Source organism: Aegilops tauschii, chromosome 3 (genome assembly GCF_002575655.3).
Source record: "Aegilops tauschii subsp. strangulata cultivar AL8/78 chromosome 3, Aet v6.0, whole genome shotgun sequence".
Lineage (NCBI taxonomy): Eukaryota > Viridiplantae > Streptophyta > Magnoliopsida > Poales > Poaceae > Aegilops > Aegilops tauschii.
Window position 1 is genome coordinate 373677345 of NC_053037.3, and position 70476 is coordinate 373747820.

General features: G+C 48.5%; 5 protein-coding genes across 9 annotated transcripts; 3 read left to right on the forward strand and 2 right to left on the reverse strand.

Annotated features, from left to right (window-relative positions):
• The first annotated feature begins 21673 nt into the window (after positions 1-21673).
• LOC109770624 (uncharacterized) lies at positions 21674-26098 on the forward strand. Its single transcript, XM_020329348.4, has 12 exons — positions 21674-21900; positions 21995-22093; positions 22210-22294; positions 22431-22500; positions 22952-23012; positions 23142-23195; positions 23363-23516; positions 23607-23703; positions 24114-24223; positions 24617-24723; positions 25448-25558; positions 25639-26098. Exons 1-12 carry the CDS (start codon positions 21814-21816, stop codon positions 25753-25755), a joined length of 1152 nt encoding a protein of 383 aa, XP_020184937.1. The 5' UTR covers positions 21674-21813; the 3' UTR covers positions 25756-26098.
• Positions 26099-27006: 908 nt separating this feature from the next.
• Positions 27007-27581, forward strand: LOC109770636 (non-specific lipid-transfer protein 2). Its single transcript, XM_020329365.4, has one exon. The coding sequence runs from the start codon at positions 27029-27031 to the stop codon at positions 27314-27316; it is 288 nt and encodes a 95-aa protein (XP_020184954.1). The 5' UTR covers positions 27007-27028; the 3' UTR covers positions 27317-27581.
• A 100-nt stretch (positions 27582-27681) lies between these two features.
• Positions 27682-31310, reverse strand: LOC109770625 (uncharacterized). Its single transcript, XM_020329349.4, has 3 exons — positions 30203-31310; positions 30044-30079; positions 27682-28847 (listed from the first exon to the last, which is right to left on the reverse strand). The coding sequence occupies exons 1-3, from the start codon at positions 31308-31310 to the stop codon at positions 27793-27795; spliced, it is 2199 nt and encodes a 732-aa protein (XP_020184938.1). The 3' UTR covers positions 27682-27792.
• LOC109770626 (LEAF RUST 10 DISEASE-RESISTANCE LOCUS RECEPTOR-LIKE PROTEIN KINASE-like 2.8) lies at positions 31245-54282 on the reverse strand. 5 transcript variants are annotated; one of them, XM_020329351.4, is made up of 3 exons: positions 53263-54282; positions 39946-39978; positions 31245-32470 (listed from the first exon to the last, which is right to left on the reverse strand). In XM_020329351.4, exons 1-3 carry the CDS (start codon positions 54203-54205, stop codon positions 31419-31421), a joined length of 2028 nt encoding a protein of 675 aa, XP_020184940.2. In that variant the 5' UTR covers positions 54206-54282; the 3' UTR covers positions 31245-31418. The 5 variants fall into 5 exon arrangements, with proteins under 5 accessions (XP_020184940.2, XP_040260070.1, XP_045090809.1 ...); XM_040404136.3 differs by lacking the exon at positions 53263-54282 and adding an exon at positions 51341-52296; XM_045234874.2 differs by lacking the exon at positions 53263-54282 and adding an exon at positions 46713-47974.
• Positions 54283-55015: 733 nt separating this feature from the next.
• LOC109770633 (uncharacterized) lies at positions 55016-55612 on the forward strand. Its single transcript, XM_020329363.1, has one exon. It carries the CDS (start codon positions 55016-55018, stop codon positions 55610-55612), a length of 597 nt encoding a protein of 198 aa, XP_020184952.1.
• Positions 55613-70476: the final 14864 nt, after the last annotated feature.

Sequence of the window (70476 nt, forward strand, 5' to 3'; positions counted from 1 at the left end):
GAGACTATTACTTTGCTTGCTCCTTGCTACCTCTTGAGCACTGCGTTGGTTTTCCCTTGAAGAGGAAAGGGTGATGCAGTAATGTAGCGTAAGTATTTCCCTCAGTTTTTGAGAACCAATGTATCAATCCAGTAGGAGACCACGCTCGAGTCCCACACACCTACACAAACAAATAAGAACCTCGCAACCAACGCGATAAAGGGGTTGTCAATCCCTTCACGGTCACTTACGAGAGTGAGGTCTGATAGATATGATAAGATAATATTTTGGTATTTTTATGATAAAGAGAAATAAAGATGCAAAGTAAAATAAACGGCAATAAAATAGCTAAGTGTTGGAAGATTAATATGATGGAAAATAGACCCGGGGGCCATAAGTTTCACTAGTGGCTTCTCTCAATATAGCATAAGTATTACGGTGGGTGAACAAATTACTGTCGAGCAATTGATAGAATTGAGCATAGTTATGAGAATATCTAGGTATGATCATGTATATAGGCATCACGTCCGTGACAAGTAGACCGAAACGATTCTGCATCTACTACTATTACTCCACACATCGACCGCTATCCAGCATGCATCTAGAGTATTAAGTTCATAAGAACAGAGTAACGCTTTAAGCAAGATGACATGATGTAGAGGGATAAACTCATGCAATATGATATAAACCCCATCTTTTATCCTCGATGGCAACAATACAATACGTTCCTTGCTGCCCCTACTGTCACTGGGAAAGGACACCACAAGATTGAACCCAAAGCTAAGCACTTCTCCCATTGCAAGAAAGATCAATCTAGTAGGCCAAACCAAATTGATAATTAGAAGAGACTTGCAAAGATAACCAATCATACATAAAAGAATTCAGAGGAGAGTCAAATATTGTTCATAGATAAACTTGATCATAAACCCACAATTCATCGGTCTTGACAAACACACCGCAAAAGAAGAGTTACATCAAATAGATCTCCAAGAGAATCGAGGAGAACTTTGTATTGAGATCCAAAGAGAGAGAAGAAGCCATCTAGCTAATAACTATGGACCCGAAGGTCTGAGGTAAACTACTCACACATCATCGGAGAGGCTATGGTGTTGATGTAGAAGCCCTCTGTGATCAATGCCCCCTCCGGCAGGACGCCGGAAAAGGCCCCAAGATGGGATCTCACGGGTACAGAAGGTTGCGGCGGTGGAATTAGGTTTTCGTGGATGCCTCTGATGGTTTGGGGGTACGTAGGTATATATAGGAGGAAGAAGTAGGTCGGTGGAGCCACGAGGGTGGAGGGCGCGCCTGGGGGGGGGGGGTAGGCGCGCCCCTACCTCGTGGCCTCCTTGTCTGTTGCTTGACGTCCACTCCAAGTCCTCTGGACCACGTTTGTTCCAAAAATCACGTTCCCGAAGGTTTCATTCCGTTTGGACTCCGTTTGATATTCTTTTTCTGCGAAACACTGAAATAGGCAAAAAAAACAGCAATTTGGGCTGGTCCTCCGGTCAATAGGTTAGTCCCAAAAATAATAGAAAAGTGTATAATAAAGCCCATTAATCATCCAAAAACGAATATAATATAGCATGGAACAATAAAAAATCATAGATACGTTGGAGACGTATCAAGCATCCCCAAGCTTAATTCATGCTCGTCCTCGAGTAGGTAAATGATAAAAATAGAATTTTTGATGTGGAATGCTACTTAGCATAATTTTCAATGTAACTCTCTTAACTGTGTTACGAATATTCAGATCCGAAAGATATAAGATAAAAGTTTAATATTGACATAAAAGTAATAACACTTCAAGCATACTAACTAAGCAATTATGTCTTCTCAAAATAACATGGCCAAAGAAAGTTCATCCCTACAAAATCATATAGTTTGATCATGCTCCATTTTCATCACACAAGAATGCTCTCATCATGCACAACCCCGATGACAAGCCAAGCAATTGTTTCGTACTTTAGTAATCTCAAACTTTTTCAACTTTCACGCAATACATGAGCGTGAGCCATGGATATAGCCCTATGGGTGGAATAGAATATAATGATGCGGGTTATCTGGAGAAGATAAAAAGGAGAAAGTCTCACATCAACACGGCTAATCAACGGGCTATGGAGATGCCCATCAATTGATGTTAATGTGAGGAGTAGGGATTGCCATGCAACAGATGCACTAGAGCTATTAATGTATGAAAGCTCAACAAAAGAAACTAAGTGGGTGTGCATCTAGCTTGCTTCCTCACGAAGACCTAGGGCATTTGAGGAAGCCCATTGTTGGAATATACAAGCCAAGTTCTATAATGAAAAATTCCCACTAGTATATGAAAGTGACAAAACAAGAGACTATTTATCATAAGGATCATGGTGCTACTTTGAAGCACAAGTATGGAAAAAGATAGTAGCATTGCCCCTTTATATTTTCTTTTTTGGGCCTTTTTTGGCCTTTCTCTTTTTTTGGGGACAATGCTCTATGAATGATGATCATCACACTTCTATTTATTTATAACTCAATGATTACAAGTCGATACTAGAACAAAGTATGACTCTATATGAATGCCTCCGGCAGTGTACCGGGATGGGCAATGAATCAAGAGTGACATGTATGAAAAATTATGAATGGTGGCTTTGCCACAAATACGATGTCAACTACATGATCATGCAAGGCAATATGACAATGATGAACGTGTCATGATAAATGGAACAGTGGAAAGTTGCATGGCAATATATCTCGGAATGGCTATAGAAATGCCATAATAGGTAGGTATGGTGGCTGTTTTGAGGAAGATATAAGGAGGTTTATGTGTGATAGAGCGTATCGTATCACGGGGTTTGGATGCACCGGCGAAGTTTGCACCAACTCTCAAGGTAAGAAAGGGCAATGCACGGTACCGAAGAGGCTAGCAATGATGGAAGGGTAAGCGTGCATATAATCCATGGACTCAATATTAGTCATAAATAACTCACATACTTATTGCAAAAATCTACAAGTCATCAAAAACCAAGCACTACGCGCATGCTCCTAGGGGGATATATTGGTAGGAAAAGACCATCGCTTGTCCCCGACCGCCACTCATAAGGAGGACAATCAAAGAACACCCCATGTTTCAAATTTGTTACATAACATTTACCATACGTGCATGCTACGGGACTTGCAAACTTCAACGCAAGTATTTCTCAAATTCACAACTACTCAACTAGCACAACTTTAATATCACTACCTCCATATCTCAAAACAATCATCAAGGCATCAAACTTCTATTAGTATTCAACACACTCATAAGAAAGTTTTTACTAATCTTGAATACCTAGCATATTAAGACCAATTTCACAATTAAAGCAAATTTCCATGCTGTTTTGTAGGACTCTCAAAATAATATAAGTGAAGCATGAGAGAACAATAGTTTCTATAAAACAACTCCACCACCGTGCTCTAAAAGATATAAGTGAAGCACTAGAGCAAAACTATATAGCTCAAAAGATATAAGTGAAGCACATAGAGTATTCTAATAATTTCCGAATCAAGTGTGTCCCTCTCAAAAGGTGTGTACAGCAAGGATGATTGTGTTAAACTAAAAATCAAAGACTCAAATCATACAAGACGCTCCAAGCAAAACACATATCATGTGGTGAATAAAAATATAGCTCCAAGTAAAGTTACCGATGGGCGAAGCCGAAAGAGGGGATGCCTTCCGGGGCATCCACAAGCTTTGGATTTTTGGTGTCCTTATATTATCTTGGGGTGCCATGGGTGCCACTCCTTGTTCCATAATCCATCAAATCTTTACCCAAAACTTGAAAACTTCAAAACACAAAACTCAACAGAAAATCTCATGAGCTCCGTTAGCGAAAGAAAACAAAACACCACTTCAAGGTACTGTAATGAACTCATTCTTTATTTATATTGGTGTTAAACCTACTGTATTCCAACTTATATATGGTTTATAAACTATTTTACTAGCCATAGATTCATCAAAATAAGCAAACAACACACGAAAAACAGAATCTGCCAAAAACAGAACAGTCTGTAGTAATCTGTAACTAACGCAAACTTCTGGAACTCTAAAAATTCTGCCAAAATAGGAAGACCTAAATAATTTATTTATTGATATGCTGCAATTGGAATCAATATTTCATCACGTTCTGGTGATTTTTAACAATTGTTTTCGTGAACAGAAAGTTTCTGGAATTTTCAGCAAGATCAAATAACTATCATCCAAGAAGATCCTATAGGTTTAACTTGGCACAAACACTAATTAAAACATAAAAACAAATCTAACCAGAGGCTAGATCAAAGATTTATTCCTAAACAGAAGCAAAAAGCAAAACACAAAAAATTGGGTTGCCTCCCAACAAGCGCTATCGTTTAACGCCCCTAGCTAGGCATTGATAATTTCGATGATGCTCACATGAAAGACAAGAATTGAAGCACAAAGAGAGAATCATAAAGCATATGAAAAACACATCTAAGTATAACATACTTCCTATGCATAGGCATCTTATAGGCAAACAAATTATCATAGCAAGCAAAAACTAGCATATGCAAGGAAGAGGAAAGAAACAATAGCAATCTCAACATAACGAGAGGTAATTTAGCGACATGAAAATTTCTACAACCATATTTTCCTCTCTCATAATAATTACATGTGGGATCATAAGAAAATTTAACAAAATAGCTATCACATAAATTATTTTCAACATGATCCACATGCATGCGAAGTTGACACTCTTCCAAAATAGTGAGATCAACATTAACTAAAGTCATGACCTCTCCAAACCCACTTTTATCAAAAATTTCATAAGATTGAACATTTTCCAAATATGTGGGATCTAAAGTTGACACTCTTCCAAACCCACTTTAAATATTATTGCAAATATTATTATCAATCTCATATTCATCATGGGGAGTAAGTAAATTTTCAAGATCGTAAGAAGAATCACCCCAATCATGATCATTGCAACAAGTAGAGGACGTAGCAAAACTAGCATCCCCAAGCTTAGGGTTTTGCATATTATTAGCATAATTTACATCAATAGAATTTATAATAAAATCATTGCAATCATGCTATCTATTCAAAGATCTATCGTGAATCGCTTCATAAAGTATTTCATCACAATTTTCAGATTCACGAATTTCAAGCAAAACTTCATAAAGATAATCTAGTGCACTCAACTCACTAGCAATAGGTTCATCATAATTGGATCTCTTAAAGAGATTAGCAAGTGGATGAGGATCCATAAACTCTTAGCAAGCGAAGATGCAAGCAAAAAGAAGGCACATGGTAACACAAGATTGAACGGAGGAAGGGCGAATAAAACGGCAAGGGTGAAGTGGGGGAGAGGAAAACGAGAGGCAAATGGCAAATAATGTAATGCGAGGGATAAGAGTTTGTGATGGGTACTTGGTATGTCTTGACTTGTGCGTAGACTCCCCGGCAACGGCGCCAGAAATGGCTCGTTTTCGGGAAATCAAATCTTGACTTGACTTGGCGTGAATCTCCCCGGCAACGGTACCAGAAATCCTTCTTGCTACCTCTTGAGCACTGCGTTGGTTTTCCCTTGAAGAGGAAAGGGTGATGCAGTAAAGTAGCGTAAGTATTTCCCTCAGTTTTTGAGAACCAAGGTATCAATCCAGTAGGAGACCACGCTCGAGTCCCACGCACCTACACAAACAAATAAGAACCTCGCAACCAACGCAATAAAGGGGTTGTCAATCCCTTCACGGTCACTTACGAGAGTGAGATCTGATAGATATGATAAGATAATATTTTTGGTATTTTTATAATAAAGAGAAATAAAGATGAAAAGTAAAATAAACGGCAATAAAATAGCTAAGTGTTGGAAGATTAATATGATGGAAAATAGACCCGGGGGCCATAAGTTTCACTAGTGGCTTCTCTCAAGATAGCATAAGTATTACGGTGGGTGAACAAATTACTGTCGAGCAATTGATAGAATTGAGCATAGTTATGAGAATATCTAGGTATGATCATGTATATAGGCATCACGTCCGTGACAAGTAGACCGAAACGATTCTGCATCTACTACTATTACTCCACACATCGACCGCTATCCAGCATGCATCTAGAGTATTAAGTTCATAAGAACAGAGTAACGCTTTAAGCAAGATGACATGATGTAGAGGGATAAACTCATGCAATATGATATAAACCCCATCTTTTTATCCTCGATGGCAACAATACAATACATGTCTTGCTGCCCCTGCTGTCACTGGGAAAGGACACCGCAAGATTGAACCCAAAGCTAAGCACTTCTCCCATTGCAAGAAAGATCAATCTAGTAGGCCAAACCAAACTGATAATTCGAAGAGACTTGCAAAGATAACCAATCATACATAAAAGAATTCAGAGGAGATTCAAATATTGTTCATAGATAAACTTGATCATAAACCCACAATTCATCGGTCTCGACATACACACCGCAAAAGAAGAGTTACATCAAATAGATCTCCAAGAGAATCGAGGAGAACTTTGTATTGAGATCCAAAGAGAGAGAAGAAGCCATCTAGCTAATAACTATGGACCCGAAGGTCTGAGGTAAACTACTCACACATCATCGGAGAGGCTATGGTGTTGATGTAGAAGCCCTCCGTGATCAATGCCCCCTCCGGCAGGACGTCGGAAAAGGCCCCAAGATGGGATCTCACGGGTACAGAAGGTTACGGCGGTGGAATTAGGTTTTCGTGGATGCCTCTGATGGTTTGGGGGTACGTAGGTATATATAGGAGGAAGAAGTAGGTCGGTGGAGCCACGAGGGGCCCACGAGGGTGGAGGGCGCGCCTGGGGGGGGGGGGTAGGCGCGCCCCTACCTCGTGGCCTCCTCGTCTGGTTCTTGACGTCCAATCCAAGTCCTCTGGACCACGTTTGTTCCAAAAATCACGTTCCCAAAGGTTTCATTCCGTTTGGACTCCGTTTGATATTCTTTTTCTGCGAAACACTGAAATAGGCAAAAAATAGCAATTTGGGCTGGGCCTCCGGTCAATAGGTTAGTCCCAAAAATAATAGAAAAGTGTATAATAAAGCCCATTAATCATCCAAAAACGAATATAATATAGCATGGAACAATAAAAAATTATAGATACGTTGGAGACGTATCACTCCTTCCTTGTTTGACTTATCTGCAGGCAAGTACCTTGTTCCGCTGCAGGCCATTCACGCCTACCGGAACCCCACCTCAGCTACAGAGCCAGATCCGGAACCACAATTTGTTCCTTCACGCCAGTGTGTTTACCAGTGGGATTCGGAGGAGATGGCCAGCCAGTGGCAACCTGAGGCTGCTTCTCAGTACGACCCCAACTACAACTTTGGATATCTGCCAGGCCAGCCGTGGTAGTAGACCAACTTAGGCCAAAAGCCTAAGCTTGGGGGAGTACGTATTTCTCACCGACATTACATTCATATCCACACACTCATGCTAGTTGTCGGTGCTCATACTTTTTCATTGTAATATCCATGCTAGTTTATTTTTCTTTTTATGCTTTCTTCTTGTGTGTTTGATAAACCTTAAGAAAAACAAAAAAATTAGTTGTAGCTTTTAGCTAGTTTACTTTCCATGCTTGTAGTAGTAATAATTAAAGAAAACCCAAAAAGATTTCTCGATCTTCTTTTGCTTGTTGGGAGCTTTCCCGTGTAAATAGTTTTATTTCTTTTCTTTTCTTTGGGGGTCGAGAGGAGAAGACCATAATGAAAATGTTGAAGTGGCTCTTATATGCATTATTGTTGATCTAACCAATAGCCCATATTACCTTGTCTTCTCCTTTGAATTGAATGCCTGCAGATTCCAGCTTAGTCCAATGCACGTGCACTATTGTTATTATTCACATCGTTCGGTCGTGCAAGTGAAAGGCAATTATGACGATATATGATGGACTAATTGAGATGAGAGAAGCTGGTATGAACTCGACCTCTCTTGTTTTTGTAAATATGATTAGTTCATCGTTCCTGATTCAGCCTATTATGAATAAACATGTTTGCAATGACAATTAGAGATTATACTTGCTTATGCCATGCTTAATTTGCTAGGAGTTTATAATGGTTTTACCTTGCATGCCAACATGCTATTAAAATGGTTGTGATGTGGTATGATAGGGTGGTATCCTCCTTTGAATGATTCAAGTGACTGGACTTGGCACATGTTCACACATGTAGTTGAAACAAAATCAACATAGCCTTCACGATGTTTATGTTCATGGTGGATTATATCCTACTCATGCTTGCACTCAATGTTAATTAATTTTAATGCATGTTCATGACTGTTGTCGCTTCCCAGTCTTTTTCTAGCCTTCACTTGTACTAAGCGGGAATACTGCTTGTGCATCCACTTCCATAAACCCCAAAGTTATTCCATATGAGTCCACTATACCTTCCTATATATGCGGTATCTACCTGCCGTTCCAAGTAAATTTGTATGTGCCAAAATCTAAACCTTCAAATGAAATTCTGTTTTGCATGCTCGAATAGCTCATGTATCAACTAGGGCTGTCTGTATCTTCCATGCTAGGCAGGTTATTCTCAAGACGAGTGGACTCCGCTCCTCACTCACGAGAAAATGGCTGGTCACCGGGATGCCCAGTCCGATGCTTTATGCAAACCAAATCGAAATAATTGCAAACAAAACTCCCCCGGGACTCTTGTTAGTTGGGCACTCGTTGTTTCGAGCAAGCCATGGATTGATGCTTGTTGGTGGAGGGGGAGTATAAACTTTACCATTCTGTTTGGGAACCGCCTATAATGTGTGTAGCATGGAAGATATCGCCATCTCTCGGTTGTTATGTTGACAATGAAAGTATGCCGCTCAAAATATTATTTATCTCTATTTCAAGAACCGAGCTTCTTCACCTCTACAAATCCCTGCTTCCCTCTACGAAGGGCCTATCTATTTACTTTTATGTTGAGTCATCACCCTCTTATTAAAAAGCACCAGCTGGAGATCACCGCTGTCATTTGCATCCATTACTATTAATTTATATCGGGTATGACTATGGCTGGATCTCTTTTACCATGAATTACAATGTTTAGTCAGTCCTTGATCTTCAAAGGTGCTCTACATTTATGTTTTGCGGTCTCAGAAAGGGCTAGCGAGATACCATCTTGTTATATCATATCATGATTGTTTTGAGAAAGTGTTGTCATCCAAGATTTATTATTATTGCTCGCTAGTTGATTATGCCATTGACATGAGTAAACATGAGACCTAAGTGTTATTGTGAATATGGTGAGTTCATACTCTTTGCTAAAAACTTGAATGCTGGCTTTACATATTTACAACAACAAGAGCAAACGGAGTTTGTAAAAGTTTTTCTTTATCACTTTCAGTTTATCAACTGAATTGCTTGAGGACAAGCAAAGGTTTAAGCTTGGGGGAGTTGATACGTCTCCAACGTATCTACTTTTTCAAACACTTTTGCCCTTGTTTTGGACTCTAACTTGCATGATTTGAATGGAACTAACCCGGACTGACGCTGTTTTCAGCAGAATTGCCATGGTGTTATTTTTGTGCAGAAATAGAAGTTCTCAGAATGACCTGAAAATCAACGGAGATTATTTTTGGAATTAATAAAAAATACTGGCGAAAGAATCAAGGTGTAACGCCCCGAGACCGACGCTTCAGAAGACTTCCTATTTTCGTGATCACCGCGTGTTTCTTTTGGTGCTTGCTCTTTTATTTTTGCATTGCATCATGTCATCATGCCATCATGTCATTAATCTTTGCATCAAAACTCAACTAAATAAATTGTATGGATTTTCGATCCATTTAAATCGAGGGAAGGGTGACTTCTCTTTATAACATATCCTCCCAATATTAGGGAGCTATATTAAATATTTATTTAATTTGGAAATCACCATAACACACTTGCAAATTATCCCAATGCCTTTGTTATCTTAATTCTTGGTCTCCAACCTTGCCATATATTCTTTCATCATATTCTGGAGCTCCACCAAAAATCCGAACATTTTTGGACCTTCCCAACCCTCACTTCCTATTCAAATCATTTGAATTTAAATCAAATGAGTTTGAATTTAAATCTTTCAATCATGGCCTTTTATATTTTCTCGGAACAAGCACATTTTGGTGAGCCCGGGAAAATTATCCGCGTGCCCAACTTCTTCCCCTAACCTCTCTTTCTTTTCTTTTCTTATCGTTGTTTTGTTTTATTTTCTTTAGAGTGTGAGAGAGAAGGGAGTCCAGCAGCCAGCCGCTCCATTTGGCCCAAGGCCCATTTGCACCGAGGCCAACCAGCCCCTGCTCCTTAAACCTAGCCCTCCCGATCGGCACTCACCCTCTCCCTCTCGTCCTCCCACAGCGCCGCCACACACACACACACACGCATCGCGCCAGCGCTCCGCCTCCTGCCGCCGGCAACCAGCACGAAGTCCGTCGTCGGCCGCCCTCTATCTTCTTCCTTCGTCTTCGCCCGCGCCTCGTGCGCCTCCTCCCGTCTCGAGCTCGTGCTCGACCGAGCTGCTCCCATGGCGATGCCGCCTGGCTCCGGCCACCCTCGAGCGTCGCCCCGCGCCGCAGCCGTCGTCATCTTCAAGCTCGTCGCGCCTCCGCCTCTGCGCCACTCGCCGGAGCCCCCGCAAGCCGTCCCCGTCGCCGAGTTCCTCTCCGCCCTTCTGCACCTCGTCTCCGACCCTGCCCGTCGGAGCCACGCCTCTCGGTGCCCGCAGCTGCATCGCCGGTCTTCCTCCTCGATGCCGCGGTTATGAGGCAGATGGGAATTTGTTAACGTCCGGTTGTAGAGAACTTGTCACTTGACCCAATTAAAATACATCAACTGCGTGTGTAGCCGTGATGGTCTCTCCTCGGCAGAGTCCGGGAAGTGAACACGGTCTGAGTTATGTATGACGTAAGTAGGTGTTCAGGATCACTTCTTGGTCATTGCTAGATGACGTCCATTCCGTTGCTTCTCTTCTCGCTCTCATTTGCGCAAGTTAGCCACCATATATGCTTTTGCCGCTGCAGCTCCACCTCATTACTCCATCCTTTCCTACAAGCTTAAATAGTCTTGATCTCGCGGGCGTGAGATTGCTGAGTCCCCGTGACTCATAGATTCTACCAAAACAGTTGCAGGTGCCGACGATGCCAGTGCAGATGATGGGGTCGATCTCAAGTGGGAGTTCGACGAGGAACGTGGTCGTTACTATGTGTCTTTTCCTAATGATCAGTAGTGGAGCCCAGTTGGGACGATCGGGGATCTAGCAGTTGGGTTGTCTTCTTTCCTTTTGGTTCCGTAGTCGGACCTATGTGTGTACTCTGATTGATGTATGTTTTATTTATGTATTGTGTGAAGTGGCGATTGTAAGCCAACTCTTTATCCCATTCTTGTTCATTACATGGGATTGTGTGAAGATGACCCTTCTTGCGACAAAACCACAATGCGGTTATGCCTTTAAGTCATGCCTCGACACGTGGGAGATATAGCCGCATCGTGGGCGTTACACAAGGCCAGGGGGCCCACACCCTGTCCACGAGGGTGGGGGCGCGCCTACCCCCATGGGCGCGCCCCCGGCCTCGTGGCCCCCTGGAGCTCCACCGACCTCAACTCCAACTCTATATATTCGTGTTCGGGGAGAAAAAAATCAGAGAGAAGGATTCATCGCATTTTATGATATGGAGCCGCCGCCAAGCCCTAATCTCTCTCGGGAGGGCTGATCTGGAGTCTGTTCGGGGCTCCGGAGAGGGGAATCCATCGCTGTCGTCATCATCAACCATCCTCCATCACCAATTTCATGATGCTCACCGCCGTGCGTGAGTAATTCCATCTTAGGCTTGCTGGACGGTGATGGGTTGGACGAGATTTATCATGTAATCGAGTTAGTTTTGTTAGGGTTTGATCCCTAGTATCCACTATGTTCTGAGATTGATGTTGCTATGACTTTGCTATGCTTAATGCTTGTCACTAGGGCCCGAGTGCCATGATTTCAGATCTGAACCTATTATGTTTTCATGAATATATGTGAGTTCTTGATCCTATCTTGCAAGTCTATAGTCACCTACTATGTGTTATGATCCGGCAACCCCGAAGTGACAATAATCGGGACCACTCCCGGTGATGACCATACTTTGAGGAGTTCATGTATTCACTACGTGTTAATGCTTTGGTCCGGTACTCTATTAAAAGGAGGCCTTAATATCCCTTAGTTTCCAATAGGACCCCGCTGCCACGGGAGGGTAGGACAAAAGATGTCATGCAAGTTCTTTTCCATAATCACGTATGACTATATTCGGAATACATGCCTACATTACATTGATGAATTGGAGCTAGTTCTGTGTCACCCTATGTTATAACTGTTGCATGGACAATCGCATCTGGCATAATTCTCCATCACCGATCCAATGCCTATGAGCTTTTCACATATTGTTCTTCGCTTATTTACTTTTTCGTTGCCACTGTTACAATCATTACAAAACTATCACTGTTACTTTTGCTACCGTTACCGTTACTTCCATACTACTTTGCTACTAAATACTTTGCTGCAGATACTAAGTTATCCAGGTGTGGTTGAATTGACAACTCAACTGCTAATACTTGAGAATATTCTTTGGCTCCCCTTGTATCGAATCAATAAATTTGGGTTGAATACTCTGCCCTCGAAAACTGTTGCGATCCCCTATACTTGTGGGTTATCAAGATTACAGCGGGGGGAAGAGGTGTTACACCGCTGCATAGAGGGGGAGAAGGTTGGTGTTGACGGTAGCAAGATTGTTGATGTAGATCGCCGTCCCGATCGTTGCCCCTGGTGGCACTCCGGCGCCACCGGAAGCAAGGGGAGAGAGTCCCCCTCCTCCTCCTCCTCCTTCTTCTTCTTCTTCTTCTTCTTCTTCTTCTTCTTCTTCTTATTCTTCTTCTTCTTATTTTTCCTTGGCCTCCCCCTAGATGGGAGGAGAGTTCCCCCTCTGGTCCTTGGTCTCCATGGCGCCGGAGGGGCGGGAGCCCCTCTGAGATTGGATCCCCTTCTTTGTTCTCTTCTGTTTTGCGTTCCCCAGATCTGACCAAAAACCGTTTCTTATATTCCCGGAGATCCGTAACTCCCATTGCGCTGAGATTTTAACACAATTTTTTCCGGATATAAGCTTCCTTGCGCCCGAAGTACAGTCCCAACCGACGTACGAGGTGGGCACAACCCACCACCACGCGTGAGGCTCAGGGGTCGGATCCTGGTCGGTTGTGCCCAACACGGGACTCCGTTTGCGGTGATTCCAACTCCCAAAAATCACATATATTCCAAAATAATTCTCCGTGAAATTTTATTGCATTTGGACTTCGTTTGATATGGATTTTCTGCGATACAAAAAACATGCAAAAAACAGAAACTGGCACTGTGCATTGGATCAATAGGTTAGTCCAATAAATCATATAAAAAGTTGCCAAAAGTATGTAAAAGTTGTATAATATTGGCATGAAACCGTCAAAAAATGTAGATACGACGGAGACGTATCACGTACCACACTTCCGGACGGGTCTCCTTCGACGTGAGCTGCGATACATCACCCTCGACGTTGGAGGTACACGATGACGTGTTCATGTGCAAACACACTTTTTGGCGACTCTGCTGGGGACGAAAGATCAAGAATCATCATCAACCGTATCTAATCTCCCCAAGCCCTTAGAAGTTGATGCTAATAACATCATTAAGCCCAGTCTTGATGAACTATCGGAGGAACACCGCCAAGCCTATGAAACGCACAAGAAGCAGCGTAAAGAGGCTTTTGAGGCGCTCAAGAACAAGCACGAGTAGGAGGATTTGGAGGCGTTTCTTGCAAGTTTCAAGAATGACCGTCAAGGCAACATCACTCCGGTTGGAAACGTCAATTTCCCTCCTCTCATTGACGAATAAGATGTAATCACTGTGAGTGGAGTTTTTTCTCCAGAGCAAGTGGCTGTGATTGCAAGTCTTGTTAGTAAGGGTAATGTGATGACATACAATTCTTTCATAGCAAGTGCTAATGCTCAGAAAATATGCCTCCGTCATCTAGTGGTACTGTTGGCATATCTGAAAACCCTAGTCCAACTTTACCTATTTCATCGGCACCTCCTATGCAATAACTGTTGGGGAACACAGTATTTCAAAAAATTTACCTACGATCAGGCAAGATCCATCTAGGAGATGCATAGCAACGAGCGGGGAGAATGTGTCCACATACCCTCGTAGACCGAAAGCAGAAGCGTTTAGTAACGCGGTTGATGTAGTTGAACGTCTTCGCGATCCAACCGATCTAAGTACCGAATGTACGGCACCTCCGCGATCAGCACACGTTCAGCTCGGTGACGTCCCTCGAACTCTTGATCCAGTTGAGGCCGAGGGAGAGTTCCATCAACACGACGGCGTGGTGACGGTGTTGATGAAGTTACTGGAGCAGGGCTTTGCTTAAGCACTACGACGATATGACCGAGGTGTGTAACTGTGGAGGGGGGCACTGCACACGGCTAAGAGAAGACTTGGTGTGCCTTTGGGGTGCCCCCCCTCCCACGTATATAAAGGGGGGAGGAGGAGGCCGGCCCTAGAGGGAGCGCGCCAAGGGGGGGGGGGGCTACTTGGACTCCTAGTCCAAGTAGGATTCGCCCCACCCCCCTCCTTCCTTCCACTGGAGAGGAAAAAGGGGAAGGGAGAGAGAGGGAGAAGGAAAGGGGGCGCACCCCCTCCCTAGTCCAATTCGGACTCCCTATAGGGAGGGGGCGCGGCTGCCCCTTGTGGGCTTCCTCCCTTCTTCCCTATGGCCCATGTAGGCCCAATCTTTCCCCGGGGGGTTCCGATAACCTCCCGGTACTCCGAATAAATGCCCGAATCACTCGAAACCATTCCGATGTCTCAGTGCAACCTTCCAATATATGAATCTTTACCTCTCGAGCATTTCGAGACTCCTCGTCATGTCCGTGATCTCATCCGGGACTCCAAACAAACTTCGGTTCATCAAAACATGAAACTCATAATACAAATCGTCATCGGACGTTAAGCGTGTGGACCCTACGGGTTCGAGAACTATGTAGACATGACCGAGACACATCTCCGGTCAATAACCAATAGAGGAACCTAGATGCTCATATTGGCTCCTACATATTCTACGAAGATCTTTATCGGTCAAACCGCATAACAACATACGTTGTTCCCTTTGTCATCGGTATGTTACTTGCCCGAGATTCGATCGTCGGTATCATCATACCTAGTTCAATCTCGTCAACGGCAAGTCTCTTTACTCGTTCCGTAATGCATCATCTCGTGACTAACTCATTAGTCATATTGCTTGCAAGGCTCATAGTGATGTGCATTACCGAGAGGCCCCAGAGATACCTCTCCGATACACGGAGTCACAAATCCTAATCTCGATCTATGCCAACTCAACCAACACCATCGGAGACACCTACAGAGCATCTTTATAATCACCCAGTTACGTTGTGACGTTTGATAGCACACAAGGTGTTCCTCCGGTATTCGGGAGTTGCATAATCTCATAGTCTGAGGAACATGTATAAGTCATGAAGAAAGCAATAGTAGAAAAACTAAACGATCATTATGCTAAGCTAACAGATGGGTCTTGTCCATCACATCATTCTCTAATGATGTGACCCCGTTCATCAAATGACAACACATGTCTATGGCCAGGAAACTTAACCATCTTTGATTAACGAGCTAGTCAAGTAGAGGCATACTAGGGACACTTTGTTTGTCTATGTATCCACACATGTACTAAGTTTCCGGTTAATACAATTCTAGAATGAATAATAAACATTTATCATGATATAAGGAAATATAAATAACAACTTTATTATTTCCTCTAGGGCATATTTCCTTCAATAACAATATAGTATGCCGTTGAATTTTTACCCTGGTCAAACCAACCAGCTTGTGGGTGCACCTACTGTTTGAAATATGCCCTAGAGGTAATAATATTGTATTATTACATTTTGATTATTCATAATTAAGAGTTTATACTTCATGCTATAACTGCTATGATCCTGGAATACGTGATTCAGTAGAAAACTCATATACACGTGTGAAATGATAAACGATAAACAATAGGTTCCTTGTCTTGCCTCTAAGACTGACTCAAGTGTTGTTGGTGATCATATTTTCCAGATCTTAGGATATCATTAAGCATAATGATAGTCCTAAAACAACATTGAAGGTATGATGTTAGAAGAACGATCATATTGAATCGACCCAATACTTATCTGTTATACTTTGTGATTATATCGTCTAAAATCATCTGTTATAACACGGAGTGTTAGCATGTGTTTTAGTTCCTCAGACCATGAGAGTGTCTCTGTCACTTCCTACCAGACGGTGGACTTTGGGGTTGCTCAAATGTCATTTATAACAAGGTGATCATAACGACAACTTCCAGGCTCACCGGAAAGTTTGACAAGTGACCGATAGCTCGAGAGTGGGATTTGCTCCTTTGACGATGGAGAGATATTCTTGGGGCCCTCTTAGTGTGACAACATTCATCATTGTCTGGACAGACACACGCGACTACGTCACGGGGATGCTAGAACACGTCAACGAGAATATTTGTAAGTATTAGCAGTTGAGTTGTCAATTCAACCACACCTGGAGATTAAATATCTACAACAAAGTGATCACTAGCACAGTAGTATGATAGTTTTGATAGTAGTGGTAACAGTAACAACAGTGATGATTTTGTAGCAAGTGTAACGGTAACAGTAGCAGTAATAACTTAGCAAGAGCAATATGTGGAAAATTCGTAGGCATTGGATCGGTGCATTAGTTGGATGATATTCATCATATAAAAGTCATAACCTAGGGCGATATGGCACTAGCTCCAGTTCATAAATATAATGTAGGCATGTATTCCGTAAATAGTCATACGTGCTTATGGAAAAGAACTTGCATGACATATTTTGTCCTAGCCTCCCGTGGCAGCGGGGTCCAAAAGGAAACTAAGGGATATTAAGGCCTCCTTTTAATAGAGAACCGGAACAAAGCATTAACACATAGTGAATACATGAACTCCTCAAACTATGGTCATCACCGGAAAGTATCCCGATTTCTGTCACCCCGGGGTTTACGGATCATAACATGTAATAGGTGAATAGGACTTGCAAGATCGGATCTAGAACATGGATATAATGGTGAAAACATAAACAATTCAGATGTGAAATCATGGCACTCAGGCCCTAAGTGACAAGCATTAAGCATGACAAAGTCATAACAACATCAATCTCATAACAGTGGATACTAGGGATCAAGCCCTAAAAAACTAACTCGATTACATGATGAATCTCATCCAACTCCTCACCGACCAGCGAGCCTACGAAGGAATTACTCACTCCCAGCGGGGAGCATCATGAAATTGGTGATGAAGGAGGGTTGGTGATGACGAAGACCGAAGATTCCCCTCTCCGAAGCCCCGAATGGGCTCCAGATCTGGCCTCCCAACGAAGAACATGAGGTGGCGGCGGCTCCTTATCGTGAAACACAATGAAACTTTCTCCTCTATTTTTTTCTCCAAAAATAGGATTTTATAGCATCAGAATTAGGGTCTGCGGGGCCACGAGGTGGGCACAACCCACCAGGGCGCGCCAGAGGGGGGGGGGTGCCCTGGTGTCTTGTGCCCAGCCAGGGTCCCCCTCCGGTGGTTCTTGGCTCCATTATTTTTCTTTTATTGACAATTCTCCAAAAAGTTTTGTTCCATTCTGAGAACTTTTATTTCTACACAAAAACAACACCATGGTAGTTCGGCTGAAAACAACGTCAGTCTGGGTTAGTTTCATTCAAATCATGCAAATTAGAGCCCAAAACAAGAGCAAAAGCGTTAGCAAAAGTAGATACGACGGAGACGTATCAGTAGTCCAATCCATTTTGTAGCAAAGGACATGCCTACATGATCTCTTATAATAAGCAAAGCATTCTCGAGGACACACGGGAATTTCATCTAGTCACTTTCATCATGTTGGTTTGATTCACGTTCAGTACTTTGATAATTTGATATGTGGGTGGACCGGTGCTTGGGTGCTGTTCTTATTGGAACAAGCCTCCCACTTATGATTAACCCCCTCGCAAGCATCCGCAACTACGAAAGAAGAATTAATATAACAATCTAACCATAGCATTAAACATATGGATCCAGATCAGCCCCTTACGGAATAGCACATAAACTAGGGTTTAAGATTCTGTCACTCTAGCTACCCATCATCTAATAACTACTCCACAATGCATTCCCCTAAGCCCAAAGATGGTGAACTGTCATGTAGTCGACGTTCACATAACATCACCAAGGGAATCACAACATACATATCATCAAAATATCGAACGAATATCAAATTCACATGATTACTTGCAACATGACTTCTATGTGGCCTCACGAACAAGGAAAACTACTCACAAATAATATTCATGCTCAAGATTAGAGGGATATTAAATAGCACAATGGATTTGAACAAATAATCTTCCACCAAATAAACCATCTAGCATCAACTACAAGATGTAATCAACACTACTAGTCACCCACAGGTACCAATATGAGGTTTTGATACAAAGATTGAACACAAGAGATGAACTAGGGTTTGAGATGAGATGGTGTTGTTGAAAAGATTGGCCTCCCAAAGATGAGAGGGTTGTAGGTGATGATGATGGCTTCGATTTCCCCCTCACGGAGGGAATTTCCCTCGGCGGAATCACTCCGTCAGAGGAAAAAAGTGCTGCTGCCCAAGTTCTGCCTCGAGACGGCGGCGTTCTGTCCCGAAGTCCTCTCCTGTTTTTTTCTAAGTCAAAAGACCTTATGTACCAGAAGATGGGCACCAGAGGTGGGCCAGGGGGTCCACTACCCACTAGGGCACGCCTGGAGGGGGTGGCGCGCCCTGGTGCCTAGTGGGCACCCGGGTGTCCCCCTCTGGTATTTCTTTTCTCCAATATTTATTATATATTCCAAAATAATTCTTCGCGAAATTTCAACTCATTTGGAGATGTGTAGAATAGGTATCTCTGACATAGCTTTTTCAGGTCCAGAATTCCAGCTGTGAGTATTCTCCCTCTTTGTGTAAACCTTGCATATTATGAGAGAAAAGGCATTAGAATTACCCCACAAAGTGTTAAAATGCATAAAAACACTATAAATAACAGTAAGAAAACATGATGCAAAATGGACGTATCATAGATTCCAGAAGCTAACTAGCGTCACCGTAGCAGTGCACCGTGACGCGGATCTCCCGAGTGACCCGTTCTCTCTTGCAATTTGGCGAGCAAAAAGCCATGGGATGTTGTCGGTGCTATTTTAAAGCTCCATCTCACCTGATAGCCATTCCTTTTCCCCTCTCCGCGAATGAGACATCCATCTGCGTTGACATGCCACCCTGCCTAGCTCACAGGCTTTGTGTTTTGACAACAGTACCTTTTGTGTGGTCGACATAAGCTCGTGCCCCTTCATGAACTGCGCAGCTACCGACCTAATGGACCTGGAAGCCCTACCACCAGCAACAACACATACTAGGCCGGTTCGTCAAGCGGCTGAGACCTCAGAGTACTGGCTGCCACCTTCGGAAGGTCACATGACATTTAACGTCGACGGGGCAATGTCAAGCAACGACAAGAGAGGAGTACCAGCGGCCATATGGATGCCATTGGTGTGTACCAGGGTTCATCTATGGTACTTTCCAGCGGGACCATTGACCAAACGATGCTCAAAGCATTGGCATGACGAGAAGCTATGGCACCTGCGTATGATCTGGGATCGAGCTCAACACTTTTGCGTGGCTACCGGCTGTCATGGAGTGGTGAAGGATATCGAGTAGAGAAGCGGTGGAAGACATGATCCAATTATGTAGGAAATTAATGAGCGTAGTGTTGGTTTTCATTCTTGTAAATTTATCTTCGAGCATAGGAACTTCAATTTTGAAGCTCATAATCTCGCCAAGTTCGCATGTAATCTGGACATAGGTCATCATATTTGGTTGGGGAACCCTCCTGATCCAAACAATGTACATATGAATATTTTGTTGAATTAATAAAGTTGGACAAGAATTCTAACAAAAAACTTGATCCGGAGCCGAGCAACAATAGTCCGCAAAATAACACTAAAAAACCTAAGGTCTCCCCTCCTGAAGAACTACTTTTTTTCACGCATACGCAGAGTTTACGTATCTTCCTTTGTTGATAGATAAAGTGAAGGGAACAATGGTTTTGGTGTTACATGGGGTTACGTACACGCTAGACGGCGCGAGGTGAACACCTTGAGCAGAACAGAGAGGTGGGTTGCTCAGTCCACAAAACGCACATGCTAGCTAGCCATGAAGATGTGTTGCAGACTGGTGCCTTCAGCTAAATCCGACAGATCTCGAAGTATGGGATCCTAAGTTAGGTGTCTTGGAATGAGGGTAACCGAGACACATGGATCTTACCCGGGTTTGGGCTCTCCGAGGAGATAATTCCCTATGCCATGCTTGTGTTTTGCGTTGGAATAAGTACATGGTACGTGTATCTACCAAGAGATTTGTAATGTGTGTTCTACAAGCCAAACCCCTTGGTTTATATAGGTATAGGGTGAGGGGGGGGGGGTCCTAGAGTTACAATATCCTAGTCTACTACGTACTGGGAGGCAGAGTCCTCCATGAATCTAGCATCTTGTCGAGTATGTCAAGTCTTCTGGAACCTTTCGATTATACGCCATTCGCCGTCCAATGTGGCCCAGGTCGGGACCGACAAGGGGTTCCCCAGCCCAACCCACCAAGCCGGGAGTTGACATGGTGAGAGTCCCCTTAGCCAGGACACTGTCTAAATTGCCTCGCGTGAATCCCATCTAAACAACTAGCTTCATGTGACACCCCATACGATTACCATCGGGATCTTAAACCGAGAGTTGGGGCAAGGCGGGTGAGGGTGACAATGTGGTGATGAAAGGAGGCGATGTATTGGGCTTCAAATCCGGCTGGAAAGGTGTGAAGGGGATCTAAGTGGGTGAGTCGAGGGTTGTATCGGGCGACAGAGAGGAGACCGAGTGGAGGAACCGATCAGAGACTGGGTGGATCGACATAGGAGCCAGGAGGGAGCAAGGAAGGGAGGAAGAAGAAGAAGAAGAAAGGAAGAAGGTGATCGACATCCGTCAGTCACTGACAATCGTCATATGTCTTCACTGAAGCCTTCACCATCTCAAGATCTCAATAATTTCTTGTGATCACCAAAAAAACACCTAACACCACGGGCCCACGCCATGTCATCAAGCCACCACTGCTACCATCAACGTCACCACCATCGCTGTTGTCGTCGGTGCCGCCATTGTCGTCGCCATCGTAGTTGTTGTCGCTGCCACCGCCACAACCACCTCGCACTCGGTTCTCCAACGTGGTCTTGAGTGAGATAGAATATCTCGTTGACAAATGAGATCCATATGTCATGTCACACATTGGGAATGTTTTTTCCAGGGACCGCAAAAAAGGCCATTTGAAAATCCAAAATTTTACAAAAATGCTAAAAATATGACGTCAGATTTTAGGCATGGCAAATCAAACGTTTTTCATGACAATTTATATTGACGCGAGTCTGGCACACAAATGAACTGAGGCGGATTCGCTAAGTAAACTGAACGTTCGATTTGTCATGAAAAAATGTTCGATTTGACATGCCTAAAAATCTGACATTGGCTGGATATTCGGATTTAAAATTTATTACTGACCTGGTGAGATGTTTTAAAAAAGAAGAGCCCTGGTGAGATTTACCAAGGACTCAATCTTTGATGCCGGTTGGTACGGCTTCACGGTTGGCTGCCGTGCCACAGACCCACACTGACCGGACGAATTGCCCCGTCGTCTCTTGGTAGCAACGGCATCCCCAGAGAGAACAAGACCGACCGAATCGCGATGGAGGCCTGGGTCCGCGCCGTCGTGGAGGCCATCCACTCGTCTCGAGCCCAAGCCGTCATCTATCTCGCCGGCGGCGCCTCCCAGGTACCGCCCTCTTCCTCTGCTCCCCCGCGGCAGCTCTACTGTAAATTTGTACTACTCGCCAGATTCCAACCGTTCGACACCTCCACCGCCGCAGGCGCTCGGTTGGCTCCTGTCCGTGCCCGGCGCTTCTGGCAGCGTCCTCGAGGTCGTCGTGCCCTACTCCAGGGCCTCCATGGCGCAGCTGCTCGGCAAGGTAAACGCACCCGCATACCCTGGAACTCGGACTCCTTTGGACTTTGAGGCATCACGCTGACACGCGCTAGGCACTCATCAGACTGACTGACTGACTGACCATGCTTTGGTTTCCAGTTGCCACTGCAATTCACAAGCAAGCAGGCCGCAGAGGACATGGCACTGGCCGCGTTCAACCGTGCCCTAAAGCTTTCTGGACCAGGTCTGTGCCTCTGTGTTTGTCTCTGTAACCTCATAACGCTGGATCTGTGGATCGTTCTGCACATGACATTATAGTTTGCACACGACATAATCTGTGTTTGCTATGAATTTAAGTAATTGGGTGAGAATACTCGCAGGTCTACAAGTAATGGGTGTTGGATTTACTGGGTCACTCGCTAGCTCACGCCCAAAACATGGTGACCACAGGTATTGCCTCGCTAACTCCCCTTTACAGTAGCAATAATTTGAGGAGGATGGAAACCACCAAAGCTTTTACAGTTATCCCTTGAGTCGTTCTACTTTTCGGTAATGTTTACAGTACCTAACCCAAAGCTTATCAGTCATTAGAGTTAGTTTTTTTTTGCGAGACGTTATTAGAGTTAGTTAGCTAACTGAGTGCAAGTTTAAAACATTAAGTGCTCATGAAATTAGGGAAGTCATTATACTAGCATGTCGACATAACATGTGATACATAAGCTAACCTGTTATCGAGACGAACGAACCTCTTGCTTACAATTTTAATGTGCCTATGTCATTTAGAGCTTGCATACATGATGTATTACACAAAATTCCCAGCTTTTGGGGTGGCAGGGCATCTAAGTTTGTTAATTCTCTGTCTTTCTGCTCTATATGATATTTGAAACTCATGTTCAAATAGGTTTTATGTGTCAACACGCACACAAAATCGCCTCAGGACATCACATGTAACATTGTCGAAGGTACTACCAATACTCTTTACTCTTAACAAAGCATTTCTCCGGGAGTCAATGTCATGTTTATGCTCTGTTTCTGCGCAATTTTTGCATCCTGGCATTTACAGTACTTTGTTGAGAAAAACTTTTATGTAGGGTTTACGGAGCAGAGAGGAAGAAGACAAGGTCTCAAGCTGTTTTGTGCTTAAGGTTTGTTATATATACTAGTTCTCACTGGTAACAGTTGATTGGGCATCAGATTAGCGAATAGGAGCAACCAGTCCTGAGAGTGTGATCAACGTGTCAGGACTAACAGTACTTTTCCTTAAACGATATTCCCAGTTTGCTCTCCCTTATAAAAATCTACTGTGCTCCAGGCAATCGCAGATGCATGCAGAGTTTCTGCAACCATTCAGTCAGACGTTCAAGAACCTGAAATTCCAAAAGAAAGTGTGGAACAATTTGATGAAGACCAAGAGCTCCAGCAAGTTATTGATGGTCAAGTCTGCATGAAAGTATACCACTTTGCTGGTATACCCTGACACTCAAAATTGCTCTCTTTTTTTGTACTAGAATTGTCTCATTTTCATTCTTAATCATATTATTATTCGTCATTTGTAGACCCAATGGAAAAGAACTTCGACAGGAAACTAATTCTACCTGGTTCATTCAATCCCTTGCATGATGGCCACCTTAGGTTGTTAGAAGTTGCATCAAGGTGAGATGTAATCAAATCAAACATTTGCACATCTGGATTATGCCATTCTAAAAATTAGCAAGGCCAAAATATATTAAAATTATACAAAGTAATGTGGTGTAAAATTTTCTCTGCTAAATTGGAAGGTGAGATATAATGAAATCAACCTTTTTTACAATTGAATTTTGTTATCCTAAAATTTATCAAGGTAAAAATATGTAAAAATGGGTACGGAGTAATGTGGTGTAAATGTACTCTGTTAAACTGGAATGTTTTTTAAAGTAGTGACTTAACAAAAAACTGATAATGCAATAGCATTTCAATATAGCTGTTTGTGTACAAATATCTACATCGTTTTATTAAAACCTTTCGCTTGTTGAAGCCCACAAACAGTAATTGACCTTTTATTTGCATGAATCGGCTCATTGCAGCATGTGTGATGATGGTTTTCCGTGCTTTGAGATATCAGCAATAAATGCCGACAAACCCTCCCTGTCCATCGCAGAAATTAAGCGCCGTGTTGAGCAATTCAGAAAAGCAGGTATGCATATGACTAACTGCTGTAGTGCAAAATATTACAGTCATACTTGGATTTTCTTTCGAACTATTTATCACGTGGCCTGCCCTCTATTTTGCTATATTTGTAGTGCTCTTATTCGATTGCTATGCCAATCTAATAAATGTGCTTTAGTTTGAGGTTAGAGATATATAATTTTGTATTAACTCGTGTAGTCATCGTTGCTGATATATCGTCTAACAGTGATTCTGGGACACAGATGTGTCCAGACATGTTCCTTACTCTGTTTCACCAATCACCATATACTACCTCTGTTTCTTTGGCTTTGTGTGTTAAGATAAAACTATGTTTATCTGTAGGGGAAAACTCATCCAATTAATCAGTGATTATGCGAGTCTTTGATTCTTTCTGATGCAGGGAAGAATGTGATCATATCTAACCAACCGTACTTTTATAAGAAAGCAGAACTTTTCCCAGGCAGTGCTTTTATAATTGGTGCAGACACTGCAGCTAGGCTTGTAAATGTAAGTTTGCTTGAGTTGACCGTTAAATTACAGATCAGTTAGTTTGCTTTCTGAGATTAGCTTAACAACTGTTCCCTTTTTCGTTAGATATAATTAATAATGAAATGGTTTGTGGCATTCTTCTAAATGAAAAAGCAGTGCTCCTGCTGGTTCCTCAGAGTTTTTATAGATATAATTAATAATGAAATGCTTTGTGGCATCTTTTAGTTTCTTATCAGCTTATGCTTACTTCTGAATATGAAGTGTGATATGCCATTTAGTCATGTGAAAGAAAAATCCAGCGTCTACTGACATGGTTAAGTGGGAAAAAAAACTGCTCAACTCAGCATTTACAGTATTGAGCTCTATTAAGCCCAGTATTGAGCTCTATTAAGCCCAGATTGCATTACTGCATTGGTTTCTACGAATGGACACACCCTACCAAACATGTTAGTAAAATGATATATCCAATTCCAAAAGGAAGCCTTTTCCTACTCAAGCAAATCTTTTCAGCTAGGCACCTAGCATCAGTGCAGCATTTAGTATGATCGTAACAAGTGAAATTTCATGTGCAGCTGATTTAGATGCCATTATTGTAAGTTATAAACATAAACTGATTTGTTATTCAGGATATATTTTGCTGAGTCATATAATTCTCAAATTCAGTTATTGAATGCTATTTAGAATGGATGTTCGACAATTGAGTGGTTTATTTTTCAAACTAAATGAAGTTTACTCATGGCAGCCTAAGTATTATGGAGGTGACTACAACAGAATGCTGGAGATTCTTCTTGAATGTAAAAGCACTGGCACAACATTTCTGGTTGGTGGTCGAGAGATTGAAGGAGTATTCAAGGTATGAAATGGCCTTCATGTTTTGTTTTACATGCACTGAAATTTTTCGTCTGCTCACGTACTTCACTATTTGTTTTGAAGGTCCTTGAAGATTTAAATATTCCAACAGAGTTGAAGGACATGTTTATCTCTATACCAGAGGGGAAGTTCCGCATAGATATTTCATCTACTGAATTAAGAAAAAGTCAAAGGCTCTGATGTCATGAACACTTGGTCCTATTCTACACCAGATTCAAGATGTTTGTCTCTTGGGCGAAGCTTTGCAAATAGTCATGACAGTGTTTGATTTCATAGTTTTGCCATGCAAATAATAACTGTTATGTTTGTATTAGTAAACGAAAAAACACATTCCATTAGTACTACAGATGTCAGAAGGCAATGGTAGCCCTGTTATTTTCTTGGAAAGCAATGTAATTATTTCTGTTTGCCTTTTTGGGTATGCTGTTATTGGACACTTTTCATGTGTCATGCATGTACAGACTCATCGGTGTCACAGTGGATACTTTTTTTGAGATTATAGCATCAGAGGTATTCTCATATAGATTGCTTCGCTTATGGAGTATGCTTGTATGCATTAACAGGTATCGTACATCTGGATGCTAGCAGTCAGGTCTGAACTCAACTGGTGTTTCATCAATTTCGCTTATCTGGGACTTGGTTCGTGCAATCATATTTCCTCACACACTACTTGTTATACTATTTGAAATGGCCCTGCGGCGTGCAGTCTGTGGTCAAGATTGCTGGGGAAATGAGGCGGCATGACTTCACGCGTTTGGAATGTTCACCTGATTGATTTGTTAGATGTCTGATCTGTTTAGTTGCCGAAATTGCGTCTTTATAGGCACCTAAATGCTAGTATGAGCTCTAAAGGGTAAGCCTATGTTGACAAGGAAAGGATAGCTTGGCCTATAGGAGGACTAGCAATTGAGGGAGGGGAATAAAACGGATGCAGGGCAAGGGTTTCCTTCAACCAGATGTTTTCTTGGTCAGAGCCTAGACTAGAAGCAAGTTTAGCTGTTTGCCAGTAGTTTATGCCAGAAGCTTACACGAACTCTCCGACGGTGTTGCCTCTTAGCCTCCATATTGCAGAAACTACTTCGCCATTGCTCAACATTTGAAAATCTGTTCAACACCGGTCACTAGGCTCGACACTAGGTTGAGTGTTTACAGACCAGACACTTTTATCGGTGTGCAGCACATTATTAATAACAAACATAATCTTTGCTAGGCGGCAGCAGCAGCTTCACGCTACCCGAGCTCCGAAGCAGTGCCGGAGTCCCAAGCACTCCATGGGAATGCCCATGCTCCACCGTTTACGCAACCGTGTAATTCAAAAGCCTTAAAATTTTAGCGGCACAATTTCAGACAGCATGGCACGGGTGACGGCTTCTCTTGCTACAAATAGTACACCAAGCCTCACTTGTGCTCCCAAAACCAAACAGAGTCCACTGCAATCCGTGACTGAGAAGCCATGAAGCCCTGCGCGGTGCTGTTCCTCGTAGCCGTGCTCACCACGTCCAGCGCGGTGCGCGGGGCATCCATGGCAGCGCGCTCGGAGTGCGACCCGTGGGCGCTGCGGCCGTGCGCCCCGGTGATCCTCTGGAGCGCGCCCCCGTCCAGCAAGTGCTGCGCCAAGCTCCGGGAGCAGAGGCGGTGCCTGTGCAGGTACGCCAGGAACCCCGACCTGGGCAAATACATCAACTCCCAGAACAGCAAGGAGGTCGCGGCTGCGTGTCGCGTGCGGGTTCCTATGTGCTAGGCTAGCTAGGAATACACGCGCGGCGTGGTTGTGTTAGCGCCGTGCTATTATGCTGTGTTCGTCTTGGCCGTCTCCGTTTCTGACTGCCGGGTGATGTGGTGTCAGACAAGAAGAGTTGTGATAACGGACGGCCTTGTTAGCCATTAGCAGTCCTTTGTGTGTCATGCCATCAAATGTGCGTGCGGTGATCGTGTCTTATTGTGCGTTTGTTTTCCTGTGGGGTTGCGGTGGCATAATTTGACGAAGTTGTTGTTCTTCGCCTTCATGCTCACCAGGCACCTTAATTTGAGCGTCTCGAGATATTTGTGTGTCTCAACAACAACATGTGATTGCATGAATAAGTTATCTGTCACCAGTCCTATACCTGACAATAACAAAATGAAGTTCTCATGTTGCTCTCCTGAAATCCAACACTACACAAATCCAAAAGCAGGTGCATGTCCCTGAACATTGTCTACAACCATGTCTTCTACGCTTCAGGGGATTCTTCTTGGCAATTCCAGCTCCGCGCTGCTACCCTCCAGCATCTCGACGACTCCGCTCATCGACGGCCGACTCGCAGGCGCCGTCTGCGAGCACCACAGCCCGACTATGATCATCTTCCTCACAAGCTCTCTGGTGTCGCCATTGACGTCCGAAACACTGTTGCAGAACTCATCCAGGTGCTCGTAGAGCCACTGGGCGAAATACTTGCTGGTCGTGTCAGCACCAACCTTGACGTGTCTCTTTGCTCTCACCATCTCCAGGACCATCACGCCGTAGCTGTACACGTCGGACTTGCTAGTGACCGGTCCGAATCTCCTGGACACCACCTCAGGTGCGTCGTAGCCATCTCTCTCCCTTGCACCGCGAGTGGATGTCTCGCATAGGTTTGCTACACCAACATCAGATATCTTTGGGCAGAGCTCATGATCCAGCAGAATGTTCCGGGGTTTGATGCTGATGTTCATGCCATTAGCACCGTCATCGCCGTGGAGATAGTCGAGACCTCGCGCCACACCGACGGCGATGTCAAACAGTTTCTCCCAGTACAGCCATAGCGAGTAGTTCTCCTCTACGGAATCGTCGCTGCTGAGAGCATAGCTTTCAAGGGAGCCGTTGGGCATGTACTCATATATCAGAGCCCTTGTTGGCCCCTGCAAGCAAAACCCCAGCAGAGGGGCGACATTGTTGTGAGATATTGCGCCGATGCTCTCGACCTCCTTCACGAAGTCTTTGTCGCCGCCTTTGCAGTTCTTCAGCACCTTCACTGTGATCTGCCGCGCGTCGCGGAGGTTGCCTCTGTAGACATCGCCATGGCTGCCTTGGCCCATCCTGTGAGCAAAGGTCTTTGTCATCCTTTCCACTTCGGAATAAGTGTATCTTTTTGGATGATGAGCTCTCAGTTTTGGCTCAGATGGCTCTTTGCTCGGAGGGGTGGTCGATCCCTCCACAGGAGGCGACAAGCCACGGTATTTCTTATGGCAGATGAAACAAGTGGTAAGAAGCAGGAGCAGCAGGAAGATGCCACCAATGACTCCTACTATTATATCTGTATAGACAAAAGGGAGTTGGTTAGAAAATGCATCAAAGAAATCTCAAGGAAATCATCGACTTGCAAATTCTTGAGCTAGGCTGTGTATATACTGTCACTCTATGGAGTAAGTTTTAAGCTGGTTGAAGAATACAAATATATTACTCCCTCCATCTCATAACATAAAATGTTATTACAACCAATGTACTTTTGTATTGATTATAATAACGCCTTATATTATGGGACGGAGGGAGTATTTTAAGGACGCCGATATCCACCACACGTGTGGTATATTCGACATGCGCTCACACACCGTGTGTGGTGTGAGCAGGAGGCAACCCACACGGGCTGTGTGTGAGCGGACATTGGAATTGCCCACACGTGTGGGCGCGGCAACTTCGTGCCACACGGCCAACAAGTACTACTCATCTCCACCCGCGCGTGTGGCAGGAAGCAAAAATGCTCACACATCCTGGCGCAGCTACGTTAGGTACCCCGCGGGATGATGATTTAGTTGCCATCCTGGTTGGCAGATGTAGTTATCCGGGATGGCAAGTGTAGTTGTAAAAGCATGGCAACTCTATCTGTTTCGGTTAACTATAGTTGCCATGTCTCTAATTTATGATAGTTGTCGTATGTAATCAAACCATAGTTGTTGTGTGTGATTAACTACTTGCCACATATGGTCAAACAGTAGTTGCCATGTGTGTTTCCTAGTTGCCACATGTGGTCCAACCATAGTTGACAGGTATTGTTAATCACAGTTGCCATGTGTGTTTATCTGGTTGCCGTGTACGCACAACTGCAGTTGCCTCTAGCAAAAGAATCACAGTTGCCATGTTTGTTTACCTAGTTGCCACGTTCGCGTAACTGCAGTTGCCATCCACAACGTAGGAGTGTCGTGTGGGCGAAAAGTAGTTCGCCCACATGCGCATGAACTAGGTGGTGGCTGTGTGGGCAGAAACTAGTTCGCCCACACAGCGCAGCTGGCAAACAGCATGGTGCGGGCGTGTGAGCAAACTCTCCAACGCCCATACACTAGCCCCGTCTTACGTGGCACACCAAATCCACCTTTTCGTGTCAAGATTCGTGTAAAAGACAGTGAACGACGATCCAGGCGTGTGGGCGAGTTGGGAAACGCCCACACGTGTGGACGTTAGTGTTTCGGTATTTTAAAGGGAACATAATCAAAATGAAAGAGAGTAACAACTTACAGATTCTCTTTTTGTAATCTGAGGATGCGCCCTTCCCTGTAATTTTTTCAAGCAAAATATTAGCCTATAAAATCAGAAATAAACGACGGCAACATAAATTCTGAATTGAAAAAAATTTGGTATCAGGTCGGTGTAAGCCTGTGATAAAGCAGAAGATACCTGCGTTTTGGTTCCGGTTCTGCAAGTTGCTCTGCAGCTTGACGCTAAAGCCGGAGTCCTTGTCGTAGGAGCGGCTCCACAGCATGACCCCGCCGTAATTGGGCGCGCCTTCCACCAGCGGCAGCACCTGCGACACGAGCGTGTCCGCGTCGACGAACCCGCTGCCGGCAGCATCCGACGACGCCGGCAGGCCGAGGTAAACTGTCGCCGACGGCAAAGCCGCCGTCCACTGCCGCCACGCGCTCTGCAGCGTGCCCGCGTCCCCGCGCGCGAACTGGCACGGCGGGTTGTTGTAGAACTGCACCCACACGCGGTCGAACAGCCCCGTGGCGAGCGCGGTCTTGAGGGACGCGTCCGGGAACGGGCACTGCGGCCCCGCGGTGAGCATGTACTTCTTGCCGCCGGTATCGCCCTTGTACAGCGACGTGAGGCTCCTGGCGAGGTCGTCGTAGTGCTCGGACGGGGCCTCTATGTCGAAGTCGATGCCGTCCAGCACCGCGTCGCCGAGCGGGCGGGGCGCGGCGCCGGCGCCGGTGCCGCCGAGGAAGTTGTCCCATAGGTAGGTGGCCACGTCCTGCGCGTCGGAGGGGGAGGAGAGGTTGTACCCGAGCGCGCCGCCGCCCATGCTGAGCAACACCTTGACGCCGGCGGACTGGCAGGACCCGATGTCGGCGGCGAGGGTCGCGCACGACCCCGAGGGCGGGTCGCAGTGGTCTGCGAGGTTGAGGACCGGGGCACGGCCGGCGCCGAAGATGGAGAGGAACGCGAGGTTGACGTAGGCGTAGAGCCCGGTGCCGCATGTGTCCCTGAGCGTGCCCTCGGTGGCGTTCTGACCCCAGTAGACGGCGATGTTGGCGGACTCCGCGGCCGCCGCGGCGAGGGCGGACGCCGCCAAGAGCAAGATCGTGAGAGTGCAGGGCTTCCCGGGCATTGTTAAAGATGGCGAATGTCTTTTGTGGCGTGTGCTTATATATACGACGTATATCCAGCAAGCATACGTGGAAGGAATGGTGTGGTTATTTTCTAGGATAAAGAATTGGAATGCTGCAAATGACAGGGTTGTCGTGTTATCTCCTGTGCATGGAGTAATCAGGAGACCAGCGGACATATGGAAGCTGCTCTGTTTGTTCCAATCGCAGCGGACATATGAAGTATTCAAACTGTTTACAGATTATGCAACACTGGAGCTAAGTGTGCGAGAACAGTATAAACCCTATCAACTCAAGAGCACTTTTGGTGGCAATTCAAGGCCGGTTGTGCTCCCTTCAAGCATCTCGACGACTCTAGTCATTGTTGGACGATCTGTAGAACTTAACTGAATGCACCACAGCCCAACCACTATCATCTTCCTTACAACCTCGGTGATCTCTCCATCAATCTCAGAAGCACTGATACAGTATTCATCCAAGTGTTCATAAATCCATTGTGGGAAATATTGGCTGCTAGATTCAGTGTTTGGACTGATATTCTTATCCCTTGCCCCAACCATCTCAAGAACCATCATTCCATAGCTGTACACATCAGACTTGCTACTTACTGCTCCAAATTGCTTCGAGTAAACCTCGGGGGCAATGTAGCCTATTGTTCCTCTTGCACCACCAATGGAGATGACACTTTCTTTATTGAGGCACAGCTTGGCCAGCCCGAAATCAGAGATCTTTGGACAGAAGTTTTGATCCAACAGGATGTTGTGGGGCTTGATATCAAAATGCACTATGCGAGTGTTGCATCCTCTGTGGAGATATTCGAGTCCTCGAGCAATTCCCACTGCTATATCAAATAATTTCTCCCAACCCAAAATGTTTCCACCTTCAGAGCCATCTTTGAAAGCATACCTTTCAAGTGAACCATTAGGCATATAGTCATAAATTAGTGCCCTTTTGGATCCTTCCAAGCAAAATCCTAAGAGCGTAACAACGTTGACATGAGAAGTTCTACTAATGCTAGCTACCTCGTTGATGAAATCCTCCCCATCAGTCTTGTAGTCCTTTAGCATCTTCACAGCTATCTGACGGCCATCCGAGAGGCCACCTCTGTAAACAGCACCAAATCCACCTTGACCTAGCTTTTCAGCAAAAGATCTCGTCATTCTTTTCACTTGTGCATAAGTGTATCTTTTTGGATGGACCGTTCCATTCTTCTGTAGGAAGGACTCAATCCTTGCTGTCTCCTTTGATTTCCCTTTGGATCTGTACTTCTTGTAGCCCAACCAGAATGCAAAGAGAAGCAGACATAGCATAAGTATGCCTGAGCTCCCTGCTATCGTATCTGTATACAAATTTTGGAGGAGAAAAAGTATCAAAAGGGGAAGCAACTTCTATGAGAATGAAGGAAATGGAATGGGACCGAGAGTATGAGACGGGTAGGCGACAGCGCGGGCGACGCGCCTGCTACGGTGTGGGAGCCGACCGCGGAGATGACGGCGGACTGGTCGGTGGTCTGGCGCAGCGCGAGCGGCCACCAGGTGAGCGGCGGGGAGGGCCGCGCCGGCTCACCTGCAGCGGGGGACGGCGGTCGCCACAACCGCTTTTGGGCGCTGGCGGCGGAGGATGAGGCCGATGACGGGGAGCTGGATTCGGAGCGGGGCCTGTGCGCGGTGCCTGCAGGGCCGTTGATCGGAGATTTCGTGGCCTTTGCGGCGAAGAAGAGTGGTGCGGGCTCGGGCTCGGGGCGTGGGAGGCGCTTCGCGCCGGGCGGCCGAGGCTCCAGAACCATGGCCTCGCGCATCTGGCTGCCGACGAGGTCGTGCAGCTTGGGCCCGGGTGCTGGCGGTTCGTCGGGGGCGGCGACGCTTATTAGATCCAAGACGGCGGCGAGCCTGATGGTGGCTCAGACGGAGTTGTCCAGGGAGGACTGACCGTGCCTGCCGGCGCCCCCTGTGGTGGCGGCGGAGGCGGCGAGGGCGCCGTGCGGTCCGGAGGCGATGCGCTCGGCACCGTGCCCTAGGGTTGGGCCGGACGGGCCGTCTGCGGGGGTCCTTCCTGGGCTGACGTCGGGTGCGGGGCTGGCTGAGGATTCTGGGCCTGGGCTGTGGGGACAGTCTGGGTCCGTATCTGACCCTCCAGTGGGGTTGGGCCTGGAGATGGCCTCGGACATGCGGCCCCACGGGCTTCATCGGCCCAACGCGCCTCGGCCCGGTACTCACCCGTTCACTGGCTATAAGTGGGTGAGGAGGGGTTGCCTGGATCCCCTTTTAGGGTTTCCAGCCACCACTCGCGAGGTGCGGCGCCTCGCTCACTCCGCCCGCACGATCAAGATCTGCCCCCCCTCCCCCCTCCTCCAATCCTTCGCGGCGGTGGTGATGGGAGATCGGCGTGCAGACAAGAGACCGATGGAGATGTCAGATCCGGAGGCGGAGCGGCGCAGGGAGCGGGAGCTGCGCGACAAGGCGAAGCGCGTGATGCGCGAGCGTTCGGGTGGCCGCGAGGCCAGAGAAGAACGTGGCGGATCTCGCGACCATGGCGGGCGTGAGGGGGATTGGGGTCCTCCTCCCCCGTGGTGGATCCAGCAGCAGGAGCGCAAGAAGAAGAAGAAGGTTCATCAGCGGCGGCGCGAGCTTGAGAGGAAGCATGAGGCTCACCCCAACTATGGTGGGGGCCACGGGGACCCAATGGCCAAGAAGCCGCGTGCGCCTGCAGATCCACTGGCGGTGGCGCTGCCCTCTGCATCTAAGGGTACGGCGGAGGAGCCCATCCCAGTGGAGGAGGCACCGGACGTGGAGTGCTTCAAGTGCGGGCGCCTCGGTCACTACCAATCCAAGTGCAAGTTCTTGCCCCTCTGTGTGCTCTGCAAGGAAGAAGGGCACGTGTCCGCTCACTGTCCGACGAGGGGCCGGCAGCTTCACCTTCAAATCATGGGAAGTGCCATCTCTTGGGAAGGTTTCTTTTGCCTAGAGTTTGAGGATGAGGACGAGACCGAGGCCCCCATCGATGCTCGCATCAAGAACGCTGCCATCCTCTCTGCGGAGCCGGGGAAGCTTAATCTTCGGATTCTCAAACAAGAACTGAAGCAAATGGTGACCGGAGATTGGGATTGGCAGGTAACACAAGTGGGCGATGACGATTTCGTGGTGGTCTTTCCTTCTGCAGATCTGTTACACATGGCGAAATCAAGCGGTAAGTTGTTTTTGTCTATCAATGACATTACTGCGCGTGTGCGCGACATGCTTCACGAGGAGGTCCAGCCCATGGTGATGCCGGAGACTTGGGTGCGGCTCCATGGCATTCCAAAGAAGCATAGACGTGAAGACCGCATCAGGGAGGGGCTCCGGATGCTGGGCCGGCCAATCGTGGTCGATGAACTGTCTCTGATCAGGTTGGGGCCTGTTCGGATGAAGCTCGCTTGCAAAGCCCCGGAGAAGCTGAATGGTGTCGTCGAGGTGTGGTTCAACCACGAGGGATATCAAATCAAGGTGGAGCGTGAGACCCTGCCCAAAAGGGGTGGTGAGCGGGCCGTGCTTGGATCTGGCCCTTCCAATCCTCCTGCCAAGGACACGAATCCGGGCGCGCGGCCGCTGGGCAATGACAAACATGGTAGGGCTGAACCAGGCAAAGAGCTGCATGGGTGCGAGGGCGGCCCTAGTGATGCGGCGAACCAGGATGCCAAGATGCAAGACAGGGGGAGGATCAAGACGACAGCATCCAGGATACATCCATTGACACGGAAACTTGGGATAAGCTGGGGGCGTTGTCGGCTGAGACTGGTGCCATTGGGGTGGCGACTCAGGACACCGCAGTGAGCGTGCCTCCGCTCGCCCGGTCGCTGGAGCTTTCCTTCAACGAGTTCGGAACCAACCCTGCCCCGATCCAGGTGGCGGCGACTCTGAGTGGCGCGGGCGGGGTCTCCTCGGCTGCTTCTCTTCCTGCCTCATCCTCTCCAATGGCCGTGGGGGCGGACTCTGGTTGCGTGGTGATCGAGGGTGGCGACCTTACGCCGGCTCCGCGTCGGGGCTCCAACGGCGCTGGTCGGCAACCTAAGAAAACGACAGGGAGGAAACTGGCTAACAAGCAGGCGATGGTGGTGGCGGAGGTGGAGACTTCTGACCTTGGTGGTGAGTTGGGGGCGGCGCTGGGGGCGACGGGTACTAACAGCAAGGCCAGGCGCACCAAGGCGATCCGGGTGGTGCAGCGCGCTCCTAGCGTTCGGGCCAAGGCCAAGCTCGGTGATCTCTCTTCCTTGGAGAGCGCCAAACTCCGCATTGCCGACAAGAACATGGACACCGCAGGTAACCCCTTGCCATCTTTCCGCATTCTTAATGCCTGCTCGGATGATCACCTGGCGAGCATTTTAGACGATTGCGGTGTGGAGACCCGAGGGTCTCAGTCCGATATTATATCGCTCGTGCGTGCTAGGGAAGAGGCGCAGGCTGCGCTGGCGGCCGCCGCCGTGCGCTGCGCTAACAGCAACGAGTTAGCCATTGTTCCAGTAGAGGCTGGTGACGAGAGAGTGCCCGACGAGGTGACACAAGCTAGGGAAGCTGGTGTCCTTCCTTCTAATGGCCGAGTGGCGGCTAGGAAGAGAGTGGCGAAGGCGGTGACCTCTCGGGGTGTGCGCCTACGTAACAGGGTTATTTAGATGAGGTACATGTTCTGGAATATCCGTGGTTGTGGCCACGGTGGCCGGCGCACTCAACTTAAAGAATACATGGCCAAAGAACGTATTGACGTGGTTGCACTTCAAGAGACGATTAAAACTGATTTTACCTTCAGAGAACTGCTTGCTTATGACCCCCTACAACATTTTGATTGGCATTGGGTCCCCTCTGTTGGGCATTCTGGTGGCATTTTGTTGGGTGTAATAAGGATGTATGTGATGTTCTGCATTGGGATGTTGGCGTTTTCTTTTTATCCGCTACTATTAAACATCGTGTATCTGGTTTGTCGTGGATGGTCGTCTGTGTGTATGGACCTGCCGACCACTCCAGATCGCCGGCGTTCCTGCTCGAACTGATCAACCTGGTCGGGGCTAAAAGGGCAATCAACCTCCCTGTGGTGGTGGGGGGTGATTTTAACTTGATTCGCTCGGGGGCGGATAAGAATAATGCTAATATTGATTGGACTAGGGTGTCCTTATTCAATAATGCCATTGCGGCAGCAGCATTGCGGGAAGCAGCACGGACTGGTGCCAGATATACCTGGACTAACAAACAAACGCAACCGGTCCGTAGCGTGCTGGATAGGGTCTTTTTTACGCCTGAATGGGAGGTGCTGTTTCCCATGTGTTCTCTCGTGGCGGAGACGCGCATCGGATCAGACCATGTTCCGCTGATTTTTTCCTCAAGGGAGGATCTCATCCGTCGTAGCCCTAGGTTTTACTTCGAAACGGCTTGGTTCGAAGCGGAGGGATTTGCCCAAATGGTGGTAGATCATTGGGGTGAGATTTGTTCCCATCTGGGGCCCCAACGTGGGCCAGCAGAGAGCTGGAACGCGGCTGCCGGCAAGCTTCGTGCCTTCCTTCGCGGGTGGGACGCTAACCACGGTAGCGAGTCCAAGAAAGAGCGCGCGCGCATTGTAGAGACAATTGCGCTGTTAGATGCTGAGGCAGATCGCCGTCCCTTTTCGGAGGCCGAGTGGGCTCATAGGTACGCATTAGAAAATCAAGTAACGGCGATTTTGCGTGCGGAAGAGGAATATTGGCGACGCAGGGGCGGAGTCAAATGGGTCACGAAAGGAGACGCAAACACAGGATATTTCCATGCCTATGCGAACGGGCGGAAAAGGAAGTGCTCCATTCTGCGTCTCCAAACAGATCACGGTATCCTGTTGACGCAGGAACAAATTGTGGCTCATATCTACGAGTTTTTCATAGGTCTTTTGGGGACGGCCGTTGAAAAACCATTACGCTTGCGCGGTGATCTGTGGGATACCGCGGAACGTGTCTCGCAGGAGGAGAACGATAGGCTTGCCCTGGCTTTCCTACCTGAGGAAATCGACCAGGCCTTACATGACATGAAAACGAGCACGGCGCCTGGGCCGGACGGATGGCCTGTCGAGTTCTTTAAGAAGTTTTGGCCCTGCCTTAAACACTTGTTCTATGATATTGTCAACGGCTTCGCTTTAGGCACGGTTGACCTATAACGTCTGAACTATGGAGCCATTAGCCTTATTCCTAAGGTGAAAGGGGCGGATAACATTAAGCTTTTTAGACCCATTACCTTGATTAACGTCCCGTTCAAAATCTGTGCGAAAGTTTATGCCTCGCGCTTGGCTCCGGTCGCTCAACGAGTTATTAGCCCTAGTCAAACGGGTTTCCTCAAACATCGTAACATCCTCGAGGGACCAATTGCGTTACAAGAGATCGTTCACGAGTTGAAACGGACCAAGGCACAGGGAGTGCTGCTTAAATTAGACTTCGAGAAAGCGTACGATCGCGTGAACTGGGAGTTCGTGAGAGAGGTCTTCCTCAAAAAGGGTTTTGAGGCAGGATTCGTACATCGCATCATGCACCTCGTGTGTAGTGGGCACACGGCGGTCAATGTCAATGGCACAATGGGCAAGTTCTTTCGTAACAAACGTGGTCTCCGTCAGGGAGACCCAAGCTCGCCACTCATTTTTAACTTTGTTGCGGATGCCCTGGCGGCCATGATTAATAAAGCAAGGGTAGCGGGGCACATTAAAGGGCTGGTAGCCCACCTTATTCCTGGTGGGGTTACGCATCTGCAATACGCAGATGATACGATGCTCTTATTCGAACCCGACGACCACATCATAGCTACCATCAAGTTACTACTGCTTGCTTTCGAGATTTTATCGGGGCTTAAGATCAACTTTCTGAAGAGCGAAGTGATCACCATTGGGATGGATGATCTAGCAAGCACTCGGATTGCGAATCTACTTAATTGCAAGCTAGGGAGCTTCCCGATTAAATACTTGGGCCTCCCGATCTCGACCAAGAAACTAACCATAGCGGAATGGGAGCCGCTGTATGGGAAAGTCGCTAACAGAGTGAGCCCTTGGAGGGGCAGATTTATGTCCTCGGCGGCGAGGCTTATCCTCACCAACTCGAGCTTATCTTCCCTTCCTATATTCACAATGGGAATGTTCCTACTTGCGGATGGGGTTCACGCTAGACTTGATACTCCGCGTTCCCGGTTCTTTCGGGAAGGAGCTGGGACCAAGCGCAAGTACCACTTAGTGAAATGGGCAGCGGTTTGTAGGCCAAAAAAACTTGGCGGCCTAGGTATTATGAACTCTAAACTCATGAACGTGGCCCTGCTTACTAAGTGGTGGTGGCGTCTCGCCCAAAACGAGTCGGGACTCTGGGCAGACATCCTCCGGGCTAAATATTTCCCGGATGGGAATTTGTTCAAGGCTAAAAGCAACGGTTCGGTCTTTTGGGACGGGGTCCAAGCGGTCCGACCGGCTTTTACAGTGGGTGCGCAGTTCCGGGTAAACGATGGCAGGTCCACACGCTTCTGGCTCGACCATTGGTGGGGCCAGGAACCGTTGTGGCAATCACACCCGGAACTATACCAATTGGCAACGGACACCAACATTATGATGGCCGATGCTATGCGAGTCCAGCCTCCAGCCATCTCTTTTATTAGGACTCTAGAGACTTCGGAGGCCGCTAGCTGGGACGCTTTGACGGCTAACTTGGGAGGGCTGACTCGTAGTAATGGGGCGGATACGATTACGTGGAAGTTGACCTCCTCCAATAGATTTACGGTCAAGTCCCTATACGACAAGCTCTCCGAGGGTACTACGCTGGATATAGCTAGGGGGCTATGGAAGGCTGGCATTCCTCTCAAAATCAAGATTTTCCTATGGCAAATGTTTCGCAACCGCTTGCCTACTTCGGATAACGTGGCCAAGCGCAATGGGCCGGCGGACGGAACGTGCACCACTTGCGGTTTAGGGAAAAACGCGAACCATCTGTTCTTTGGCTGTGTGCTCGCTAGATTTGCGTGGAGTGCGGTTAAAGACGCCTTCAAACAAAATTGGAATCCATAGTCTAGTCACGATGTGCTTTCTATCTTAACGTCGCAAAGAGGGGCCAATGCGAGGATTGTTTGGAGATGCGTTGGGGCGCTACTTTGGTCCCTTTGGACGGTTCGGAACAAAATTACGATAGAACACAAGTTCCCGGTCCACCCCGCTGATATAATCTTCAAATGTCATATTTTCCTTCAGGTATGGGCACCGCTGGGGAAGAAGCGTGACGTCGAACGCATGAACGAGACTATGGAGCTGATCAAGACGACCATGGTGAAGGCTCGACAAGGGATGACGGCTTGATCATGAGACCTCTACTTTTAGCTAGCTTTTGCATTGATGCTCCGCTTTTGCGTTATTGAACTTGTGGCTGTGTCCTTCTTAGCTTTATCCTGAGCCATGGGCTCAATGACTGTTTTATTCGGTTTGTAAGACTTTATTTGTGTGGATCTTGCCTAGTGGCTTTATTAATTTAAAGCCGGACGCTCCCAGCGTCTATGTTCCAAAAAAAAAACTTCTATGATCTTCTAGTAAACTGGTTTATTTTCATTTTGTTTACTGCATACAGTAGAGGCATAAAAATCAGTGCATATATTGAAGGCCCTTGTTGACAAACTTACTGTATTGTATATTCTAAAAGGCTAGGTATATTATATTTGCATTATAAACTCTGAATTAGTCTGCGTGTCAAGACCTAGTGCCACTTTTCAGATAAACTGGACACGGTGCTAGGTACATACAGATGAAGCAGGGTTTGTTACAGATGCAATTTGCAAAACAATTTATATGTGGTTGAGAGGTGATTCTTACATATTTTCGTTCTGTCCTTTGAGTGCCGACGACCTGCAAAATTTGAACATGAGTAACTATGAGTAGATGGAAGATGCATTTATTCACAAAAAATAAACTTTACACTTCACAGCTAATACAATAATTAGTTTACCATACAGATTAAAAAGGAGGGTAACATTACAACTAGTATTCATTTCCCAAGAATAATAATGGTCTCCATTTCCATGTACAAACTTTGACAGAGATAGTTTAACATGAAAAATGACAGTCATTTCTTTATTTTCTAAAAAAAACGTCACTTGAAGTTGATCTTCCTTCATAGCCATAAAATCTTGAGCTATAGTGAAGTCTCTTAACAATTTTAGAACCAATGGTGCTGGATTTGTTTGAGATCAAAATGGTGTAACTGTTAATTATTCACATGTTCTCGGTATTTCAGGGCAGATACTAGTGTCAGTGGGTAAGTCAATTGTCAAGTGACGGAAACGATTTAATTATATTTGCACATGAGAAAATGGCGATGATGCACTTCTGAATTTTTCTCAGCACCAATCATCCAAAATTGATCAGGTCTAATGCAATGTAGCCCGACACAAATCATTCATATGGACATGTCATGTCCGAAGACAATAAGAGCAACTCTAATTCATCTCCAATAATTTCGTGAACTCCCAAAAATGGCCCATCTAACCAATGAAAAAAATAGCGCGCTACAACAAAATAGCGGCGACCTCAAAATATGCTATTAGCGTGCTATATCGCGCTATAGCGTGCTATTAGCGAGACATTGTACACCGATATATTTAGCGAGGCAATTCTCAATACGCTATAGCGCGCTATTTTTTCAATGCATCTAACCCATTTCAAAGCTTTTTGGGAGCTCCCAAAACACACCCTTCCCGAGGCTAATGCCGAGGAGGGGGAGGCTCTAAACACCACCATTGGTCCCTCCGTGGCTGAGGCCGGTGCCAGGTCCGTTGGAGAGAGGTTGAGAAGGCCCATCGGTGGCCACATGTGTATTCTTTATAATCAGTTTGATTAGTGGAATATAATTCCTCCGTTTCAAAATACTTAAGTTCTAGGTTTACCGTAAGTTAAACATCTTTAGGTTTGACCAAGTCTATTAAAAATATAGCAACATTTACAATACCAAATTAGTTTCATTAGATACATCATAATATAAATTTTCAGAATATGTATATTTGACGTTTATATTTTTTCTATATATATGACCAAACTTTAAAAAGTTTAGTTCAAACCTAGACCTCCAAGTATTTGAGAGAGCGTACACGGTTACACACCAACTAGAAGCAACTTCTCCGACTCAGAAAAAGAAAGCAACTTCTACAAAGAAACAGTTCCATATTCAAAGAACTTACGGGTGCTATCGCAATTGTCGGACTGTACTCGGCCGTCAGGGCACAAGCAGCCGATGAAATCCCCAGTCCGGCTGTGACTACACCGTCCATTGGATCCCTCGCACTGGATACATGCCGGGGGCTTCGCGCTCTCGTTCCATCCCAGCTGGAATTCCTTACGAAGAAGACTGGCATATCCACTCCCGTTTGTCCATCCAGGATCAGTATGGTTGATCGGGCCTTTGTGCACAGGCAATTGTATGACTTGGCTGCACGCTTGCGACCAGTTGCCGGGGGGCGCTGCATCATCCGGAAGCACGAACGATAGTCCAGGACCAGGACCAGCGTCAAAGCTTTGGCAGCTGATTGGGTAGACGTCTCTGGGTTGGTAGATGGTAGAGTTGAAGGTGCAGTTGATGAAGAAGACGAGGTAATCAACCGTGCTGTCAGAAAAGTACAGCAACGATCCCTGTTGCAAAGTGATGTTGCGGTCGATTCTTGGTATCGGGCAGGTGTTGCGGTCGTCGTCCACCGCCGGGTCGGCTAGAGAGACGGTTGGCGGCGCCGTTGAGCTGCAGGATGGGCTTGCCGTCCTCGCAGAGGATCCCCAGGCCAGGGTAGCTGGCGTTGCCCTTGACATCTTTAGTCTCCTCCGAGAGATAGAAAGGGTAGCTGATGTTCACGCTTCCGCATGTGGAAGGTTGATTGAGGCACATGGAGAGGTCGTAAGTATCACTAGATGAATTGCCATGGGAGGCGGCAACGGCAACCAAGAGGAGAAGTAGTAGCAGCAAGAGAGGCATGGCTGCTTGGCTAGCTAGCTAAGTCAGCGGTAGTGTTCCATTCTCTGCTTTGATCTTTATAAACCGGTGGTTCGCTGTCCGCCGGCATGCCTTCGTTTACATGTTGCGAGGGCTCTTGGTCCTGGGTAGAAGTTTCCGAGAAGGATGGGCAGGATACTAGTCAGTCGTCCATCTCTATCTTTTGACGTTTTCCGTCGAGACTAGTGTGCGTGTATTATCTGACTGATTTAAACCCACATACTAATTTCCCGAGACCGGCATTTCCTTCCGTTCCCAATGATAATTATCTATTTTTGAATTGCCAAGTGCATACATATAAGCGACACACTCCAACTAACCTTAGCATGCTAAAACTAGATTTGGAAAGAAGTATCGAGAGCAGGTCAGCAGGATGCAGCCAGATGATTGGACTAAATGGCAAATGAGCTGTTACTGTAGCTTTTACAGTTTGTTTTCTCTGAAAAGGGGGTCCCCGATGGAAATCACCAAGGGTAAACCAGCCCAGGTTCAAAACAGAAAAACTCCGGATGGAATTTGAAACAGCCCATCGGCTGACCAGCCGAACCACAGCTTCAGCAAAGGTTCAAGAACAGGACTGCTAGCCTCCTGTTACTGACGCACCACAGCTTGTCAACTGAAAAATCGTTCTGTTCTGCGGATGGGATCAGTTCTGCACAACTTGATGCAGACGATTGGGTTTGGCTTCAATACGAACTACATACGGATGTTATAGGCATATTTTAGTATGCCTCTTCATATGTAGTCCATATTGGAATTCTAAAAAAGCTTATATTTAGGAACCGAAGGAGTAAAAATAAATTTTTTGAGGATCGTCGAAATGGCAATTGGCAAGTTGGCAAGCAAGACATACTATCGGTCGTTTGTTTTCAGATGGGAATAAAATTGAAGGACCAGTTCTGAACAACTTACTTGATGGAGGGTTTGAATACACACTGGTGATGCCGCTGCTCTTGCAGTTCCCACCGGAGCACAAGCAAGCAAGGAATTGCTTCTTCTCGCTGTAGGCGCAGCGTCCATAAGATTTCTCGCACAGGTCGCATGGTTGCGCTGTGCCCATTTTCCATTCCAACTCGAACCCCTGCTTAAGCACGCCACCGTAATCACTCGGCAACGTGAGCTGACCACTTCTCACGTTAATAGTTGAACATTTGTGACCAATTGCCAATGAGCCATCAGTGGCACGAACACCACTGACGGGCAGAAAGTTTGACGGTTAGTGGTGACTTCAACAGAAGTTTGAGATTTGAGATAGGTCAAACATTGTTACCATAAATGGGCTCGTTGAGATGGGCCTAATTTTGCTCTGTCAATGCCAAATTTCGCCACCACTAAATGACCCAAAAGATCAACCACAACCATGAGATAGATCAAACTGAATCTCGCCCCCTTCCCATTGGGATACACCTTGACTTTAGTGGTTGACATGCTGGTCTGGTAGCAAGCTGGCCCACAAGTTAGCCGCTAAAGTCAGGGTCGACTTCCCACCAAGCCATTCCTTCTCATCATATCTCTCACATGTTGCACCTAGTTGCGGAGCTTGGGCCCATTTCTTGGGGAGGGGGGAGGCAACGACCTAGTATGGCCCTCATGAAGCTCTGCCGCTGGCCGCAACTCCTCCTCTCTCCCGCGCCGTCACCGGGGAGCCCCTGCTCCTGTTTAGCCTCCCTCACTTTCTCTTCATACCCCACCACTCGCGACGTGCCCACGGGTCGCATCCAGTCCTAAGCCGCATGGCCCTGCAACCAGACGTATCATCACCGCTAAAGTCGGAACTGGATGAGACGAAGAAGGTGGAGATACTGTGGAGGTGTCTGGCTTCCTCCCGTTGTGGGCGCGCTCTCTAGTGCCGTGGCATGGATTTCTCAGCATTCTAGTTGGTCAACGACTCGGTCGGAAAAAAAAATGGTCCTCGGTGGACCAAGACAAATTTCAGCAACGGCTAAGAAATTGCATATCCGAAAAGAAAAACAAAGGAATGTCCGCGGAATGGTTAAGCTGGCGTCTAATTTTCCGACAACACCTGTGGAAAACATGTGCACAATCCTATTTGTCATTCTAGTAATAGAAATGTGTTCCCCACCAGATACAAGAAGAGTAAAACAGAACGCGTTTACAGTACTTCACATGAAGCAATCACGTCCAAATCGGGGCGGGAATTGGTCTCGCCTACGAGTTAGAATTGGCTGGGCTTCCGCTCATGTACTATTAACCTGAACGATTACCATGCCACAGGAAAAAAACCTTGACATTTATATGCAACAAGTCGGTATAAGTTGCGGGCTCTCTCGCTCCCGCCAAAAAAAAAAGAAGTTTGCAGGCTCTCTCACACCTGGAAGTCAAACTGACAAAACTGAAGGCTTAGATTTATGGTGGTCTGATAGGCTTTGTTTACAGTGATAAGAAATGTTTAGGCTCTGCACTCGACCCTCTACTTGGTGAGAAAGCATGTGTGTGAGGTATTTCTCCAAGAGATGATGAAATTAAGGATTTGTCCGTAAGTGGAAAGAAAGCACCGAGTGCCGGAGATACAACTATAGGGCAGCTAGAAAAACGCAACTTCTGCAAAGGAAAAGCTTGAGATTCAGAGAACTTACGGGATTTATTGCAAGTATTATCGGAGTGTACTAGGCCGTCAGGGCACAAGCAGCCGATGAAATCGCCGGTCCGACTGTAACCGCACTGTCCCTTGGGATTGGATCCCTCGCACTGGATACATGCCGGGTCCTTCGCGCTCTCGTTCCATCCCAGCTGGAATTCCTGACGAAGAACACTGGCATATCCACTCCCGTTTGTCCATCCAGGGTCAGTAAGGTTGATCTCGCCGTATTTGTGCACAGGCAATTGTATGACTTGGTTGCACGCTTGCACCCAGTTGCCGGTGGGCACTGCATCATCCGGAAGCACGAAGGATAGTCCAGGACGAGGACCAGCATCAAAGCCTTCGCAGCTGATCGGGTAGATGCTATTCGGTTGGTGGAAGGTAGAGTTGAAGATGCAGTCGATGAAGAAGATAAGGTAATCGACCGCGCTGTCAGGAAAGTACAGCAGCGATCCCTTTTGCAAAGTGATGTTGTGATCGATTCTTGGTCTCGGGCAGGTGTTGCGGTCGTCGTCGACGTTCGGGTCGGCTAGAGAGACGGTTGCGAGCGCGCCGTCGATGCTGTTGACCGTGTAGTTGGCGATGCTGTTGAGCTGCAGGATGGGCTTGTTGTCGTCGCAGATGATCCCCAGGCCAGGGTATCCGCAGTAGAAGTTGTTGCCCTTGATATCTTTTGTTTCTTCATAGAGATAGAACGGGTAGCTGATCCTCACCTCTCCGCAGGTGTAAGGTTGATTCAGGCACATGGAGGGGTCGTAAGCCCCATCATCAGATGAATCGCCATGGGATGTGGCGACCCAGAGGAGGAGAAGCAGCAGGAGCCGGTGGCATATCAAGAGGGGCATGGCTATCGGCTAATGGAGTTAGGCGAGCGAGGGTCTCCTTTTTCTCCTCTCTGGTTTGGTGGCTGTCTGCACCGGGCCGTTTGTTTCTTGCCGCTCCTCCTCCTCTGCGTTTATAAGTGGCGGAGGCCTTGCGAGTTTCTCCGGCGACTGGCATGGCAGGCCGATGAGAGGGACATGCCGGGAAGCCCCTCTTGCTCAACCTTTGACCAGTCCGGTGTCGCGCATACGTACGTAACGAGAGTGTGCCACGGAAGTCGTCTGTTGTACTAGTACCTCCCGTCGCTGTTCCGTGGAGACTCGCCCAGGCGCGTGGAAGAAAAGGCTTCTAGTCGGGCGCCGATATTTACTTTTGTCTTCCACAGCAAGCTTTTAATTTAGGAATTGATAAGTTCTCTTAATGGTCTCTGTAAAAACAGTTCAGTTGGTGTTGGTGGTAATCCAAGCTGGATCCCGGCCACAGAAAGAAAGAATTAGGACCCCGTCAACTCTCTTCCGAAGACCTACTGAGGATGTAGGTGTGTGTTTGTACAGCCCCGGAAACTCAGAGAAGAAAGGAAGAAAGAGAAGCTCTAGAAGAGCTTCTCGAATGCGAGGCAGCGGTTCGCCTGATGGTAATGAACCCCACAGTCACGAGCGAGTGCGCATCGATGCAAAGTAGGGAACAATGGGTGTGGAAAAGGTCGGGAACCATCCTTGTCGACTGACGACTGACGAAATGGGAACGAATATTAACGCTTCTGCCCTACCTCACGCGCTATTCTTTTTTCGAAACGGACGGACGCGCTCTTGGTTTCGTTCGTTTTTCAGGCACAAGCGCCCCTGACACTGAAACTGAAATGAATTTCCGATTAAATCAGGTTGGCGTTTGCAACGGGCAAGCGGCAGCACCGCGCGTGCGTGCACGCAGACCGGAGAGGGGCAGGACAGGAGGTTACGAGTTGCAAATCGCCAAGCAACCGCTCTAGATCAGAAAGCGCCAAAACGGATGTGTCAAATTACGCATCATTCTTGTCTATTCTAGATGAACGTGCGTGGGCTCGAACGATGGAATTGGGTCTGGCTTCCGGCGAAATGGCAATTGGCAAGCGAGACATGCTACCATCGGCAGTTTTGTTTTCAAATGGCAATAAAATTGCAGGACCGGTTGTGAAGGACTTACCTGATGATGGAGGGTTTGGATTTGGATACCCAGCGGCGGCGCCGCTGCTGCTGCAGTTCCCGCCGGAGCACAAGCAAGCAAGGAATTCCTTCTTCTCGCTGTAGGCGCAGCGTCCATAAGATTTCTCGCACAGCTCGCATTGCCGATCCTTGCTCTGCTTCCATTCCAACTCGAAGCCCTGCCCAAGCACGACACCATATTCCCTCGGCAACACGAGCAGACCACTTATCAGAGCATCTTCCTGGAGTACCGGCGCGATGACCTTCTGCCTGCAGTACTCAACCAGTTCGTGCTCCCGAGAAACGTTGCCTTCCTCAGAGCTGAAGACGAAGGAAACACCGTCTCCACTGCCTGGAGGCGGATTGAACCCTTTGCAGTCGATCTGGAACTTGTCTAGCGGAGGATCAGGAGGCGGGAGATCGCTCTCCGTGGAGTGGCAGCCGAAGAAGAAGGTGAGCTCCTCCAAGGACTCGGTGTAGTTTAGCCACCCCCTGTCGAATGTCACGTTGTGACTGACTGTGGGACACTTGCCGCCGCTAATAAAGGCTTCAGTGTCCCTGAGAATAATGGCGTGATTTTCGTAGATGATGTTCAGAACGGTGTAGTTGTGTAACTCGCCTTGGCCCAGTGTAAGGATTGCGCTCGCGGTCTCCCCCTCGCCTTGACAGAAGATCTTCAAATCGGTGTAGCCGCATGAGTAGGGTGTGTAATCGGGGGCAGCTCCAGTCGAGTTTGACAGATAGAATGGATATCTGATGTCAACGCTGCCACACCTGAACGACTCCGAGCACACGGAATCATTGTAGGCACTAGATGGCGGAAGAGGGGAGCCATGGCAGGCGACGAAGACATGGACGGCGAGGAAGAGGAGGAAGAGCGAGTGTGGTGGTAGGTGAGCCATTGGCGAGAGGAGGAAGACGAATCTTGCTGTTCTCTGCTCGTTCCTGCACGCCACTGGTTTCGGGGAGCGCCGCCGTATTTAAATCGCGGGCGCGACTGGGTCTGGTGGAAATTTTGCTTGGTTGGTGTGCCGCTAGGACTAGGGTGAGCTGATTCGCGGAAGACCGAAGCAAAGTCGGTCTCCTCGTCTTGGGTCACTTTGCTGTTGGGAGAGAAAGCCAAAATGAATGAATGGAACATGATGGGCTGCCTCCCACGTCATGCCATGGCTTCACTAGTTGACTTGACCTCCAGCCCGATCAATAGCCGCTAGTATATTAGTAGAGTACTTGAGTATGATATTTTTTATGTGCCTTTCTGCATAAGGCATTTTTGCTACCTTGAAAACGCGTCAAGCGTGCGTTATTACATTCTGGGATATACTCCCTCCGTTTTTATATACTCCGCTTATTAGGGGGTGTTTGGTTCAGGGATTTTTTAGTCCCAGAGATTAGAAAAAATCCCTAAAAAGTCACTAGGAACCAAACGGGAGGGACTTTTTCTACAGGGACTAGAAAAAGACTCTACTAAAGAGTCTTTTTTGATTAGTCCCTGTGACTAGAAAAAGTCCTAGGACTTCTGAACCAAACACCCCCTTAGCTTTGGCCTAGGTCAAATTTTATAAAGTTTAACCAAGTTTATTGTAAACAATCTAAACTTTCACATTAACAAAAATATATCTTACGAAAATATATTGGATGATGATTCTGTTGGTATTGATTTCGTGTTGTGGATATTAATATTATTTTTTGTATAAACTTGGTAAAAGTTTAGAAAGTTTGGCTTGAGACAAAGCTGACATGAGAAGTAAATAAAAACGGAGGGAGTACGATGGTGCACTGCTATGCACATGGTTTTTGGACGACGATGCAATCAAGACGTTTATGCATGGCAACTCAGCGCTAGATGGGCCATCGTGCAATGGTCCTACACATCAACTCATCATGTGCACAACAATTTTGTATACCATGAATACACCATTCTCTTTTTTGTACTTTGGGACGATGCTGGGTACTGTATTTCGATTGCCTCATTATTTTGTTTTTTTACGAGAGCCTCATTAATTTGGGTTCCATTCATTGGATGAAATGACCCCTCAATCCAAGTATACAGCAAAACTAATCGATTAGAAAAGCCAGGGTTATCGTCCCCATCTCCCATGGCGATGGTGACACACTATCACGTCCCGTCCTCCCGAGTTGCTGGCAGCATGTTGTCCTTGCGCAAACCCATGTTGGCCGCCTCCCCGCCATTGGTTTGAGGGAGGGGTGGTCGTGCTGGTGGGAGCCACTCCCCTGCCACTGATTCTGTGGATGTCGCCATAGGCAGACCATAACCCCGATCCCGACCAACATGTCGTCGGTGATCACGTCCCCGACATCCTTTCACGTGCTTATGTCTGCCTCCCCTTGTAGATGTAGGCGGGCGAGGGTAAGTCCACTGCCCCTCCATATCGGGGCCGGTAGGTAGCTAGCGCTGCACTGGCCGCCGTTTCCGCAGTGCACGACTCGGGATGGAGCAGAAGCGGTTCGCACCATCGGGAATAAGGACACGAGGATCTACGAGGCTATGTTCGTGAGCCAATGCCGCACCTGGCATGGTGGTGTACTACCAAGGTCGCAGAATGGGGGACCCCATCCAGATGCTTGACCCGGATGACATTGCAGAAGGTGGTGGGTCGTCCCTGCCAGTAGCAGGGGCGCAACCCAATCTGGCCCTTAGGGGCGCAGATCCAACTCTGATCATGAGCAACATCCCTAAGTGCTGGCCACCATCAAGTTCTTGCAGCGTTGCCACAATGCGGTTGCATGCTCAGTCCAGTGGAATAGCCTTGTCTAAGGTTCGATCCCGCCGATGTGGGTTATGGTAGCTCAAGGCCAAGATCATCAAAAACAAAATCTGTATGAGAAAGTTATGACGTTTTTGTGTTGGCTGCTCTAGTTCTCTAGAACCTTAGGATGGATTTTGGCTGGGACTCTAGGCGAGTCTAGAAACTTATGGGCATCGCCGGAACTTCAGTCCTCTGAAGCCTATAGAATGCATATAGACACCTCGATAGGCATAAATTTGGGCCCCTTATTATGTCTTCCTTGGGGGGGGGGGGTGGTGGATGTGAAAATTTCCCCATTGTTTTTAGCTACAAGTGAGAGAAACAACTTACGGATCTAGGTGTCATTTATTGATCTCCTCCTTTCTTCCTCTCCTCTCCAATTGCACCCAGTTGCCGGTGGGCACTGCATCATCCGGAAGCACGAAGGATAGTCCAGGACGAGGACCAGCATCAAAGCCTTCGCAGCTGATCGGGTAGATGCTATTCGGTTGGTGGAAGGTAGAGTTGAAGATGCAGTCGATGAAGAAGATAAGGTAATCGACCGCGCTGTCAGGAAAGTACAGCAGCGATCCCTTTTGCAAAGTGATGTTGTGATCGATTCTTGGTCTCGGGCAGGTGTTGCGGTCGTCGTCGACGTTCGGGTCGGCTAGAGAGACGGTTGCGAGCGCGCCGTCGATGCTCTTCACCGTGTAGTTGGCGGTGCCGTTGAGCTGCAGGATGGGTTTGTCGTCGTTGCAGAGGATCCCCAGGCCAGGGTAGCCGCAGTACGAGTTGGCGTTGCCCTTGACATCTTTTGTCTCCCCGGCGAGATAGAACGGGTAGCTGATCCTCACGTCCCCGCAGGTGTAAGTTTGAGGCAGACACATGGATGGGTTGTAAGTATCATCATCAGATGAATCGCCATGGGAGGCGGTAACGGCAACCAAGAGGAGAAGCAGCAGCAGCTGGTGGTGGTGGCTTAGCAAGAGAGGCATGGCTGCTTGGCTAGCTAGCTAAAAGTCAGCAGTAGTGTTCCATTCTCTGCTTTGATCTTTATAAACCGGTGGTTCGCTGTCCGCCGGCATGCCTTCGTTTACATGTTGCGAGGGCTCTTGGTCCTGGGTAGAAGTTTCGGAGGAGGATGGGCGACGTGATAGATGGCAGGATCATGCCGGTCAACGGTATCTTGGCGGCAGACTAGTCAGTCGTCTGCCATCTCTATCTCCCGAGTTTGGTCCGTTGAGACTAGTGTGCGTGTATAAATTTGACCGATCTACACCCACAGAACAGTTTCCTGAGACAGACATTTCCTTCCGTTCCCAATGAAAATTATCTACTTATTTGGGAATCGCCAAGTGCATACATATAAGCATCCTAATCGAGAGCAGGATGCAGGCAGATGTTTGGACCAAATGGCAAATGAGCTGTTAATTGTTGGCTTTTACCGTTTTTATTTGTCTGAAAAAGGGGGTCGCCGAGGGTAAACCAACCCAGGTTCAGAACAGAAAAACCCCGGACGAAAACCACAGCTTTTGTAAACGTGAACCCAAAGTAGACTTGTAATTTAATTGCAGTCAGTCGGGTCTTACTCACGACCTCTTTACTCTGATATCATATAAAACTACGAGCACAAGCCAATTCACTCAAAAGTTAAAGCTAGTGGGGAAAGGAGAGCTATGCACTTATACGTCAATAAAAACACTCTTATATTATGCAACAGTGAAAGTAAAAAACACGTCGTCTACCACACACCTTACTTGATGCACACAATTGGGTTTGTCTTCCGGCGAAATGGGAAGGAATTGACAAGCGAGATATACTATCGGCCGTTTGTTTTCAAATAGGGATAAAATTGAAGGACAAGTTCTGAATAACTTACTCGATGCAGTGTTTGAATACGCAGTGGTGGTGCCGCTGGCGTGGCAGCCCTGAACGCCAACCCTCCCGCCGGAGCACAAGCAACCAAGAAATTTCTTCTCCTCACTGTAGGAGCACCGTCCACCAGATAGCTCACACAGGTCGCATGGCTGCGGTATGCTCATATGCCATTTCAACTCGAATCCTTGCTTGAGTACGGCACCGTAATCACTCGGCAACACGAGCTGACCACTGCTCATCAGAACATCTTTATTTACCGGCACGATGACCATCCGGCTGCAGTGCTCGGCCAATTCGTACTCTCGAGAAACGTTGTCATCCTCAGAGGTAAACAAGAAGGAAACACCATTTCCACTGCCTGCAGGTGGATCGAACCCTTTGCAGTCGATCTGGAACTTTTCTAGGAGAGACTCAGGAGTCGGGTGATCGCTTGCCGTGGAGTAGCAGTCGAAGAAGAAGGTGAACTCGTGCAAGGAGTCGGTGTATTCCAGCCACTCGTCGCCGAATGACACGTTGTGGGTGACTGTGGGGCACTTGACGCCGCCAAGGGCTTCAGTGTCCCCGAGAATGATGGTGTGACTGTCGTAGAAGATGTTTCGGACGGTGTAGTTGAATTGATCGAGTGGAAGGACCGCGATCGCGGTTTGGCCCTCGCCTTGGCAGAAGATCTTCAAATCGGTGTAGCCGCACGAGAAGTAGAATGTGTAATCGGGGGTTGCTTGAGTTGTGTTTGACAGATAGAATGGATATTTGATGTCAACGCCACCACACTTGAACGATTCCAAGCACATGGAATCATTGTAGGTGCTAGATAGCGGAAGAGGGGAGCCATGGGAGGCGACGAAGAGATGAACGGCGAGGAAGAGGAGAAGGAGCTGGTGTGGTGGGTGAGCCATTGGCGGGACGAGAGTCCGGAGACAGACTAATCTGGCTGTTTCAACTCTGATTATGCACGCGTTTGATTTGGAGGAATCTGGCCGTATATAGACCTGGCGTGGAGTTGCACTTGGCCTGTGTGGGGCTCACGCTACATTTTTTTTTTTGATAATCTGGGGCTCACGCTAGACGCTACATTATGTGATGATGATGGGAGGCGATGAATCAGCACAAAGAAAGACTGGTGCATTGCATGTCGGCAAATCCTGGTCAATACAAAGTGCAAAGACCTCAATCATCAGTCATCACATGTTCACGTCCACACGCCCACCACACGGACTTTTCTTTCTATCTACTGTAATTATTATTGCATGCAGCTCTTTGCATGATTCGATAAAAAAAAGCCAGCTTTGAGCCTATGGATTCAGTTATGACATGCAAAGTGACGTTGTTTCTCTACTCTTATAAGAAACCGAGTTAGTGATGATGGTGTATCTGCCATCTTGCAATATAGACCGTCCGATCTATATCTTACGAATAGAAAACAAACTATAGCAATTTTGTAAAAGGATACCCGCACCTCTCTCGTTCATCCTTATCTCCCACAACTTCATTTGAGTAATTAAAAAAGGAAGCCTCTGGAACAATCTGGCACGGTGGCCGCTGCCGGCATCGTCCATCCCCATGCCTCTGCTAAGTCCGACCATCAATCACCACCGCGCCCCACTTCTTCTCACCTTATCTCTCATCTTTCTCGATATATCATTTTTTTGATAAAATTCTCGAGATATCATTAGTTTTTACACATGGGATTATTCCTACATGGGTCAATCACAACAGGTGTTTTGTAAAAAAATGCATCTTAATGTTCCATGTAATGCACGAGCATCTTGCTAGGTAGTTCAAAATTGCCAAGCGAAGTTAGGCAGAGTGTACGGATTTTTAGTTGCCGGTGACGGTCGGGCAAGGCAAATGAGGATTCCATGATAAGATTTGCACGGTACTCACAAAAGTGCTGCAGCAGTTTGATCGGAATGGTGGGCTTACCGGGCAGCGGCGCGGTGGTGTCAGATATCTTGCTGCAGCCGGCGGCGTTGCCCACCACCAGGGCGCCATCGGCGCAGAAGCAGCCCAGGAGCCCGCCGGTGCCGTTGTAGCCGCACTTGCCGCCGAACTGCTCGCACTGGCCGCACGGGCCGGAGCTCCGGTCCCAGCCCACCTGGAACCCGCCGCGGAGAGCCTTCGCGTACCCGCCCTCTCTCCACCCAGGGTCCTTTGCGTCGGCGGGGAGGGCGTCCTTGAGCACGGGGGCTGCGTAGACTGACCGGCATGCCTGCCACCAGTCCTTGGGAGGGATCTCGCGTTCCGGCAGCACGAAGGACATGGCAGGCTCTTGTCCAGAGCTCCCGCAGGTGACTGGCTTGATGCTCGGCGGCTTGCGTGATGGAGTAGCGAAATCGGCTTCCGGCAGGAAGGTGCAGTTGACGAAGAAGAAGAGGTAAGCGATGGTGGAGGTGGGCAGATGGAACTGCTTCGGGACGGTGACGTTGTGATCGACCATGGGGCAGGTGTCGTCGCCGAGGGCGTCGGCGTCGGCGAGGGAGATGGTGAGGCTGGTGTAGTTGATATTCGATACCGTGTAGTTGTCCCTGCCGAGGCGGAGGATGGGCCTGTCGTCGTCGCAGATGATGGCCAGGCCGGGGTAGCCGCAGTGCGACGACTGCAGCTCGCCGTGCTCCGGCACTGCCTCATCTGTTCCGTTGTAAAGATGGAACGGGTACCGGACGCTGACATGGCTGCAGGTGGAAGGTTCGAGCTGGCACGTCGGGCGGTCGTATGCGCCACCGGCTGGATCGCCACGGGAAGCTGCAGCGAAGAGGACGACGAGCAGGACGATGATGTGGCGGTAGAGGAGAGGCATGGCCAGTTTCTTCTCTGGTTGGCTCGAGACCGGGTTCTGCGCGACTGGTGTGGTTGGTGCGTTGAGCATAACTTCGTGGGGTTCGGGTGATTGGTTGGCGGTTGGGTAGGCAGCTACCCAACCTCCGGGGATCAGTTGCAAGTACAGCAGTCAGCAGGCAAGGCGCTGGACAGAAAGGGCGCTGACAAAGCTACGCGTACACAAACCTCACTGTTTTAGCTCTGAGATCCTGCACGCGTTTGTTTGTGACGAATATAGCCTGGCGTGTACCGGTGATGCATCAATCAGCAGGAGAACTGGTACCCCTCCGTAAGAGTATCTCCAATAGCCCAAATGTAAAAATAACTAATTTTAAAACTGTCTGAGACAAAAAACGCTGCTCCAACAGACGGTCCATATGCAAAAAAAATTGAACCGCGGCCTCCTCGTGAAGTAAAATGCAACACCTCGCGATGCAAATATACATCACCAGATGCATCTGGTCCAAAACCAGCCGCCGCCCGCGAACGCCCAACCGCCACTTCATTTCCGTTCCCGCCCCGCCACCTCCACACCCCGCCGCCGCCCCGCCGCACGCCGCCCGCATCAGATCCGGCGCCGCCTCGGCCCCCGCCGCTGTTTCCACGCCGCCCCGCCGCCCGCCCGCCGCGGATCCGGCCCCGCCGCCCGCCGCTGTTTCCACGCCAAGTCGCCGCCCGCCCGCCCCGCAGCTCCGCCCCGCAGCCCGCCGACCGCGGCCCCGCAGCTCCGCCCCGCACGACGCCGCCGCCCCGCACGCCATCGCCGCCCCGCCCGGCTCCGTCCGCCACCGCCCAGCCCGCCACCGCCGCCCCGCAGCTCCGCCACGGCCCCGGCCGCACGCCGCTCCACCGCTCTCCGATGGCGCCGAAGAAGACGCCGAAGGGCAAGTCGGGCTTCTTCGGCGTGAGGCAGAAGCCCTCCGGCAACTGGGGTGTGGAGTTCTCCGACGCCGGAAGGTGTTGGTGGATCGGCACGTACCCCTCCGCCCACGAGGCCGCGCGTGCCTACGACGTGGCGGTGTGGCGTGTCGAGAGGCCTCGGTCGCACCTCAACTTTCCAAAGATCAAGAGTCGGGCGGAAGCGGAGATGCTTGTGCCGCAGGGCATCAACATGAAGGAGATCACGACGAAGAAGAAGAAGACGAAGAAGCCGTCGGTTGTCGTCAGTGCTGGCGAGACCGATGAGGAGGCGATGGCGAGGTTTGCTCGGGAGCATCCGGAGTACGTCCAGGCCGAGATGGAGTACTACTGGAAGCGTGAGGCGGAGCAGAAGAAGAAAGGGCCGAAGAAGGAGGATGAGACCGGTCCCTCGACGGTGATCCCCATCGAGTCCTCTTCCGAGGAGGACTGGGCAGACTTCTCGGAGGAAGAGGAGGAGGAGGAGGAGGAGGAGGGGTGCGACGACCCGACGAAGGAGGAGTTCTGGAAGCAGTTCCGTAGCTCCGATGAGGAGTAGTTTATCTAGTAGTTTGAATAAGTAGTAGTTGAAGTGATGTATGAAACTATGTTGAATTTGATGTTTGAACTATGTTGAATGGACTAGTAGTATGTCGTTTTACATCTTCATTTTGGACCATCTATTGAAGTTGCTCTTTTGGACCATCAATTTGGACCATCTGTTGGAGTTGAGCTTTTTTCGGAGCTTCAAAACACACTTTTTGACGGTCCATATTTTACATCTCCGATTTTGGACCGCCAAATTTTGAACCATCTATTGGAGATGCTCTAAGTGCCCTCTTGTTTGCGCCACACCAGAAGAATCAAGATGTGTGGCGCAAGGGCAAAGAACTCGATCATCAGTCATCACATCCACGCGCCAACAACAGGGACTCGTCCAAAGAAAAGTAAGAGCATCTCCAGCCGCGCCCCCAACAGGCCCTCCCCAGGCGTTTTTGCCGCGCCGGCGCCGAAAAAACGGCCCAGTCGCCCCCCCCAGAAGCCCGTTTTTCGCCGGCTCGGGCCGAAACTGGTGCCGGCGGACCCAGGCAGAACCCGGCGCCCTGGGGGGCGCCTGGGGCGGTGTCACAAGCGAAAGGGCGCGTGGGTCCGCCCTGTCGGCGAGTCCAGCGCCTATTCCCGCCGTTTCTTCCCGCTTCCCCCCCCTTCCCTCCCATTTTCTCCTTTCCACCCGCCAATCTCCCTCCCGCTCTCCTCCCAGCCGGCCGCCATGCCACCGAAGAAGTACGTCATCCCCCGCGCGGCGGCAACCGCGACCGCCTCCGTCGCCCAGCCGAAGCAGAGGAAGCCGAGGGCGCCGCCGTCCAAGCCACCGGGCATGCCAAACGCCGAGTGGAGGGTGGAAGTTCGGCGACGGGAGGCTGTCACCGCCGACCGACGGAACAGGGCCATCGCCAAGAAGGCCTGTGACAACGCGACTCGCGCGGCTGCGGCTGCCGCTTCGGCAGACCAAGCCGAGGCCGAGGCGACTCGCGCGGGGATGATGAATCCACCCGGCAGCCACGCCCAGTACGCTCTCTGGGGCCAGCAAAGCGTCGGCTCTCCGTCGCCGCAGCCATGGGGATCGCCCTCGCCGAGCTACGCCGACGGGGACGCGCTCGGTGGGTTCAACCCAAACGTCACCTTCCCCCATGGACACCCGGCCCAGCGCACGCCCTCGCCCGCCTTCGCCGGCGTGCAGTGCCCTTCATACAACTACTCGCCGCCCGCCTACGCGTCCTCCCCGACGCCCCATCACGCCGTTGCGCGCTGCCCTTCTCGCACCTCGGCGACACCGACGAGACCGAGAGCGACATGGACGACATCATCGCGGCAGGTTCGGCCGCGGCCGCCGCGTCTCCCGGGTTCGTCACCCAGGATGAGACAGTGGATCTCAGCGGCGTCATGGACGGCGAGCTCGGCTACGTCTACGGCGAGGACGAGCAGGAGGAGGAGGACGAGGAGGAGGAGGAGGAGGAGCTGGCGCCTGTTCCGACGAAGGGGCGTGTCGGTGTCAAAACCGACGGATCTCGGGTAGGGCGTCCCGAACTGTGCGTCTAAGGCGGATGGTAACAGGAGGCGGGGGACACGATGTTTACCCAGGTTCGGGCCCTCTCGATGGAGGTAATACCCTACTTCCTGCTTGATTGATCTTGATGATATGAGTATTACAAGAGTTGATCTACCACAAGATCGTAGAGGCTAAACCCTAGAAGCTAGCCTATGGTATGGTTGTTGTTGTCCTACGGACTAAACCCTCCAGTTTATATAGACACCGGAGGGGGCTAGGGTTACACAGAGTCGGTTACAAGGGAGGAGATCTACATATTCGTATTGCCAAGCTTGCCTTCCACGCTAAGGAGAGTCCCATCCGGACACGGGACGAAGTCTTCAATCTTGTATCTTCATAGTCCAACAGTCCGGCTAAAGTATATAGTCCGGCAGTCCGAGGAACCCCTAATCCAGGACTCCTTCAGTAGCCCCTGAACCAGGCTTCAATGACGATGAGTCCGGCGCGCAGATTTGTCTTCGGCATTGCAAGGCGGGTTCTTCCTCCGAATACTCCATAGAAGATCTTGAACACAAGGATAGTGTCCGGCTCTGCAAAACAAGTTCCACATACCACCGTAGAGAGAATAATATTTCCACAAATCTAATCTGCTGACACGTTCGACAGCATGACATCATACCACGGCCCGGTCATTATTCAAATCGTTTTTCTCAACCAGCTACTACACGTATTGCGAGGCGGTTTTCTTGGCACGTCTTGTCGAAGCAGAGATCGTGTCCCCCTATCACGGGATTCTCATCAATACGGATGTGGGTAACCCAACCGCGCCATCAATTACGGTGCTTGGGGAATAAGCGAGTTTTACTAGGCAGGTGGGGAGGCGTATAGTTTCCTCCGCCGTTATAAAGGGACAAGGATTCCTCTTTTTACCCACGTCTTCTTCCTCCTTGCTCATCCATTCTTGCGCACTCGAGCTCCAGCACCCAAGTTCGCATTTTTCTCCTCAAACCACTCCAAGCATGTCCGGAGCGGGAGGCAAGTGGATGGTGTCCTCCATCACGGAGGAGAACATCACAAAGCTACGGGGAGCCAGATATCTGGCCGCGGACATCGCACACCGGCTGCCAGATGCGGGGCAGATCATCCCTATGCCCGAACCCATTTGAGGGTGGTTTTCCTTACCCACTTTGTCCGTGGACTGGGATTTCTCCTCCACCCATTTGTCCGCGGGCTCATGTTCGGGCTGGATTTTCACGATCTGGCCCCCAATTTCATCCTCAACATCTCGGCGTTTATCGTCGTGTGCGAGGCCTTCCTCCGCATCAGGCCCCACTTCGGCCTGTGGCTGAAGACCTTCAATGTTAAACCGAAGGTGGTGGTCGGCTAGCAAGTGGAGTGCGGAGGCGCCATGGTGGGAAAAATGCCTAACGTCACCTGGCTCGAAGGCTCCTATGTGGAGACCATAAAGGGGTGGCAATCGGGGTGGTTCTACATCACTGAGCCGCGCGACATCAACTGGTTGGTGGCCCCCAAATTCCGATCCGGAATCCCCACGCGGCTCATCTCCTGGAAAGAGAAGGGCCTGTCCTGGGGTTCATCGGTGGAGCTGACTGGACTCCAGAAATGCATTAGAAACATGATGAGCAAGAAAATCAAGCTTGTCAACATGGTCCAGGTCATGCTCTTCCGCCGGATCCTCCCGTGTCAACGACGGGCATTCAATTTGTGGGAGTTCGACCCGGCCGAGCACCAGACGTTGCGAGAGCTCTTCGACACGATGCACAAGGACGTCTGGAAGGTGCTGTTCAAGGGCGCCGATGTACCTCCTCCCCTTACCGAGGACCGCGGACTCAGCGCAAAGCGCCCTGCCAATCCGGTAAGTTTTTTTATATCTCATAGGATGTTTATTTTCCCCAGTTTAATCATGTGCGGGATCTAAGCCTCCATGCCATTAATAGGACTGGGTAGAGACAGCGGAGCAGATCGATTGCCCAGCCCCCCTGCCTGAGGATCCAGCAGATGCTCTCCTAACGGTGACCCGGAAGAAGGCCATGAGTTCCGGCGCCTTACGAGGTGCCGGTGAAGAAGGCCAAGAAGAAGGCCACGGGGACCCGGAAGGGTCTCCGGCGCAAGGTTATATCGGACTCATCGTCCGAAAACTCTGAGGCGCACTCCTCCCACGAAAACGAGGAGGAGGAAGAGGAAAGTTCTCGCCCCCCCCCCCAGCCGGGGGAGACAAGAAAAGGAAGGCCGCCCCATCCGGGGAGGCCAAAGGGTCCAAGAAGGGAAGGACCCTCCTCCCGGACTGCTCCACGACGGCCGCCTACAGCGACGACGAGTGGTTGCCCAGGGACAAGCCCCTGGCGAAGTCATAAGTATCCGAATACCATAGTAATTCATGGTATGTTTTATTGCACTGCTTCTCACCACGCCGAACATGATTATGCAGTCCGTCCCGAGCCCATATGGACGTATCTTCGTCGGATGGTTCTTTGGACCCGTCGGATATGAATAGCGATTCACTTCCGACTGCCTCCACCCCTCGCCCTACGGACAACGTCGAGGTGTTGTCTCAAAGGGCACCGAGCCAAGGGGAGGTAGTCCTGGAGGCGCCTCGAGGCGACATTCCGGACCCTGGGCGCAAGGGGAGCAAGACTCCCATGGGCTCCCAATTCGGCCTCCAGCCGAACACTGCGCCGGAACCTCGAGTGGTTCCGGACTCTGTCAGGCGACCCCCCGTTAAGAGGGGCAAGCCGCCTGTGCCGGTGGCCTTTGTCCATCCAGAGGCACCGGACAACTTGCTGAAAGCGCTTCGCGGCGCTTCCATCGATGAAGAGCACCGCACTATCATGAGTGCGGTGATCGAGAAGGTTCGGTCCGCCAAAAGCGGACTAACTGAAGCATGTGCCAGCCTCCTAACAGGCTTTCAGGTAGGTAATCAAATTATAAGAAAATATTAGCACATAGACAGTAGCCCCTGATGCTCTGTTTGGCATTCGCGGAGAAAGGCTGAATAGAGGATCAAATAATGACCGCAGGAGTCTAATCAGAATATGTCTATGTGGATATGCAGGCTTCACTGCTGGCCGCTGCCGCACGCACTGCGGAGGTCGCTGCACTGAAGCAGGACCTTGAGCGGTCCAAGGAAGAGCTCGGCCTTACCAAGAGGCAGCTCGAAGAGAACAAAGGTAAGCGACACCCCGTTTGTATATTAAAAAGAAATTTGTTTGTAAAATAATAGGATCATCATGAATTTGCGAGGGGCCACGACCGAAGTGGCGACCCTGCAGAAGGCGCTATCCGAGGCCGAAGACAAAGCGGCCAAGGAGCGCATCAAGCGAGAAAAGCAAGAAGCCCGGTGGGCGAGGTGCAGCAAGAGCTCCAGGCTCTCGCCAAAAAACACGAGTCCTTGGAGCTTGACTCTAAGACGCGAGAGTCCGATCTTGCGAAGGCCCTCGAAAGCGTACAAAACGCCAAGGCCGAAGCCCAGAAGGCCCTCCAGGAAATTTAGGCGGTTAAGAAGATAGCAGCGGGTAAGGCATTCATTATGCAAAGCAAGCATGTGAAGGAAACTTTCCTTTTACTTACCCGAGTTCAGAGCTCTCCAGGAGCGTTCGCAGATCTTCCCCGTAGTGTGTTGGATGCCGCGGAGTTTTACCGGGCTGAGGAGGGGAGCTCGATAGAGAAGTTGTTCTGGTCTCAGTATACTAGGACCGAACACCCAATGCCCTTGAGCGACCAGCTGAAGCAACTGGTCGAGCTCCACAAGGCGGCCGAACAGGCCATGAAGGGTCTTATAGTCCGGATGTGGCCTGGCGATCCCCTTCCTGACAGCTACTTCGGTCTGGTGAGGCGGCTTGTGAATGCCTGCCCATGGCTTGAAGTCATAAAGCGGTCCGTCTGCATCGAGGGTGCACGCAGGGCTTTTGCCCGGGCGAAGGTGCACTGGGCGAAGCTGGACGCCGTAAAGCTGGTGAAGGAGGGGCCGCCGGAAGGCAAGGAGCATCGCCACGCCGAAATGTATTATGACAGTGTCCTGAAGGGTTCCCGCCTTGTGGCGGAGGAATGTACTAAAGATGTAATATTTGAATGAATGTACTCATGTGATCCTGTAATGTGAAACGAGTTCATTTGCGCTATGCAACGCTTGTTAATTTAAATATTACCTTCTGTGCGGCCGTTTATGAAATCTGAGGGTTGGCTAGTCGTCGGCTTCTGCCCCCATGTAACTAGTACTGGGGTGTTCGGGATAAACCTGAACACTCTTTATCCCAATTTTGGGTCCTTCGAAGGAGGTGTTCAGCACAGCGAACCAGGCAATCGGACTATAAAGCTTTATCACCCTCACTTAGCCATAGAAGTCTACAATTTTAAATTTTTGGCGAAGCCCCTAGTATTCGGAAGGCCGAATTTGGGGCGCTATATACGCCTAAGTCGGGCAAGGCCGACTCCTCGCCCGAAGCGGAAAAAGTCTTGAAGGACTTGAGACCTCTCGAACAGCGACCAACTCTCGCCTCATCATGATAGTCAGTTTTCGGCTTTCTCTACTGAGGTGCTCGTCCGGAAGAACCGGTACACAATCGCAGTAGTTCTCCCAGCGCTACCTTAGCCGATTTTGCGGAACGTAAGGTACCAAAACATGGGAGCCGGGCAAACCCAACTATTGACCCAAGACATGATTCGGAGCTGATGCATATGATGCTATAAGTTCGGGGTGCCGCACTGTCAAAAGTGTTCGGACTTCTCACGCCGTATTATGGGGTATACTGAAGCCCCTGGCGTACTAGTCGTACTAGAATGTACGGGTGCAATCTATCGTAATTAAGCAGACAAGAGAAAGAAAAAAGAAAGGGAATGCAATAAACGCTACGCATTGTTATTAAATAGTACGTCAAAGCGTACGGATACAAGTAGTGCAATAAGCAGAAAATATGACTATTTGACATGTCCTATCCAGGGGCAAGCTGCGTATGCGTATTTAAAACAGGTATTTCGATCGTTATTAGAGACCACCTAGGGATTCCCTTGTACGTCTTAGCTTCTTGCCTCCTTTGTATTTCCTTCCCGTAATGCGTCCAGCAATCAGACTGCCAAAAGGGCTTCCAGAGAGTAAGGTCCTGAAAGAGAGAAAATTATAAAGGTATACAGCCCCTGGGGCGGTTGAGCCGCATTGTGGGACGTGTCCTGGCCGTGCCTCCGCCTATGCCCATGGTATTGGTAGTGCGTAATTATGTATGCGCGGCGTAAATTTTGTCGCTTGATTGGGACTAGGACGGAGGCCGAATTGCTAAGCGAGCTCTGAACGTGCCAGGCGATCCTGTTGCAGGTTACTCCAGACTCGCTTGAAGGTGTCCGGGGGCTTTATCGCCGAATTGGCGGTTTGCCTTAAAAGGCTGCTTTGTGCTTCTGCTGCGAGGGCCGCAATGTGCTCCTCCGTGTGGAGCGAGCGTTCTGTATTTTCATTGACTGTTATAACCCCCCGAGGTCCTGGCATCTTGAGCTTGAGGTACGCATAATGCGGTACCGCATTGAATCTTGCAAATGCGGTTCGCCCGAGCAGTGCGTGATAGCCACTGCGGAACGGGACGATATCGAAGATTAACTCCTCGCTTCGGAAGTTGTCCGGAGATCCGAAGACCACTTCCAGTGTGATTGAGCCCGTACAATGAGCCTCTACACCTGGGATGACGCCTTTAAAGGTGGTTTTAGTGGGTTTGATCCTCGAGGGGTCTATACCCATTTTGCGCACTGTATCCTGATAGAGCAGGTTCAGGCTGCTGCCGCCGTCCATAAGGACTCGAGTGAGGTGAAATCCGTCAATGATGGGGTCGAGGACCAATGCGGCAGATCCGCCATGACGGATAATAGTGGGGTGGTCCCTGCGATCGAAGGTGATCGGACAAGAGGACCATGGGTTGAACTTTGGGGCGACAGGCTCCATCGCATAGACGTCCCTTAGTGCACGCTTCCGTTCCCTCTTGGGAATGTGGGTTGCATATATCATGTTCACCGTTTTCACTTGTGGGGGGAACCTCTTCTGTCCTCCCGTGTTCGGCGGCCGGGGCTCCTCCTCGTCGTCGCTATGCAGCCCCTTGTCCTTATTTTCGGCATTCAACTTGCCGGCCTGCTTGAACACCCAGCGTTCTCTGTTGGTGTGATTGGCTGGCTTATCGGGGGTGCCGTGGATTTGACACGAGCGATCGAGTATGCGGTCCAAACTGGACGGGCCCGGAGTACTTCTCTTGAATGGCTTTTTCCGCTGTGCGGGTTTAGAGCCACTGAATCCGGCATTGACTGTCGTATCTTCGGCGTTATCGCCGTTGTTGCGGCGCTTATGTCTGTTACTGTTGGAAATATGCCCTAGACGCAATAATAAAATGGTTTATTATATTTCCTTGTTCATGATAATTGTCTATTGTTCATGCTATAATTGTGTTATCCGGAAATCGTAATACATGTGAGAACACATGGACCATAACATGTCCCTAGTAAGCCTCTAGTTGACTAGCTGGTTGATCAATAGATGGTTACGGTTTCCTGACCATGGACATTGGATGTCATTGATAACGGGATCACATCATTAGGAGAATGATGTGATGGACAAGACCCAATCCTAAGCATAGCACTAGATCGTGTAGTTCGTTTGCTGAAGCTTTTCTAATGTCAAGTATCATTTCCTTAGACCAGGAGATCGTGCAACTCCCGGATACCGTAGGAATGCTTTGGGTGTACCAAACGTCACAACGTAACTGGGTGGCTATAAAGGTGCACTACAGGTATCTCCGAAAGTGTCTGTTGGGTTGGCTCGGATCGAGACTGGGATTTGTCACTCCGTATGACGGAGAGGTATCTCTGGGCCCACTCGGTATTGCATCATCATAATGAGCTCAATGTGACTAAGTAGTTAGTCACGGGATCATGCATTACGGAACGAGTAAAGTGACTTTCCGGTAACGAGATTGAACGAGGTATTGGGATACCGACGATCGAATCTCGGGCAAGTAAAGTACCGATTGACAAAGGGAATTGTATACGGGATTACTTGAATCCTCGACATCGTGGTTCATCCGATGAGATCATCGAGGAGCATGTGGGAGCCAACATGTCCAGATCCTGCTGTTGGTTATTGACTAGAGAGTCGTCTCGGTCATGTCTGCGTGTCTCCCGAACCCGTAGGGTCTACACACTTAAGGTTCGGTAACGCTAGGGTTGTAGAGATATTAGTATGCGGTAACCCGAAAGTTGTTCGGAGTCCCGGATGAGATCCCGGACATCACGAGGAGTTCCGGAATGGTCCAGAGGTAAAGATTTGTATATAGGAAGTCCAGTTTCGGCCACCGGGAAAGTTTCGGGGGTCACCGGTATTGTACCGGGACCACCGGAAGGGTCCCGGGGGTCCACCGGGTGGGGCCACCTATCCCGGAGGGGCCCATGGGCTGAAGTGGGAAGGGAACCAGCCCCTGGTGGGCTGGTGCGCCCCCCATGGGCCTCCCCCTGCACCTATCCAACCCTGGGGGTGGGGGCGCCCCACCTGACTTGGGGGGCAAGTTCCCCCCTTGGCCGCCGCCCCCCCTTGAGATTGGATCTCTAGGGGCCTGCGCCCCCCCAGGGCCCCTATATAAAGAGGGGGGAGGGAGAGCTGCGCACCCAAGCCCCTGGCGCCTCCCTCTTCCCCCCGTAACACCTCTCCCTCTCGCTGAGCTTGGCGAAGTCCTGCCGAGATCCCCGCTGCTTCCACCACCACGCCGTCGTGCTGCTGGATCTCCATCAACCTCTCCTTCCCCCTTGCTGGATCAAGAAGGAGGAGATGTTTCTCCCAACCGTACGTGTGTTGAACGCGGAGGTGCCGTCTGTTCGGCGCTTGGATCATCGGTGATTTGGATCACGACGAGTACGACTCCATCAACCCCGTTCTCTTGAACGCTTCCGCTCGCGATCTACAAGGGTGTGTAGATGCACTCCTCCCCTCTCGTTGCTAGTAAACTCCATAGATTGATGTTGGTGATGCGTAGAAAATTTTAATTTATGCTACGATCCCTACAGTGGCATCATGAGCTAGGTCTATGCGTAGTTTCTATGCACGAGTAGAACACAAGTTGTTGTGGACGTCGATTTTGTCAATTTACTTGCCGTTACTAGTCTTATCTTGATTCGGCGGCATCGTGGGATGAAGCGGCCCGGACCGACCTTACACGTACGCTGACATGAGACAGGTTCCACCGACTGACATGCACTAGTTGCATAAGGTGGCTAGCGGGTGTCTGTCTCTCCCACTTTAGTCGGATCGAATTCGATGAAAAGGGTCCTTATGAAGGGTAAATAGAAATTGGCATATCACGTTGTGGTTTTGGCATAGGTAAGAATCGTTCTTGCTAGAAACCTATAGCAGCCACGTAAAAGTTTGCAACAACAATTAGAGGACGTCTAACTTGTTTTTGCAGCAAGTGTCATGTGATGTGATATGGCCAGAAGGATGTGATGAATGATATATGTGATGTATGAGATTGATCATGTTCTTGTAATAGGAATCACGACTTGCATGTTGATGAGTATGACAACCGGCAGGAGCCATAGGAGTTGTCTTAATTTATTTATGACCTGCGTGTCAACTGGAACGTCATGTAATTACTTTACTTTATTGCTAACCGTTAGCCATAGTAGTAGAAGTAATAGTTGGCGAGACAACTTCATGAAGACACGATGATGGAGATCATGCTGATGGAGATCATGGTGTCATGCCGGTGACGATGATGAACATGGCGCCCCGAAGATGGAGATCAAAAGGAGCAAAATTATATTGGCCATATCATGTCACTATTTGATTGCATGTGATGTTTATCATGTTTTACATCTTATTTGCTTAGAACGACGGTAGCATAAATAAGATGATCCCTCGCTAAAATTTCAAGAAAGTGTTCCCCCTAACTGTGCACCATTGCGAAGGCTCGTTGTTCCGAAGCACCACGTGATGATCGGGTGTGATATGTTCTAACGTTCGCATACAACGGGTGTAAGCCAGATTTACACACGCAATACACTTAGGTTGACTTGACGAGCCTAGCATGTACAAACATGGCCTCGGAACACAAGAGACCGAAAGGTCGAACATGAAGATGTTCACCGATGATGACTAGTCCGTCTCACGTGATGATCGGACATGGCCTAGTTGACTCGGATCATGTATCACTTAGATGACTAGAGGGATGTCTGTCTGAGTGGGAGTTCGTTAATAATTTGATTAGATGAACTTTATTATCATGAACTTAGTCTAAAACCTTTACAATATGTCTTGTAGATCAAATGGCCCACTGTGACACCCCAAAATTTTTGGCCTTGTTTTATTTATTAAAATGTTGCCAGGAAATAAAACTTTTCCATTTGTCAAGATTTACCCTTTTGTTATTGTAAATTTTTACTTCAAGTGGAAAAAACCTTCAAAGAGTATTGTTGGACTTGAATACTCTCTGTGATAAAACAAATTCTTTATCAGTGGTTTTAAATTTGCAAGAATTGTGTTCTCAGAGCTTTATTCTTATAAAAGGATTTCTTTTGCATTGGGCGCCTGTTTTGCACTACAACCACTTGACAAATGCATTTAAAATTTCCACCAAAATTTGGGGATGTCATGTGATGTTTCCACATCACTTTTGTGCAAAAATACCTTTTGGCCATTGGAGATTTTGAGCTCTACACCAACTTTTCCAATCTGGTCCAGTAGGCACTTTTGCACTACAACCCATTTAAATATTTCTTTAAAAATTCTTCCAAGTGTTTGGAGATGTCAGTGGATGCATACAATTCATCTTCAAGCAAAAACCCAGTGATGTTCTTTGAAAAATTTGAGTGGATCAACCTCTTTTGCATTCTGGTCCAATTTGGTGATTTGTACGGCAACCTTATTTTCCTTTGCTCTAGTAACCCTAAGCTTTTTCCTACTTGTAGCCCTCCCTTCAAAACCCTTAAGTCCAGGAGAGTGGACTCATTAGAGGTTTTTAAGTGCATGCTTTAAACCCTTTTGCTTTCTGTCCAAAACTGGAGTTTTGCAAAACTTGCACTAACAAGTTTTTGGTTTTGCCCAAGTGATCTTACCACCATCTCCTGCATCTAAAGAGACCCTGATCTGGAGATTTTGGCCACTCCAAGAGTTGCCTAAGTGCATTTGGCATTCTGTCGAACACCTGGTGTGCACAGTCTGTTTTGGCATGAGTTCTTTGTTTGCACTGTGATCTTGTTCCAATGACCCAACAACCTTGTCCACTGAGCTCCTAGCCACCCCTATCCTTGTTCTGTTCTTTGCCAGCCTCACCCAAGCTCTCTAGAGCGCGCTGGCATTGCGTCGAACACCTGCCGTGCGTGCTCTAGGCGCGCCCAGAGCGCACGTTTTGCACGCGCGCGCACTGAGCCGACACGCCGCACTGCCGCACTCGACGCGACCCGTCCCTGGCCCCTACTGCATCGCTGAACCGCGCACTAGCCCGCTCCCTGCTCCACGGCATCTCTGGCGCCCTACAGCGCCGCTGGCAGCGCCCTTGGCGGCACGCCGGCGTCGGCAGCGGCCTCTGCCATGTTCAGCACCGCCCAAACCACACCAGCGCGCCAGCTGCCCCAGGAAGCAGCCCGTGCTTATCCTCATGCTCGTCGGCACGCGTTCGTCGCCGCCACGACGCCCTGCAGCTACAGCAACGGCGACCCGTCGTTGATCTTATCCACCGCCGCGGAGCCAGCCTCGTCACGCTATAAAAAGGGAACCCCGAGCCCCTCCGAGCACTCAGGCGACCTCCAACCTTCCCTCTAGAGCTCCCCAGGCAGTGGTTTGGCCCGGAGAGGCTCTCTTTCCCAACTCCGGCCGGTTCGGCCACCGCCAAGCGCCGGTGAAATTCGTCGCAGCCAGCCACCCTTTCGCCCAACCAACGCCACCAGTAGTTTCCCCTAGTCCATGCGGAGCTTCCCAACTACCCAAGCTCGATCGGAGATCACCGGAGCCCAAAAACCACTTCGCCACCGTAGCCCTCTCCGCCGCGGAGCTCGCCGCCGGCGACTCCTTCCACCTCCGACGACCCAACAACCACCTAGGGGACCGCCTCGGTCTGGCCGTTTCGTCCCCGCCCTTGGATGCCCTTGAGGCGCTGCCGTTTGTCGACGGCGATCGCCGGAGCCCCGCTCCCGTCGGGCAGAAGAAAGGAGAGGGAGGGAAGAACGGTCAAACCTGACCAGTGGGCCCTCTGGACCCACTGTCAGTGACCCGCGCAGCCGTCCTCTCTCTGTTTAAGTGAAGGCGCATAACTCCCGAGTGCGTCTCCTCTGCTGCGAAAGCGTATTTCTTCTGAAACGTTTTCTTTTCTGGTTTTATTTAAAAACAGAGTTTGACCAGACTTTGACCAGCTATAACTTTTAAAATAAAACTCCAAATGAGTTGATTATTTTTCCTACCTCTCTCAAATTTCATCTAGTTTATTTTAAGATTTATTTCAAAAATATTTGAGACAACTTTTGGTACTGTGTTTGAAATATTTGTTATTTGTATATTTTGCAAAATAGGATTTTGGAGAAAAGGGAAAGCTTCCAAAAAGTGCATCCTTTGCATACTCTTGAAGGCAAGCATTTCTGAACTCTGGCATAATATTTTGTTGTGGTGTTTTGATACGATTACAACACCTTTTGACTTGGAGTATACGTTAGCTTTATGTATCGATATGGTCTCGTACATGAGTACACTTTGGAGTTGTTTTGTGGTCAGCAATGGATACACTAGTGATTTGGATCATCCTCGTGAGCTCCTCATGCATACCGGAAGGAAGCCGGGAAAGTCGTGGTCTTGGGTAGACACGAGCTTGTCCCTAGTCCCTCGTCGAAACGAGTATGTCCGGTGAGGCATGGTGAGGCTTGAGGAGTGATGATTTATTTCATAAATGGTAATATTGTTGGAAGATACTTGGACCACCTGAGTCGGTCGTAGATCGAGTCTTGATCAGTAGCTTCCTTATTTGTTGGTATCACCACTTGTCCCTGTCGTAGACGGGGTATGGTTCAGTAGGTTGTCAACCCCTTACCAAAGCACACACCGTACAGAGAGGCCATGGTGGAAGATACCGGGTGCATCCGGTAGGCAGGCCACCTGGTCCGGGGGCATGGGTGTTTCCGGTTGGGACCGAGAGGGGGGGCACCCCCTTAGAGCGCGCGAATAGAAATTTGATCCCATGCTACGTCGAGGTTGTAGCCTCCCCACTTAGAGTTTTGCTTGGCAGGTGTCGTGGGTGATTCCAGACACCGGTGAGTTAAGCTGGTGTGTGCAGGTCAGGCGTGTTTTCAATTAAAAGACCGTAGACGGAATTAGTGTCGATGGACTAAGTAAAACCCGTTACTCGTGGGAAAATGGTACTCCCTCTGCAGAGGATATATCCTGTTGGATAGTCATGTTCTTGAGTAAGGACCACAGCCTGAGTTGAATCTAGTAACGGTATCCGGATGGAGAACGATTTAACTAGAACTCAGTGACGGTTTTCGGATGGAGACACGGCTAACTGGATCGTAGTAATGGTATTCGGATGGAGATACGGCTTGATTAGACCAAATTATCGGTTTTCGGATGGAGAAGCGACTGAACTAAATATTGTTTATGATTGTGGCACATATGGATTGTGATCTTTATTATTTTGGACTAACCATTTATATTATGTATTTTATTGAGTATCCCTGGGATGGTTCTACCTCCTGGATATCCACTGTGATTATTCTCTTATAAGCCCTTTCTGTGGTGTCGCTCAGACGCCCGACTGCGGCATGCTTGTTGTTCGTTTATCTTTTATAAGCCCCTTATGTGGTGTCGCCCCGACGCCCGACTGCGGCATTATTATTCTTGCAGTTTCCTCTTGAGGAGTCATTCAGACCCTCGTTTGGCACCAGTATTACTATTCTTGCAGTTTTCTCTCGAGGAGTGATTCAGACCCTCGTTTGGCACCAGTATTACTATTCTTGCAGTTTCCTCTCGAGGAGTCATTCAGACCCTCGTTTGGCACCCAGTATTTTACTTTGGATTTCTTTTTACCACATGTGTGCATCATGGTTTTCGTATATTTCGTGACAGACGTGTGATTGCGTAATAATCCGGAGCATGTTTGATATATTATACTCGTGTTCTTAATGTTTGCGAGTACATTCAAACGTACTCACTGGCTTGTCCCTGGCTATTGTCTTGGCCAGATTCCTTGCTTGGAGATAAGCATCGCGGTGACAACCTCGGAACCTACGTGTTGACATTTGCAGCCTCGCAAAGATAGGAGTTATCCTGGTCAGCTGTTCTTGTGGGAAATGGAGTCCCATAGACGCAGATGTATCCAACCGCTTCCGCCCTCTTCCATTAGAAACCAAGTGTT

Excerpts from the sequence above, each read along its gene's own strand:
- LOC109770624 (XM_020329348.4), top strand. The coding sequence starts at position 21,814 with ATGGAGGCCTGGGTCCGCGCCGTCGTGGAGGCCATCCACTCGTCTCGA. Across the intron at positions 24,224-24,616 it reads TGAGCAATTCAGAAAAGCAG|GGAAGAATGTGATCATATCT; the intron begins GTATGCATATGA and ends TTTCTGATGCAG. Across the intron at positions 25,559-25,638 it reads AGATTGAAGGAGTATTCAAG|GTCCTTGAAGATTTAAATAT; the intron begins GTATGAAATGGC and ends TTTGTTTTGAAG.
- LOC109770636 (XM_020329365.4), top strand. The coding sequence starts at position 27,029 with ATGAAGCCCTGCGCGGTGCTGTTCCTCGTAGCCGTGCTCACCACGTCC.
- LOC109770625 (XM_020329349.4), bottom strand. The coding sequence starts at position 31,310 with ATGTCCGCTGGTCTCCTGATTACTCCATGCACAGGAGATAACACGACA. Across the intron at positions 30,080-30,202 it reads GAACCGGAACCAAAACGCAG|GGAAGGGCGCATCCTCAGAT; the intron begins GTATCTTCTGCT and ends AAAAAATTACAG. Across the intron at positions 28,848-30,043 it reads AGATTACAAAAAGAGAATCT|ATATAATAGTAGGAGTCATT; the intron begins GTAAGTTGTTAC and ends TTGTCTATACAG.
- LOC109770626 (XM_020329351.4), bottom strand. The coding sequence starts at position 54,205 with ATGCTCAACGCACCAACCACACCAGTCGCGCAGAACCCGGTCTCGAGC. Across the intron at positions 39,979-53,262 it reads CACCACCGCGCCGCTGCCCG|GTCGTCGGCACTCAAAGGAC; the intron begins GTAAGCCCACCA and ends CAAATTTTGCAG. Across the intron at positions 32,471-39,945 it reads AAAGGACAGAACGAAAATAT|ATACGATAGCAGGGAGCTCA; the intron begins GTAAGAATCACC and ends ATTTGTATACAG.
- LOC109770633 (XM_020329363.1), top strand. The coding sequence starts at position 55,016 with ATGGCGCCGAAGAAGACGCCGAAGGGCAAGTCGGGCTTCTTCGGCGTG.